The 57,221-nt window shown below is 44.5% G+C and overlaps 2 long non-coding RNA genes across 2 annotated transcripts; one reads left to right on the forward strand and one right to left on the reverse strand.

The window, feature by feature from the left end:
* The first annotated feature begins 6,200 nt into the window (after positions 1-6,200).
* LOC125753950 (uncharacterized) lies at positions 6,201-17,508 on the forward strand. The gene is made up of 3 exons (XR_007406936.1): positions 6,201-6,850; positions 12,360-16,316; positions 16,753-17,508. It is a non-coding gene; the product is annotated as an uncharacterized LOC125753950 (long non-coding RNA).
* LOC112672404 (uncharacterized) lies at positions 16,178-24,122 on the reverse strand. The gene is made up of 4 exons (XR_007406935.1): positions 23,919-24,122; positions 19,852-19,983; positions 17,867-18,992; positions 16,178-16,361 (listed from the first exon to the last, which is right to left on the reverse strand). It is a non-coding gene; the product is annotated as an uncharacterized LOC112672404 (long non-coding RNA).
* Positions 24,123-57,221: the final 33,099 nt, after the last annotated feature.

Genomic DNA, 57,221 nt, shown 5'->3' on the forward strand with positions numbered 1-57,221 from the left:
CACAATGCATAACGTAATGTGTATGGTGAAACGTTGAAACTGATTTCCTGAACCTCCTTTTAGAATGGTCTCCCTAGAACTTGAGAGACTCCTAACTCTGGGAAGCGAACAAGGGGTGGTGGAAAGGGAGGTGGGTGGGGGGTGGGGGTGACTGGGTGACAGGCACTGAGGGAGGCACTTGACGGGATGAGCACTGGGTGTTATTCTCTATGTTGGCAAATTGAACTCCAAAATATATTTATATATATTTATATATATATATAAAAGGTCTCCCTGTGACTGGGAGACAAAGGGAGACATGCAGTCTTAAAAACCAACTGGGAACCTCCTTCAATTTCTTTTTTCTTTTCTTTCTTTATCTTTTTTTTCTTTTTTCTTTTCTTTTTTTTTTTTTTTTTTATAGTGAGACATCCCCGTGAGAAAACACAGCAAAAACGTAGACCAGAGAGCCAGCATCATTTCAAACTCCCATCTAAGTGATTGAAAACAGGATGGAGGTAGATTCTGCTCAACAGTCCTCGGGGAGAAACTCCCTCAACCAGCCTTAGGAGGCCCCATGGAAGGGAGGGTATTTGCAGCCTCCCTTTCTCCCGGGAGCCCCAGGGTTCTCCAGGAGACTTCTGGAACCTTCCCTAAACGTGCACGAGGCCACTGGGAGCGCAAGTTGGCCAGAACGGTTGGAGCCCCCCAGGCCCTGGCAAATGCTCACCCCACGGCCCAGCGGCCTCCCCATCGGAGTTGCTGCAGAACAAAACGACTTGAACGTGATCCAGTCAATGACAAAGCACTGCTGGCAACCGAGCCCTCGCAAGTCCGTTGAAAACGGACTCTCTGTCCTCCGAGACGAACCTTGGCCACCTGGGTCAATAATTATGGAGCTGCTGACTAGGAGGAGGAACGTCGCCGGGGTCATGGAGCCGGTTCCCATGCACCGCGGTGGGATCACGTTCATTACTCTAAACAACCTGTAATAAAGAGGTCCCTCCTCTGGCCCAGAATAGCTCCAGGGATGGAAATTCCACTTTCTTTGGCAGTTCATCCCCTGTTTTGCTTGCTCTCTTGTTCTGTACAATCTCTGCGGTTTCATTTTGGGGTTTGGAGGGGGTGGTTGTTTGTTTTTGGGGTTTTTTCTCTTTTTTTTCTTTTTCTTCACTTCTTCAAGCTCTGAGCCCATGTTTTCCCTCCTGTAACTCAAGCCAGGGGAAGCGATTCCCAGATAACATCATCTCACCTATTGTGAGAGTGCTAGGGGCCCTGCCTCCTGTTGTCTTCCTAAGACGGAACACCGGGTCAGGCTCTGAACCCTTCTGTCTTCCAAATCCGGAGAGCGGCTCTCTTTTGTTTGTTTGGGGTTTTCTGCGCTCCTGAAGCCAAGCTCTCTCTAAGGTTGCTGCTGCATCGTTCTTAAAAAGACTCCTAACTCTGGGAAACGAACTAGGGGTGGTGGAAGGGGAGGTGGGCAGGGGGTGGGGGTGACTGGGTGATGGGCACTGAGGGGGGCACTTGATGGGATGAGCACAGGGTGTTATTCTATATGTTGGCAAATTGAACACCAATAAAAAATAAATTTATAAAAAAATAAAATATAAATAAATAAGTAAAAAGAACTCACAAAAGCCTTGGCCCAGGAGTGGTGGGGATGCCCCAGGTTCCTGGCCTTGGGCCCTCGGGACATTTTCAGTGGAAGCCTTGGAAGTCTGAGCGCAGGAAAGGATTTCAGGTGGAATTATCATGAAACAATTTCCCTGCATGGATATTCAAGGGATTATCAAGATGATTTTACAATCCAGCATTGATTAAAACACAAATGTGGAAGGCATTTCCAAGTGTGCCCGCTTCCTTCCTAAGTAAGGCCCAAACCCGAGGCTGCTCGTTTCCGCCTGGCTCTCTCTCCTTTCTCCCTCTCTCCCTTCCTGTTCTCCAGCCCTCTGCTCAGCAACCCTGGGTGCCCCACCCACCCACACATCCACAGCTGCCCTTGGGTAAACCCCATGCTTCTTTTGAAGTTCAGCTGTTTCCAACCAGGCAGCTGGAGGACAGGCTGAGTGAGGGGCCCCCCAGCCTCCTCCAGGCTGGTCAGAGCCCTGCACAGCACCCCAGGGACCCCAGAACTAATCCGAGCCCTGTTTCATCTCTCCCACCATCAGCTCCCAGGGCAGGAGGCGTGACTTCATCTTGTCTCTGCTGCCCCTTGCCAGGCACCCAGTCCTAAAGAATTGTGTTTTATGTGTTTGGAAAACATGGGGCCTTCATTTCAATTGGTTGCAATCCCGTTTTTAATCAGGTGAAGAGTTGAGATAGATGATCTTAGTGGCAATAAAGATCAGGGCCCACTCAAAGCCTCCCCTTCCTTTGGGAGGACCCCCTCCCCCTCCCAACACAACCCTAGTCCACTCTGACCTGACCTGTCTCTTCTAGGTCTCTGTTTCTCAGTGAGGTCCGTGGGCCTCAGCATCAGAGGCACCAGGAAACTCAGTAAAAATGCAAATTCAGTAAGAATGCAAATTCTCTGGCCCACTCCAGACGCAGCACATCAGCATCTCTGGGGATGGGGCCCAGGTACCTGCATCTTTAACCACCTCCTCAGGTGCCCCAGGGCCCAGAACCACTGCTGGAAGCTGGGAGGTATATGTCTGTGGCTCCTATTTTGTGCTCCTCTCCCTTCTTGTCCATCACTTTGTGACTCCTCCCCTTGTCATAAGGCAAGGTCTCCAGGGCAAGGAGTGGCCAACCCAGGTCTCCAAATTCCCTGCAAATTGAGTCAGCCGGCCTTTCTTTTTTTTTTTTTTTAAAGAAATTTTATTTATTCATTCAACAGAGAGAGAGGAGAGAGAGCACAAGCAAGGGGAGCGGGAGAGGAAGAACCAGGCTCCCTCCCCACTGAGCAGGGAGACTGACATGGGGCTCAGTCTCAGGACCCTGGGATCATGACCTGAGCTAAGGCAGATGCTTAACACCTGAGCCACCCAGGAGCCCCTCAGCCGGCCTTTCTATGCCCAATGTGCCACGCAGGTGCACGAGCCCTGCAGAGCAGCCGCCGACCTTGCCGCAAGGACGTTGCACAGGTGCAAGGTGAATGAGTGATGAGTCAGCCTTCAGGACCTCCGCCCTCTTCCGAAGGGTGGCTCCCAAGCAAGTGCTTCATACGGATTTGCCGGCTATGACTGCCCTTCCCCGGGTCGTATTGTGGGCCAGCTCTATTCTTCCCCGGACTTGGGGTGAACACGGCTCTTACTTCCCAGGAGATGGGGAGCCCGAAATGGCATGATGCTCACCAAGGGCTTGGAACGGCACCTCGATTGTGGTAAGCCTCCAGATGTTAGCCTCCACTACTGCTGTGATGGTGAAGATGGTGATGGGGGGAGGAGGACAAGGATGAGGACGACCGCTCAACTGAGTTGTTCGAGGGCAAAACCCGAAGTGCTCACATGGACGGAGCCAGAGCCTCGGATCAGGGCTTGGGGTCCTCCCAATCCGGCTGCAGAGGTGCTGTCATCCTTTGCTCCTGGAGGACCTTGGAGAGCCCCGTGCACACAGAGGGACGAAGCAGCTCATGTCGCATCTGTCCCCACCAGGAGTACAGCTCTCCCCATACTTGTCCCCACATTGGTCGGTTCCATCTCATTTCCTCACTTAAGCTGGCGACCAGATCCTCACCGCCCGCCCCCCGCCCCCCGTCCCAGCTTTGGGGTGGGGGGCCTAACCCTCCACTGACCAGGAGCTAATAAAGGTAAAAGGTGTTAATCTCCTCAAGAATGTTATTTTCTCATAGAGGAATGGGAACAATGTCCAAGTTCCACAGAGTGCATCTCTATAGGTAGAATTTCAGTAGATACTTCTTAACTATTTTTATAGAGAAATTTTAACTTTCTACATTTACGGTCCATTCCTTGCCAAGGACTGGATGAGGCTTACTATAGGACACATTCAACAGAACTTTTAAAACTTTTCTCTAGCGCCATCCCCAGAGAAAAGGGTAAGAACTTACTGTGGCTGGGGGTGGTGGCAGGGGGTAGGGGGAAGGGCGTCGCTTCTCCCTAACCAGGTCAATGGGGTTGGTGGGGCTAGGCACCCCACTGAACCCCAACCTTCCCAGTAAATGGGACAAACTCTTTGGGGAGCAGACCTACTCCCTCAATTCCTGAACACATAGCCATTGTCTCCCGGCAGAGGTGGCGCAGAGAGTTTTAATAAGGCATGAGGCAGAGTGAAATCGATAGCTTGCACCTCCAACTTTAGGCTCTAGCAGTGCTCAGTGTCAGCAGATGGTGCTGGAGAAACAAGATTCCCCTATAATCGGTCGGTTTGCTGAGCACACAAGGGCGGTGGACCCACACGGGCAGCTGGTGTCGATGGGAGGCCCGGGGTCCTACCTGGAGCAGAGTGAGCACAGCAAATTCCTCCCTGGAGACAGAGAGAGAGAGAGAGAGAGAGAGAGAGAGAGAGAGAGTGTGTGCGTGCCCCACACTCCTCTTCAAGGGTGTTCTTTCTGCGATTCAAGCAAGAACGGATTTCAGTTCTGAAAGTGCCCTGTGCCCTCACTCTGAGCTGGGCCGCGGCCCCGGGTGCAAGCCACGGTGGCCACAGCAGTGCTGTCCTCTCCCCCGCAGACATCCAGGACAAAGAAGAGACACAACTTAGGAAGGTGAGATGCCTTTTTAAAATTCGACAAAATCTTAGAGGGTTTATTTCCTTTATCTCTAGACCTACATCCATTAACCCACAGTCGAAGACAATCAGTGCCACTGTTTGGGAAGGCAGCTCAAATGGGTCGAAACTGCCATTGTATAGCCAGGAAAGATAGAGACACAACACAGATTTTCCTTTTTTTTTTTTTTTTTTTTTTTTAATGCCCGTTTCCAGGGAACCAGTTCCTGCTGAATGCAGCCTGATAGAAATTCAAGATAAAACTCTCATGGATTCGGCTGAACCATAAAGTGCCACTTAACAGACACAATTTGCACAGTCTATGAACAGCTCCGATTCGCTGAACTTCTTTTTTTAGCTGTTCTAAACTCCATCTCATCAAACCAGTATCTTTTAACTACACAGAGCAGCATTTAAAATGATAAATTTCAGGGAGGAGGGAAGAGAGAAGGCGTTTCAGGAATAACTGGGACCAGACCACAGCCGGGCTGATGTCTGACTCTCTCGTGAAGAATCCAAACCCTGAGCCGTGACTTATTCTGGGCCTGTCTGATCCTCTGCGTTTTCCTAGGACCTCTCGCTACTTTGATACACTTGAGGATTTCCCAGTTTCTCTTCCAGGCCTCACTGTGAATACCCACCTTCCTCTAACAGTGGCCATCTCTTTGAACACTTATAACACACATGCACTTTACTTTCTGGCTCTTCTTGTGTGTTGTTGTCTATCACAAAAAAAAAAAAAAAAAAAAGAGAGAGAGAGAGAGATTTGTCTTTCAGGCGTTGTGTTCTTATCTTCTGTTGCTTAAACAATCCTCTTCTGTATTGTGGAGAAAAACCCAAAGCTGTCAGCTTTACTGGTCTCAGCTCTCTAGTAAACTCACCTCCCCCCGCCCTACTCCCATCTGCTTATAATTTAATGCTCTGTATGTTTTAATCATTTCATTAGGCATGTCTTTATTTTGAAATGCAACTAATTCTTCAGTTCAAACAAACAGCCTGTAACTCTAAAATGAGACCGTTCTTTTCTTTTGGTTACAGGCTGGCTAAGAAGCAATATCACACCTAGTTTGAGGGGGTTTGAAAGAATTCAGATGCTCATTTTTTTTTTTAAATCATTGCTTCTTAAAAGTGGAAGGGATCTTAGAGATTCCTGGATTACCTCCACAGGTGTGGAGCTAACTTTTAAAGGGGTCTTCTCACGTCCTCCCAAACACTTTGCGATAAAGCCAGTGTTATTATTAAAGCCCATCAGCAAACAGACTAAAAAAAAAGAAAGGAAAAAAAAAACTGCCGTGAAGTATCTTGTTCCTATACTTGGTGACTACGGAAGCAAAAGAGAAAACGGACCCCGCTGCACAGCTTGTCTATTTTATTACTTTATTTTCTTTACAGGAGTTTACGGCTTATTAGGGCAAGGGGGATTGTGTTTTTGCTGTAAGGGGAAAGAGAATTTACAAAGTGCCTCGGATGGTTTCCTGATACTTATAATCGATTTCTGGTAATAAAACGTTCTCTCGGTATTTTTTTTTTAGAAGCACAAGTAACATCTTGCATACAACAGACATTTAATAAATGCACGTGGAAGCATTGGTAGATAAACAGGTAGGCTACACGCTGACATTTCACATTTGTGTCTTAATTCAGCGGGAAGTGCCAGCCTTTATTAAGGTTGATGCATAGCAAATGCAACAGAACACTTCCCAGTATGTTCTCTTCCAGTGAGGATTTCTTCTACTTGCAAAGCATAAATCAGAACCATTTAAATTTCTCTGTAAAGGGCGAAGTGGTCGTAATAATCTCCTAGTGAAGTTGTCTTGGAGGAATGGTTTTCGGACAGGTTTGCTAAGTTATTGACAGATGGGCAGCCCGAGTGTGGCTGATACAAACGGGTGTCATCCGCCATCTAGTGGCGACACATGAAACTGTGCTCGTTCCATTGGCACAGGACTTGGGAGCAAGCCTGTCGGCTCTAAATTGCACCGCCTGTCGCGCCGCCAGTGTACATCTGTCCATCCTCAAGGCTTTCAACTGAGAGGGAACACCGAAGAGGGCATGCCACATTATGTCCCCAAACCTCTGTGTCCTGAGGAACAGCTAAGAAGTACCTGGTCGGGGAAACTGCTTCTTTCTGGATCCTGATAAGCCAAACTGGAAAGCAACTGGAGAAAACTTTGCCTGCGACACATGTGGTTTCTAAAGCAAGGTAAGGAGCAGGAGATTCCCGGCTACATTTTCCCCACAGGAACTTTCCCTGTGTACAGAGATCCAGGATCCGACCGTGACCTCCACGACTTGCTTAGCGCTTCGGATTTGCACAGGGGGGAGATTCTGTGGCAGGTGTCTGACGGCATCCAGCCTTTGGTGCTCATTCATAAGACAGCCTAATTCTTACACGTGTGCATAATGGTGAGGCTTTGCCCCAGGTTGCAATGTCGCATTTCACAATTACCAACAATCTGATAGTCAACTTTCTAATTTAGGGCTACTGTAGTGAAAGAATCAAGAAATCCAAAATTAGTGATGGAAAGGAAGTGTCTCCAGGTTTGCAGCGTCAAGCAGTCCAAAACGGAGTGAACACTTTGAGTCCTTCTTCCAGGGTATCCACTTTAAAGGTCCCCGAGACAAGTCAGAATGAGGCAGTAAGTCATTGAGGTGTAAATTCCACCCCCCCCCCCAAAAATCATTAAATAAGCAGTGTATAGATACAATGGAATGTCTGGAAGAACATTTGCTATTTGAGAGTAAACAACTCAAATTAAGATGGATTGTTTAGGAATCTCCCAGACCAAGGAATTTTGCTTCGTTCTAGTTTTCTACAGTAGTGCGTTTACACTGCTTGGAAAATGCGGCTTTCAAAGTAATGTGAACTGCTTTTTAAGACCATCAAATAAGAAATGATTTTAGCATATTAGTTCCAAAATTGAAAATCCTACAAGCTCATTTCCCCTTCGCGTTAAAATCCATTTCCATTATAAATACATGCTTTTGGAATACGGTGCTCAGCCTAGAAGGTATTTTTGCATTTGCCTTTTGAACCATCATCCTGATCCCTACATTGTGATAAAGCTTAAGCTACATCTCAAACGTTTATTTTTCCCCTTCTTTGTTAAAGGGCTATTTATTCTAAGGGAAACAGTGATCAATTTAAGGTATCTATCATCTATTTTTAGAAAAGGCTGTGAACAAGTAGCAACATGAAGGACCTGATTATTATACAGATGAAGTCACCAATCAAAAAATTCTGCAATTTTTCATCAATTCAGTGCACTATCCTTAATTTAAAAAAAAAAATCCATTGTCTGGAAGCTAGATGTACTAGAAAAAATACTGATATGTAAACACAAATCATATCTTTGGGCTTAGGTCTCTCTCGTTGCCTACATATTTAGATATCTACAAAGAATTTTCCCCCCGAAACCTGTTTTCCTTAATCTTAAATGTTCAAAGTCATTGCATTTTCTGGAATATCTACCCATTAACCAACATTATCACTTAAAAGCAAATCAGACGGATTTTTGGCTGTGCTGTGCCTCCCTATAAATCCTAACTGTATCACGAGGGAGCAGAAAAATAAAATTTGCAAAATTCCAGCCTTTGGTGTGTTGCCGGCTTCCCTGTTTTCCATCGAGTCTCCTGTGTTTGTGCCACAGCTCAGCCAAGGGCTGATGCACACAATTTTCCTCACCCGCCAACAGTACACCTCTAAGTATACCTGAGAATAAAAATAAATAAGAATTTGAAAATTCTCTACCCGTGGCGAGGTAGGAGCCGGCGGGTAAAGCATCTGGCATTGCCATGATGTCCTGAGCAGTCCAGTGAGAATCATACTGTTCTTTAAAATACCTGACTCTCAAAACAAACAAACAAACAAACAAACAAACAAACAAACAAACAAAAACTCTCCCATCCACTTTATGGAGCTGTTGCTGGGATAGACGGAGACGATTTCAGGAAGGTGCAGGGCTCAGTGCGATGCATCATTTTGCACGGTCTGGCTGGAGGGTGTAGCACAAAGTAAAATTAAGACCTCCTCTTCCATTGTGAAGCGCAGTTGGGCTCTTTGATCTCGAAGTCCTCGGGTAATTGGAAGACTCTGCACAGCGTGTGCAACCGGGGCCTGAGCAGCCCGTGTGCCCAAAGCCAGGGGCACCGTTTACCCCCGGCCACATGCAGCTCGTAGTCAGGGTTCGGCCTGGACGCGGGCATTGATTCAGAGCCCAGAACACCAACAAGGTGGAGATTTTAAACAGGAGAACTGCTGTTTGTCAGCAGGTACAGAGAAGTAAACAGAAACCATCGAGGTCTGGGCACATGCCACATTCCAGAAGCCTCTCCCCCGAGAGTGGTACTTTCCTGACCCAACTTCACCACCACAGGCTTGGTTTTCACGCTGTATTTCCATGAAATCCACCTGCCCATCCTAGGTCACCACGCGCTCTTCCTCCTCCAGCCCATCGGGCCCGATGGGTGGTTGCCACACCTTGTCCTCAGCAAATAATTACCGGGAACCTGCCTGGCGCCAGACATGCAGCTGCCCGGAAGCTCTGTGGCGAATGTCAGCGATATGCTTCTGTGCTCAACAAGCAACCTGACCAACCGTCCCCATGTGCCCAGCCCCAAGGGGGCTTCTGGGACTTGGTGCTAAATTTAGGCATGAAAACTGGTACAGTCCATGGCAAAGGGAGTCGAGTTGGTCCCTTTATAACGAGCCTAGCATCTACCATCCTCTACAGCCTCCTGTCTTCGTAGAAAGAAATTTATGTCCCTGTCCACAAAGGAGGGTCCTCCACGCATATTTTCATGGGCAAGACCTAGACGCTTCACATTTTGGGGCTAGGCAGGACTGTAGCTGCTTTCCAAACCAAACGCTTCCTTTCTTAGATAACCACAGAGTGGATCTAGTCTGGGACCCTCTTTAAGAAAAATAGACATAATGATGAATACAAAATATAGTGCCGTGTGGGAGAAAACGTGCAAGACAAGGAGGCCAAAGCTTCAGATTCCTTAGCTCCACGGTCAGTCTGCCTTTTCATGGGATAATAGTCATCAGTGATTAACATCTGTCAACTCATTTAATCCCCACAGTCAGACTATGGGGAAGGTGGGATCATTATTCTCATTTTACAGATCAGAAAACTGAGGTCCAAGGAGGTTGGGTAACCCGCCTGAGGTCACCCAGCAAGATCCTCCGCTCAACTTCCTTCTGAATGGCAGTTGGGTGGCACCGGGTGGGGGCAAACGACTCCACCCCCCACTGGAGCAAAACTTGCCAAACAGAATCACCTGGCTTAATCCAACAAACTCAGCTGACTTAAAAACTAAATCCTTAAGATAACAAGCTAGTCAAATTTGTGGACTCCAAGAGGTTCTGGGTGGCAGGAAGCCCGGGAGAAGCCTGAGTGCATCTGTGGCTCCCAGAGAAGGGCTGTATCCTGCAACCGTCACACGTTTCTCTAGCTCATGATGGGAAGTGTGCTCCGTGCCTTGCCGCACACGACCGTTGTACCTGGAAGTCTACCGTCCCCTGCTAACGGAAGCCGGTGACCCAAGTCTGTTGGCAAGTCTGTGAGAAGCTGCTTTCTTGCCTTGGCATTTGGCAGGACCCTTCTCCCACTTTTTCCCCTCTCTCCGCCAGACATGCTGGTGGGCATCCCTTGGTCCATAGCCCTGTAAGGGATCCTCTGAGCAAGAGCACTGGACAGAGGATTGGGAGTGTGTACTTTGGGGCGCCTGGGTGGCTCAGTCAGTTAAGCATCTGCCTTCAGCTCAGGTCATGATCCCAGGGTGCTGGGATCGAGCCCTGCGTTGGGCTCCCTGCTCAGCGGGGAGCCTGCTTCCTCCTCTCCCTCTGCCTCTGCCCCTGCTCATGTTCTCGCTCTCAAATAAATAAATAAATAAAATCTTTAAAAAAAAAAAAAAAAGGAAGAGTGTGTACTTTGCCACCAAACTCTCCGGCTTGGAGTCTTGGTTCTGTGACCTTGGGTGAGTCTCTCCAATGTCCTTGTGCCTCAGTTTCCCCATCTGTAAAAGAAGGGAGATAGATAACAGTATCTCTCTGGGTTGCTATGGGGACTAAGTAAATGAACATGTGGTCAATGCTTAGAAAGGGCCTGGTGCGCATTAAGACTGTGTCAACTCTATCATCACCGAATTATTATTATTACTGGCAAGTGGGCACTTCTGTGCAGAAGTCCCAACCAGGATGGTCCAAGATGACAGGTGGAGCATTTGAACGGCCACTTCCATTTCGAGGCAGCAGCGAGCTGTCTGGAAAGTCTCCATCCCCCGGCTGTCTCACAAGCGGGTTGGGGTCTGTCTGTCTGCCCAGGACCCACGCTTAGCCCAGAAATGGTGCGCTAAATAGCACCTGGTAGGCGTCACATCAATGGCTCATTAAGGTGGCATTACCCCTAATGGGCTGGGAAGCAGGACTCTCGTTTCCCCACCGTGGGTTTGCACGAGCTGCACCCACGTCTCCCCAACCCTGGCTTCGCACCTTGGGGTGAGCGGTGGGCGGGGGGCCCTTGGGAGAGGCCAGCCGGGTGCGGGGCCAGAAGTGACGCAACCTCCGAATCTGCTTATTGTCCCTGACAAATAATAATATAATAAAGCCAGAAATGCGCGCGTACCAATCAGTCACAGGTGCTGATAATAGCTCACCTAATTACTTCATTATTTTTTGCCACTCCACCGAGCCGTTTGTATTTACAGTCCTGTATATGGTTCTATTACTACCACTTATTGTGACGATTCCAGCAATTCTGAGGAGTCTCGGAGGGCCTGGACAAGTAGGATCTTGTTTTTCTTGATTTCCCCGGAGGGGGTGGGGGGAGCTGAGGGGAGGGCGGGCGAGGGGAGGGCGGGAGGGGGTGGGAGGAACGCATCCAGCCCGCATCGACCTACAATTGCTCATCTAAGATGAGTGATAAACGATGGGTGATTTTTGAAACACTAGAATTTTAAAACAAAACAAACATCTCCTATCCTACGCGTTTCAGGGCCGGCGTGGTGAGGAAGGGAAGGAGACCAGATTGAACGACGCTGGGCCCACACCCACGTCGGCAAGATGCCTGGACCCCAGCCCCACATCATTAGGTCAGAAGTCGAGGGGAAGTGGTCCCCGTGGGGACCTGTTGTCCTAATGAATACCAGGCCACAAATGAAAGAAGTTGGTTTGGAAAAACATTGCGAATTTTAGTCCCTCAAGCATCAGTCAATCTGCTGGAAGTCGGGGCTGCTTGTTTATAGCTTGTTAAGATGTTGATTGTTTACAAATTGCATTTTGCCTTTGAAAAAGTGAGCACCTCTCAGCGGCTTCTTGTCACTCATCCGTTGCTGGGGTGCTTCCTGCCAGGGATAAAGGCGGCCTGCGGTGGATCTAATTGGGATAGCTCTCCACTCTGGGACCCCTCCGCTCCTCCGGGCCCTCTCTCCCTTCCTCCTACGTTTCCAAATCATTCTCTCTCTCTTTTTTTTTTTTTTTTTAATTCATGAGAGACACAGGGAGGGAGGCAGAGACACAGGCAGAGGGAGAAGCAGGTTCCCTGTGGGGAGCCTGATGCAGGGCTCCATCCCAGGACCCTGGGATCACGACCTGAGATGAAGGCAGATGCTCAACCACTGAGTCACCCAGGCGTCCCTACAAATCATTCTTAAGCCCAGGCCCCAGGCCCTGGGTTCTGTACAACCTTCTATTTTCTCTTTATTCGCAGATACCTGGAGGAGTGAATGCTGGGATGGCCTGGTCTCCCCCACAGGGCTGCACTTCCTTGCAAAGAGGCTTCAAGGGCCTAATGTACACATGTGGGCTCATCTGCAAGGTCAGAAGCCTACAGCAAGCAAGAGAAGAAAAGCATACCCCTGCTACCTTCACTGGGTAAAGAAAAGTGACCAAGCCCTAGACTAGGGCAGGGCCTGCATCCTAATTCCCTCCTTTCATGAGACTCAGAGGGGAGGCGACAGCTCCAAAGCCCCACAGTGGCTGGAGGCAGCCGGAGCAGAGTCCAGGGCTGCTGACGTCCTCTGTGCAAAATGCCTCACGGGAGCTGCCTTTCTGCACCTTCGCTCCCCGTCTAAGCACCTTCATTCACTTGTTCATTCAGCAGATGATGGGCAGCTGGTCCACGGCACACCAGCCCTGGTATTTTAGAAAACCAGAGGCCCGTGGGCACAGCCTTCAGCTCTTTGAAAGACCCACTGGAGAGACCGAAGCATCTGGGGATTGTCACCACACTCAGTGGTTAGCAGCTCAAGTTCTTTCTTTCTTTTTTTTTTTTTAAGATTTTATTTATTTATTCATGAGAGACACAGAGAGAGAGAGAGAGGCAGAGACACAGGTAGAGAGAGAAGCAGGCTCCATGCAGGGAGCCCAGTGTGGGACTTGATCCCCGGTCTCCAGGATCACACCCTGGGCAGAAGGCGGCGCTAAACCGCTGAGCCACACGGGCTGCCCCCAAGTTTCTTCTTAAGACACTTTTCCCTGTGTGGTCTCTGTGAGCCCACGTCCCCTCCTCAGTGACTCGCATGGCTATGTCATCCAAAGCTGGTCAGTTGGATTCTGCTATAGGAGGTTGGGGCAGGGGTGGGGGAAGCACACTGATCTCCTGTAAACTACCCTGCTGGATAATGTGGGTGCACGTGCTGACCTGTCACTTTGCAGTCCTGCTGCAGCCTGGCCTGAGTGCTTTCTGTCTATACAGGGCCTTGGGGACAGTGGTCACTTCTCACACAGGAGCTTGGGTTGGGCTAGATGCTGGGAGGACAATAAAGACGCAACAGATCTTCATTACAGTGGCCCTAGGCCCAGGGTGAAGGCGGATCCCAGGCAGAGTTTGGGTGATTTGCAGCCAGGACTGTGTTCAGGGGACAACCCCTCAGGAAACAGTGAGAACTGATAAGAGGCATCGCTCCTCACCCTCCCCCCAGGTCCACCCTGCACCTCTCCCACCTGTGCCTAGCCTTCCCCAGGCTCCGCTCTGGGAAGTGTGGAGAGTGTGGCAGTGACAGTGGCCCAGCAGCAGGTGAGGAGTCCACCCCCAGGGCTCTCCTGGTGCCCTGAGCTGTGACCTACAGTGATAGCACAAGCTTACCTAGAGGGCACGACTTGTCACTGTGTCTAGACATTCAAATCATGTTACAGAAACTCAGAGAAAAAAGCATAAGACAAGCAGTCTATGTTTTGGGGGGCTGCTGTAACAAATCATCACAAACTGGGGCAGGGGGTATTGAAACAACAGAAATTTATTCTCTCCCAGTTCCAGAGACTGAAAGTCCAAAATCAACATGTCAGCAGGTCCCTGCTCCCTTTGAATGCTCTACGTGAGGATCCTCCCTTGCCCATTCCCAGCTTCTGGTGGTTTGTGGCAATCCTTAGAGTTCCTTGCTTTCGAGACACATCACTCTAATCTCTGCCTCTGTTGTCACATGGAGTTATGGGCTGTGTTATGTCCCCACCAAGACTCACATGTTGAAGCCCTATCCCCTAGGACCTCAAAATGTGATTATACTTGGAGATAGGAGCCTGTCAAAAGGCAATCAGGTAAAAATGGGGCCATGATCCAATATGCCTGGAGAAAGGAGATTAGGACCCCAAGACACCAGGCAAAGACAACCATATGAGAGCATGGCAAGAAGGCAGCCAAGACAAGAGGCCTAAGAAGCTAAATCTGCCAACATCTTGACCTTGAACTTTCAGCTTCCAGAAATGTGAGAAAACAAATTTTTGTTGTTTCAGCCTGCAGTCCACGACATTTTGCTATGGCAGGCCTGGAGGGCTAATACATGTGCTTTATCCCCATGCGTCTCTCAGCACCCCTTCTTATAAGGACACTTGTTACACTGGGTCCACCCTACTCCTATATGACCTCATCTTAACTAACGACCTTTGTATTAACACTACTTCCAAATAAGGTCAGAGTCTTAGGTTCCTGGAAGAATATGAACACTATTCAATATGGTACACTTTGCCTAAAAGAGTAGCTCACTTTAACCCACTTTCCATAGCGAGTGTTTTTTTCATGGGCCACCATCTTCTCTTCCTCCTGGACAGAAGTCAAGGGCAATGTACATACCATGAGAGTGGTTTTGCAAAAGACATGAGGCTAGTAAGAACAGCCCATGCTGGGGACCCCCCAGTCTGAGAAGTAAAGTCTGGTAGCTCTATATGTTCCGTCAGCCCACACCTTATTCACCTGCTGGGGTGGCCCATGCTGCTTTCTCCAGCTCTGTCCATCAGAAAGCCAAGGGGCAGCTTTAGGGACCCTAGAACTTATTGTTAGCTCTACCCATGATCTGTCACCAGATTCCAATTTTTCCTGAGCCATTTGCCAGGAAATGGAAAGTGAGACATGAAGTTGAGGGACTGGTTTGATCCCTTCTCAAAGATGGTGGAGTTGGGGAGGTGGGAGTTGCTTAGGGGTCTCTAGTTCCTATTTATTAGAAGGAATGTGATTTTGGTGGTTGGGTCTTAACCCCACAGTGGAATCCCCTGGAGATCTTTAACAAATACTGATTCCTGGATTACCCCAGAGATGTTGATTGAATTGGTCTGGGACAGGCCTGGGCATTGAGATATTTTAAAGGTCCCTAGGTAATTTTAATGTGCAGCCCTGGCTGGGAAGCATCTGCTTAATGTGTCCAGGATCCTGAGTTACCAAGTAAATGGCATCAAGGTGAACTTTATTTAGATCATGCCCTCCAACTCCCTGACAGAGGAGACCAGGAAACTGACCCCCGGTTGCCTAAGCAGAGGACGGACGCATGGAGCCATGATGAAAACCCAGGGTGGCTGGGGCTCCCGTCAGCTACTGGCTTCTCCCAAAGTTTTCATTTCCTCGCTGCAAATTAACATATTTAATGATTTCGGTTCCTCCTGCTGATGTACCTTTTAATGAGATCTGCAGGCTTTTATTGACCTGGTATTCCTGACCCAGATACCTTTTCTCATCTACATTTGAATATGCGCATCAAACTCCTCATTGCTTTGGTGCCTAATCTAATTGGCTTCACGTGGAGAAAAGCCACACAACACTGCCCCAGCCAGCCTTCCTCATGGGCTGTCACCAGTCACCAGGAGGCCCAGGTGAGAACTCAGGCCTGATTTCCAGCGAACTGTCCTCCACTCCACGGCCATCCGTGAAAAGCCCACGTTCTCCCCGACGACCTCCAGTGGCGATCTGCCTACAAGTCATGGGCTCAGCTTGCTAACGTTGACAGCCATCAGATGCCTCATTGCTCCCATCAGCCTTTTCAACTTGGCTCATTCACCTTTACAGACTGAAGAGCCATCATTTGCGTTCATAATGCTCATAACCTGTTGCTTCACATCCTTTGTGTTGGCTTAATACTGGAGAGCAGGAAAATGGGAAGAATGATTGAACAGATGGTTGTGCAGTTCACTGGGGATGAGGAAGGCAAGGGTCAGCTTTGTTGAAATTAGGAACTAAAAGAAGCCTTTGTGTTGCCTAAGGAAGACCTCGATAATAAAACAATTTTGCAAACTGTGTTTTTTCTTATATTTATTATGGCTTCCTTATTTTTTTTTTTTTGAACCTTTCAGACTGTCTTCTTGTTGTTCCTTTTAAACCAGCATCTTCAGCTCTGTCTCTGACTCTTTGTCTCCTCTCTCCAGGAAGCACACGTATTCCTTGAAGAATCCTGACTTTTACAAGGTAAGTTTTCCTGTGAATGATTTTCATACAATTTATTGCCATGTCCTGAAGGATGAGAAAAGACGGTGCTTTTGCTTTAGTGCTCTAAGGAATTTCAGGGAGATCCTTAGTTGCAAATCACCCACTTAAAATAATGAAAGCACGACCTAAGTGTTTACTCGCTGGGGGTACAACACTCTTCTGCTTGCTGGAAAGCCTGGGGCACCCGGGGTGCTGGGACCTGCCTGCTGGGATAGGAGGAGTTAATTAAATTACCTTGTATTTAGTGTTAATTTTGTCCTGGGCTTGTTAGATAATAGACAACAAGCCTGGACTTGACTGGAAGCATGAGCCTGGGCCTGAACAGAGTCTCCTGGGCTGTCCTATTGTCAGATTAATTGAGTTGACATCTTGGTTGCGATTAGTTACAAATGTGGTTCCACTATTATTTCAACAGGTGTCAACTTGGGGGCTGTGGTCAAAGTCACACCACCTGCTGAAGGAGGACGTGGCAGTTTCGCCACAAGGGGGCTGGCGTGGCTGTGCCTCGTCCAGCTGGGGGAGAGGAAGGGAAACTTGAAGATGTTTCTGAAGAACCATCACTTGCAAGAGAATTTGAGACTTAACTAGATGAAAATGTCAATTTGGCGCTCACTGGCTCTGCATTCAGCTTGCGGCAGGGAAGTCTTTGGGTGATAGAGGAAAGTACTGACGATCTCCCTGTGGTAGGAGTGAACACTTTGGATTACTGATTACAGTTTGCATCAGGAAGTGGGTTGTGAAAAATCCTAATTAGCGTGAAATTATATTTCCCCATAGTGTTGCGGTTCCTGACCCATACAGACCTATTAGGGCTGTAATTCTCGAGGTAAGGAAAGCGTTTGGATGGTCCAGGCCTTCCAATTGCCAACCCCCGGACTCGAATGGTATTTTGTACCCTCACTCCCAAGCTCAGAGAGGTACTTCTCATTCAAATGAGAAAGCATCATCTCTCCAATGTAAAAGACTCTCGAGGTTATTTCCCCTTGTTTGAGACAACTAAACACAAGGCGTGACCTAATGAAAGTACAGTTGACTCTTAGATAATGTGGTGTTTGGGGGCACTGACCCTGCCATCCACACAGTCGAAAATCCACGTATATAGCTTTAGCTTCCCCAAAGACGTAACTACCATGGCCAACTGTTGACTGAAGGCTTTACAAATAACATAAATAGTAACATGTATTTTGTGTCTGTATTTTATACTGTAGTCTTACAATAAAGTAAACCAAGGGAAAGAAAACATTATGAAGTCCTAAGGAACAGAAAATACATGGACAGGACTATACTGTATTTATACAAAAAAACCCAAATCCACACATACGTGGACCTGCCTGGTCCTCTGCCCACACACCTCTGCCTATGGAAGGGGGATCCCCAGGAATGACAGTGCACGGGCCACACCACATGGAGGCCACCGTGTTCTAGAAGAATGGGCCATTTGAAGCTGTTATGATGTTACAAACAATGCCAGCTCCTGTGAGAAAGAGAAGGGTGAGCCTCTGCCCTTTGGAAATTCAATGTGAACTTACCATTTTCACATACTGTTTGGTATAGTTTCCACATGGAAATTGTCCAGGAGGTAATGTGCTATGCAAAGGTCTCTCTGCATCACTGCAAATCAAAGCATGTTTTCGATTTCCTGATAAGCCTCGGACAAGATTAACACAACATATGAGGAGGTGGTTTAGCTCTTCCTGACAGATCAAACAGATCCATGGTGACAATAGGGCTGTCACAGAATGCCCTGGTAGAGATAAGTCTTGAATCGTCGACCAGAGATCCACAGACAGCTGTACGCCTAAGAGCCCGTGGGTCATGCAAGTGACCTCAAAGCCAAGTTGCATTCTCTGTCCAGCCTCAGAGGAAAAGCCTTGAGCACAAGTAGCCAGGCTGTCAGTACAAAAGATGAGGAGTGGGCATTCTGGCTGAGGCCCTAAGCAAGGTGCCAGAAGGCCCAGTGCCCTGACCACAGCCTCCCACCTGCCCTGAGTTTCTGCAACAGCCTGCTGCAGCCACCACAAGCCCAGAGCAGCTGGCAGCAGGTGACGGGGAGGGGTTAGGGAAGGGGTGTGTGTGTGGCTGTGGTGAGTAAATCACCATCCAATACCCCCCCACCCCTACCCCCACACGGATGTCTCAGCAATCAGTCTGCCAATGAGCAAACAATGATGGTGGAACACCTGGCTTTGCTATAGCCTTACATACCTGCCATAAGCACTCTGGACACTCGGAATCACATGTTGGGTGGAGGGTGGATAACCAGCTGAAAATGTATCTATTCATCATAGTAAGACAAGGGGAGAGTCAGGACATGGTCCCTAACATTTGGAAGAGCTAAACTGGGGCCCAGGTCTTCAGAAACAAAATGCCATTATATACAAAGACTGAAGGGTGACAGGTGGCCCCATTAGGAAAGAATTCACCAAGCTTCATTTTTGATAATTACCTGGAGACTGAAATATAATGATCCCATTTATTCCATCACCAAGAGTTGTCACGGTCTTGTAAGAATGAGCCTCCACCCTTTGGAAATTCAACATGAACTTAGCATTTTCACATACTGTTTGGTATAGTTTCCACATGTTAATTGTCCAGTAAGTAACTTCCTGAACAAAGATCCTTTCCCTCCCAAGCATTGAAGCTGGTGTCAGGTCTCTGAAAAAGTACAAATCAAAGCATGTTTTCTATTACCTGATAAGCCTAGGACAAAATTAACATAAAATACGATGAGGTTTTTAACTTTTCTTATCTCACAGATTGAATAAATCTAGAACAAAAATAGAATCATCACCAAATGGTCTGGTAGAGAAAAATCTTGAAGTAATAATATATGTTTGCTGGCTAATGAGTATAGACCTTTGGAGTTACTATCATCTCATACATAATATGTGTATTATTTATATATATGTAATTACATATTCGGGCTATAAATATGATATTCATATATACACTCTATACATATACAATAAAATATTAGAATTCTATTTTTAAATATCCTGAAGTCAGGTTTTTATAAATAAATTATTTTCTGGCTTTTTATCATTTATAAAATGTATTTGTTTGGGTAAGATTTTAACTCTTGTAATTTGATATTTCATTGTATGCCATCGAATCCCCAGCCCATTTGGAATTAATGGGAAGACAAATGAGCGAGTGAATGAACGAGCGAGCTTGGGTGCTTAGGTGCCACCCACTGCTGATTACTCTCCTGGGAGTGGACAGACTCAGTTTCGTGGAGCCTCTTGCAGAGAGTCGGGTTCACACATCACTTCCTTCCATCTCTGCATTCTAGATTGATATGTAGACATTTTCCAAGAACAAAATACATCTTAGAGAAAGCAGTATTTGAAAAGTATTTAATGATATTCCCTGAAGTTACTTGGCCAAATACAACTGAATCTTTATAACGCAAAGAGAAAACAAAATTATTTACTCATTCAGTATTTATTAGCCTGGAAACAAGGACACGGTACCTACACACAACGAAGGGCTGATGTTTGTTCTGTCAAGGTACCTGCTCGTGCATCTTCAGAAGATGAGAAGAGGAGGCTCACAGTTTCCCCGCTGCTGTTGGCTCTTCGCAGTGCAATTTCTTATGTTTTAGGGAGCAATTAATTCTAATAATTGATGTTGGTACAGCATGGATCTGAAATGATTTGTGAAAGAGTTTTCTGTCTCAGCACAGCATCTCTAAGAGTATCCTCGCCCATTGCTGTCAAATCCTATGGAATGCCAGACACAAAGGAGAACAGAGGGCAAGCAGAGATGGGGGCGGGAGTGCCATGTCTGAGCTCAGGCCTGGGGACAGTACATGCTAAGCCTGAGCCACACCAGCCTCACTCACAATCTAGAGCAAGTCACACAGGGGACAGCCCCAAGATGGAATTTTTAGGTACAGGCCATGAGACCACAGAGCCTGAAATGGGGCCTCTCGGGGTGAGAATCTATGGTCATGTGGTTCTACCCAAGCCAACAGAGTGTCCATGTACCCAGACACCAACCCCATTGGATATTGCTCCACTGCTCCTGGGGATTTTGAATGCTTTAGAATTTTCTTTTTTTTCTTTTAATATTTTATTTATTTATTCACAAGACACAAAGAGAGAGAGAGAGAGAGAGAGAGAGAGAGAGAAGCAGAGGGAGAAGCAGGATCCATGCAGGGAACCCGATGTAGGACTCAATCCCAAGACCCCAGGATCACACCCTGAGCTGAAGGCAGACGGTCAACTGCTGAGCCACCCAGGCGTCCCTAGAATTTTCTTTTCAAAAGGCAAAGACCTCTATATATGGATAGGCTTTGAGCTGCTACACTTTGTTTAGGAAGTAAGACCCAACTAAGATTAATTGATTAATTAGGATTAATAATTGGGCATGGGGCAAGGGAGCAGGGGGAGGAGGATGCAAAGGCAGCTGAGAGGGAAGGACACGGGAACCACTGTTTACTGAACACCTACTGTGTGCCAGGCACTGTACTAGACCCTTCATACATTTATTGTTCTAATTGCCCACAAGAACATTGTAAGATGGATACAGTTATCCCTGTTTATAAGTTTATAAGGAAATCCAGGCTTCAAGAGGGTAACTTGCTGTCATTCCTGTCTCTGGAAGTGGCAGCGCAGGCCTCCCCACCGGACAGTACCTGACACAGTGTAGTTTCTTCCACTCTGCCATGAGGATGCTCCCAAGACACACTTCACATTCCCACCTGTGATCCTACCTGGGCCCCCTTCCCCCTCCCAGGCTACCTTGAAGGAGCCAGGACTGGGAGCAGGGAGGTAGTTGACAGGCTCTAAGGAAGCTGACCCCAGGGGAAAGCTAGGTGCCTCATTTCTTCCCCCACAGCTCTGTCCACCTTTCCCAAACAACTCCATGTTAGATACAATGTAAATACAAATAGTGCTAGGGTTTGCCAAGCAAGCACAAGCTCCAAGCAAGAGCTCTAGGATCACCTTCTAGCCCCATTGCCAACTCTAAACCCTCTCTTATGGAAAACTTGGAGACTTCCTCAATTTACAAAATTATGTGTTAATGTCTCTTAGGCTAAATGCACCCTGAGAATAAGACTTGGATCTGCTCAAGTCTGTGTTGCATGTGAGACGCCACGCTCCATGGCTGATGGATAATCATCTCCCAGTAAATATTGAGGAAATGGGTAAAGGAAGACAAATCTGTCATTCTTCAGCTTTAAGCCAAAAAAAGCCTGTGGATTTCCAGGACCCTCCCCGGTAGATTCCCCCCCCCCCCGCCCCCCAAGGAAAGAAAAGTCCTTGCCCATTTCTGATAACTTCTGGAACATTCTGTACTCACCTGAGCCAAGCAAGGCCTGTGACCTCCTTAGGACACCTAACTAACTGCCAGAGTACAGCAGGTTTAACGTCTTCCCCACTCCCACCCCCCATAAAAAAGGAGACAAGCACAGGCCCAAAGATATAATAGCAAAAGTGTGCCTGTTGACTGGGCTGCTGTTTCTAGGAGCATGGTGAGAGCATTTCCCTTGCTTTCAAGAAAGGTCTGGGTAAAGGAGCTGCAAGAAGCCCCAAAGGCCTAAGACTAAAAGGGGGCCGCCCATAATTCATGGCTTATCTGAGTAAGAACTGTCTCGGACAGACGGAAGTCATTAGCTGAGCAGGCCCGGCTGGGAGGAGTCGCTAAGGTACCTGGCACAGCAAGTCCGGAAGGGGCAGGCGGCGGCCCGGGCAGCCCCTAAATCTCTACAAGAAAATTACCAGGGCAGAAAAACCAGCACATTCAGGGCCGTGCTTCCCTCCCACCTCCCAGGAGCAACATGTGCCCTTTAAAAAAAAAAAGTGGCACAGATAAAAATCACATCCATTTACTGCACTGTCTTTTCCATAGTTGTAAAAGAAAGGCCTTTATCATCTCCTGAATTAGATCTGTGATTTTTTTGAATGACATGTATAATAATTAGACTGTGAAGATGTACCGTTAATCCATTTAAAGGTGTAAAGACGTCCATTTAATGAACATTATAGTCACATTAGACTTGGAAACATCCAACTCTTTTGTTGAATAAAAAGAAGTTCAATGAGATTAACTTCTCTTAGTTGGTTTTAAAGAATAATCAAACATGTCTCCCTCTGATAGTGTACTGTGCCTTTCGCATGGATTCTGCATACCAATGTCTGCCGGCCCAGAAGGGTAAGAATAGGGCCGCCGGACCTCACATTTCAGTTAAATAATTACAAATTAAAGAGGATCACTCCTACTTTCTATACTCCCTCTAAAGTGATAAGAGGCTGAACTCCTTGAACCCGTAATTATGGAACAGAAATGTTAATCTTCGGGTTTGGCATTCTCTCCTGCTGCATTAAATGTATTTCTTAACTATTATCAAGTTTACTACTTGACACGTAGATATTTCTACTGCGAGACCTGTGAGTACTTGATCCTATCAGGTTTTGACTGCGAATAGGGTAATGGATTCTGTTTTCAAATCTCATGCTGTTTCATATCTCCGGATGAGGCTGTCCATGATGCATGCTTAACTGGGGGGAGTGGATGGGAGTTCTCTGCTCTGATTCAGAGTGGATCCGAATCCAGACGTCCTAGCTAACTTTGAGGGGGCGGGTATTTAAGAGAGTCAGACTTTAAAAATAAATAAATAAATATAAATAAATGAATGAATGAATGAATGAATGAATAAATATAAAATAAATAAATAAATATAAATAAATAAATAATAAATAAATAAATAAATAAGCGAGCCAGACTTTAAAGCAGAAAGGGACAAGTTGGGAATAATCCCAAGTTCGAAGAAAAAGAAGATGCTTTTTAAAAAAAAAAAAAAAAAAAGATGCTAAACCCCAGTTGGGAGCCTGGCTGTATCCTTTCTGCAGAGAGTTCTCATTGCGAGCCCAGGGTTTATCCAGAAGATGGGGTTGGTCAGATTGAATCTATGAATTAGCCTCTTCTCTCTCAGGCTCCTGACTTACTACCCTCTTTTTAGCTCAGGACTATTTTAACCTTATGCATTTGCTCTGTGTCTCGTCTACGGTTGTTAAGAATTTAAAAACAAGCAAACGCACGATGGAGCTGCGCAACGTTCTGCATTAGATTTCGGAAGGCCAAGGGTATAGATTTCCTCTTATGAAGGAACAAGAAAGCTTCGGTAGGAAGAAAGGGCAAGCGTGCGAAGAGCTGGTTTAAATGTGAAATTAGAGAGTTGGCTTGGGAAGAGCACGTCAGCTGCATCCTGTCCCCGAGCTTTGTGCCTAATGCCTCCTGCTAACCAGTGACAGTGATGGATGGCTGCGGAGATTGTCTAAGCCAAACTGCTAACCAGCACTGTGTCTGATCTTTTTGTAGTTTAGGAAACAAAGCTGATAAGATCAAGAGGCAACATAATCCTGGCTAATGTAGTGTGATCTGTCTTGTATGGCGTAATTGGGCATGATGCAGACATCATACCTTAAACCGGCCACGATATTTGTAGGGCTGAGAAAGCAAAGCTTACTGGAGTTTCAAAGAAGAGTGGCTTAAAATAATAATAATGCGATGGGCCTTCCAGAGGCCGTGGCCGTGTCTACTCCCGCCCAGCGGAGACTCACGCAGAAATCCAACCTGGAGACAGGAGGCCGGCATCTGCATTTGCACCTTTCCCTTCTGGTTTGCTTGGTACGTTGGTAGTCCTCAGCGATGAACGTCCAAGAGGGATGAAAGACGGAGAAGTTGTCTCGGAAGGTCACCATTGGATCGATGCCTGGCACCAGCCCTTCCAACAGGACCCAGGGGAATAATGCCTCAGGCCCTCCAACGCCCCTGGAAAGGACGGAGAAGAACATTACATTTTCTTAGGTGTTGCCATCACTTCTCTTTATCCTGAGGTTCCATCCTCAGTGGGTCTGACCCCTTCTGGGTAAGACCGGAGGGCAAGATGTTCAGCCTCCAAGTGAGCTCACCTGGCAAAGGCAGAGGACAACGTGGGGTATACAGTTCTGGAACCGATTGCCCGAGTGTAAACGATGACACGTTCCTTTGCGGGGCCCCATCTGGCTTTACCGTGTTGTTTTAACTGATTTTGAGGTCTAGGTAGCCCTAGGATATTCGTCAGCAATGAAGCTTGCTAATACCACCAAAGTTCAGAGCTATGCAGTAAGTGCTTTATTCAGTCTGAAGTTTAAAATTACACTTCAGTGAGGAATATCTGCAAGATCTTCCAAAGAAGAAGAAGAAGAAGAAGAAGAAGAAGAAGAAGAAGAAGCAGCAGCATACAGGGTAGTATCTAATCATATGCAGAAAAAGTGTCAAAATAGTCTTACTGAAGACAGCTCCTAAGCAACGTGTCCCTTTCCCCCTTTCACGGAAAGGATCATTTAAATGTGAATACATTTTGGAGGGGTTAAGTTATTAGATCTTGTTCAGACTGCACAAATAATAAAACTCCTTGGGTCCGGTTCGGAGCTGCTCTGGACGGTCCCCGACAGGATAATAATGTTATGAAAATTAAGCAAATGCAGAGAGTAAAAATAGTTTGTCAATATGCTGCCCCAAGCTTGCCCAGAGGTAATTATCATTGCTTATAAATACATGTTGGAGGTTTGCTTGAATACGTTTTTGTGAAAAAGAGAAAAGTTATTATCTTGAAAGGAACTAAGTAGCGCCTAGAAATCGCGATCATGGTCTGGAGTGAACTAATCACTTTATCCTCATCCCTGAACACATTTATCCACCTCCTAATTCTTCACCTAATTAGAGGGAAATGCAGAGCTGTCCTGGTCAGGGAGGTAGGGATTAGGGTTAAGAAAACACTTGTATTTGGAACCCCCTACCTCCCCTGGTCAGTGTGAAAGATTCTCAAAGAATCTCCCAGCCTAGCTAATCCATGACCCTCAGCAGGGAGGAAGTGTTAACAATTTAGTTTAAAACTCACACTCTCAGACAAATGCATCAAAAACGGCTTTTCTCCTTTGATTTGTAGGTATTAGTTGTTTTTCCAGGCCCCATTAAGGACTCTTCATCCTGTAGGCAAGGGGCATTAAGCCCTAGCAAGTTAGAGTTGTTCCCAGCTCTGTGTTATTCAAAGGCAATTTACACTAATTATTCGAGTCCACAGAGCTACCCACATTAGCGGAATGAACCATCTCAGCAGGTAAAAGTACTTTTGAAATGTTAATTTATTACTAAGGTATAAAAATATCCTTGAATTAAAGTAAAAAAAAAATAATAGCCATTTTAAAGGATGAGACTGAGACATTCTATACCCCCACCTTTTTTCTTTTTTTTTTATTTTCACCAACTCCTTCGTAATTACTTGTCTTTTACAAACTGAAGTTGTCAAGGCAAATGGCAACGCATTCTCTGACATTATGGTTAATACAATGCTCTTGCCTCCTTCGGTGCATTTTTCTATACCGTTTTCCAAGGGAAGCCAAATGAATCCCTTGGCCCCGGCCGCATTCAGAAGCAGTGATGTGATTTTATGCCTCACAAAATCTGCTCATGGGTGTTGGTTGCTGTTTCTCAGTCATTGACGTTTTCAATAGTCCCTTTTATATTCCACTGCTTGTTCCAGAACAGCCTCTCTGGTCTGGAAGAAGAAGCAAGTCAGCATCAAACAATTCCTCCGGGAGCATTGTGAATCCACTCTACAAGGATGGACTCGTGAATGAGCCCAGGGCTCCCAGTCTTCATCTTCCAGGATATCCTAGGCACGAACACATCCTACCACAGTCAGAGGCTCTGGCTCGCCTTCTGGCTCAGTCTCTCTCCCCTTCCCATGTGAGTGGGTGAGAAAAGGGGTCGGTGGAAGGAGGCTCTGAGGTTACACTCTGCCTAATTCGGAGAGACCATGTGGGAGAAAAGATCTGGATGCGCGGCTCTCCCCATCACAGGAAGCGCCAACAGCGACCCCTCCTGGTGACCCAGAGGAGTCACAAGGTGCAGCGTTGTCCTGGAGGTTGACTTTTGCTTCATTCTTCCTTCATTCTGCAAGTATTCACACACAAAAGTCTGAGAAGCAATCTCTGCCCTCGGGCTACTGGGAGGACAAGAAGGGTGATGAACTTGAGAAACTGTTAATAGAGATTTGAGGAGACGATGGTAGGGCCCGATGTCCCACAAACACAGGAAACAGCTTACAAAGTAAAATAAAGACTCACTAAGCAGAAGGAAAGAGAATCCAAAATTGAGAGCAGGCCTTGAGGGACACAAGGACACAGCACACTGAGACCCAAAAGGTAGATGGGAAAATGGATGGAAAGTAGTAGGCAAGGGCCCCACTTGGTTGTCCTGGCAAATGTGATGCATCTTCTCATAGACCAGAGGTCTCCAGACTTTTTTGGTCATGTATCTTCATCCCTAAAAAAGAATTTGATCATCCCCAAGATATGTATATTTATGATTATGCACATGTACTGATTTCAATCCATTATAATAAGTACTAGTAATGCTTATTTTATCTCTTTGATCAAAACATGTTAATCTAGTATTTTCTTCCCTCATCCTGAGGGATCGTTGATGGTATAAAATGCCCCAAAGTTGATGGGCCCATGGAAACCCAAGGTCTGCCCCCCGCCCAGGGATCCTCTTGTCCAACTCAGTAAGGCATATGTGCATCCACTTCCTAATGCAACTGGAGGCCTGATCACTTGCCAAGAGTTCTGACCTAACTAGGTCACAAGGAGGTGAAGTGCAATTATAGCTGGAGCCTGTACAACCAGTGGATGGACAAATGGGCCCTTAGCATCCCACAGGGGAAACCTAGCCCTGCCCCTCCTAGCATCTTCACCCTCCGGTCTTGGAGTCAATACATTTATGACCCATAAATCAGCACACCCAAGAGCATGTAGATCCTGGAGTCTAGAACACAGCCAGAAACACATGAGAGCCCCCATAGGTCAAATCTAACATAAAATCATAACAAAAATAAATTTCAGCATAAATTTAAAAATATATAGGCCACCATGTTGCTGGAAACTAATTTGTGGATTTGAATCATCTGTTAAGTGCAGTTTTGCATAGATTCTTGACAAATCTCTTCACTCTGCACATGTATGCACACTTTACTACCCAAGCAGTTCTAGAGTGATTAGGAACCCATATTGGATGCCCTCAAGATACATGATAGAGCAGCTACTGCCAGAAGCCATGAATCGTGAAAACTCTGTTTGCAAAACTTTGCCCCATGACTAGGATTCATACTCAGGTCACTGAAAATAGCTTACTCCTTTAGATTCTAGAAATACCTAACAGAGTCAGGATGTTTCATGCTGTCCCATCCATCCATCCATCCATCCATCCATCAATCCATCCATCCACCCAACAAATGTTTATTGGTATTGAACACCTATGCTGTGTCAGGCATTCACATACAGTATTTATAGTGATAATTGGAAGGGATGCACATCACCTAGTGTGTAAATATTACTAGCCAGACAGCAGTAGGAGACAGGAGCATCTAAAATGATTGTACAGAAGGACTGGACTTCAGATGGAAATCTCATTCCCAATGCTCATTCCCAGTGCTCTCTTCACATCAGGTATTCAAAAGTGACTTTTTAAATCCAATGATCACACTATGTCCATATCTATTTGGAGAATGTGTTTACAAATAATCTTATTTATTTGGAAATGATAATAACTCAGATGCTATCTGAACAAGCTCTACCTTTTTTTTTTCCAAGAAATGTGTTCTATTTTATAGATAGTGTAACTGAAGAGCATATAAATAAGGAGGTAAGGTTTAAGGAGAATGTTGAAATGCTTAGAGAACAAATTGCTTCCAATAGTTTCATAACACACCTTTGCCTCCAAATAATGGATATGAAATCACAAACCAAATGATTTAATCGTGTGCCCTAAGGACCTTTGGAGACACAGCCCAGCTTTAATTACCGAACATCCATGGAAGTAAGAATAGTACATTCCCATAAAAAATTTCTATGGTTCAAAGTATTCGCTAGTTAATCTGGCTGCCCCTTCACCACCACCATCATTTAGTTTGAATTAATGAGGATAGATTCACTAATGAAAGCCAAGAATTTTCTTCATTCTGATGAGACAATACAGTCATGGGGAGTAGCTCTGTAAAATAATTTCCATGGCATATGCTGAGAAGCTGGAAGTTATAAGGGTGACAGTGCCTGGCTCAAGGCTTATGATCAGAAGGGGTGAAATGGAGTTAGAACTGGGAGGTTTTTACTTTAAAAAGCATAAAGAAGCAGCACTTTTTTTTTCCAGATTGAAAGACATATTGAAAAATGTACCATGAAATTAAAGCCCTGAAAATCTTTAAGCAATCTTTCGTTATCTTTGGACCAGTGCAAAAATCGAAGCCTTGCATATGCAACAATCAACATATATGTGTACAAAATACAATGCTTGTTGAGAAAGGTTGTATTTATAGCATGCATTTTATATATGTAATACATATATGGATATCTTTAAAATGGCTTCAAGAGGTAACCACATAGGATTTCTATGAAACTATATAAACTGGGTTTTCTGGCTGTTGTGTCTTGAAACTTCATATAGAGAGGCAAAAAAAAAAAAAAAAAAAAAAAAGAGAGAGGCAGCACAATTCTGTCAAAAAACCACTAGGCTTGAAGTTTGGAGGCTCAGGCCCCCCAGACTCAGCTCCATCACTAACCACTAAGGCGACTACAGGCAAATCACTTAGCCTGGCTGGAAAATAAAGGTTTGATTGGCTTGGCCTCCAAGGGCTTTGTCAGCAGTAAAATTGTCAAACTCCACATAGGAAGCATTTGATACAGCCATCAGAGAGGAAAGCTGTGTAGGAAAGCAAGCATTTCCGAAAATAGACATACAAAGGGTTCTTTTTTAATTATTTAAAGACAGAAAAACATAGTTTTGTTACAAGTACATAGACCCACACATAAATACACACAGGCCTATAAAGTGTGCATTTCGTGGGATCCAGCAGTGTTTTCCCCAGTTGAATAAAATGTGGCTTTGCAGGCATTCAGATCACATTGCATTTGTGCATCCTGTACAAGGCTGTTGGCTCTAGACAGCCCTTAATTCTAATTAATCCAAGTCTAGCTGAAGCTGTGGGTGGAGGAAGAAAGACTAGAAATGAAGAAAGAAAATGAGACGTCAGCACGAATGCCTATCACATTGTGAATATCTATTCATCTGCATAGTATTAATGATAGCGAATATGCAAACAGATGTTTCTCTCATTAAATTGTATATGCAAATACTACTGGTAGGAGTGGTAATGTTGTCTCGGGGTTGAGAGATCGTTGAGGGTAATTAAAGGTTAATCCAGTTTTCAGTTCACAGACTATTCGACAAGAGTGGTTGTAAAGAAAAATTGTCACTTAACCTTCAATTCATTACCAATGGCACATGGATTTTCTACTAAAATAACATAAACATATGCGCTAATCATCACTCCCTCCCTCCACCACCTCTGCAGTGGCTGATCACCAGCAACCACGAGCAAAGACTTGTGAGTTGAGCAAAGTTGAGTGTTGCTACGTGAGGCATTAATAAGAAAAATTATAGTTCCTCTAAGTGTTTAGAACCCAACTAGAGTCATGATCTCTAATTTTTAACTAAAAAAAAATCTGAAGCACTTACATCATTACCTCTTGAATAGAATTAAAAACATTGTTCAAAGATACTGAATGTGAGGCATGTGGGCTGCAATGGGCTGACCAGTCTTGCCATATCTCCCTCTTTTTCTTACTGGGTGAATTGAAAAGGACAAATGGTTTATAACTTTTTTTGGTCTTTGACAGAAATGCTTAACCTGCCAGCTGAGGTATTTTCACTTCCTGTTTTGAGGAGTGGGGGGGGGTGGAATTCAGTAATTAAGGTCAGAGAGTTCCAAATCGACAGATCTGTGAGAAGAAATGCAAGGTTAGTATAAACCTTGTATCTGCGGGCAGAGTTGTAGAAAAGCAGAGGGAGAAGAGGTTTCCCTGTGGAATAATAAAGAGGATTTATTTCCTGATCAATAGTTACAAAGGGCTTGCCTTTGGTTTAGTGAGAATCAGGGTTCTGGAAGGGTAATCTCCTCTCCCCTTTACTTTTTAGTCCTTAATTCTGCAAGAAGTGCCCAGCTATTCACTTATCGGCATAAAGACCCACGCAAAGCTAGCAAGCCGAGTACCTGAGGTCTCCATGCTCCTGAAAATTAAAAGGGTGCCTTCTGCCCTGAGTGGTTGAGATGCCAATCAAAATGAAATCAAAAGTTGCATGGGCAGACAGATCCCTAACATTTAATCCTTATTATGCATTGAGGATTTTTAGTTAAACCCAAATTTAATTTTAGTTCTTATGCCACCAGAAAAACCAAAGCTCCTTTCAAAGTTGCAGTCCTCCATTAAATCTAAATCAAATTTTGTATATAACACAAAAAGGTCTTTTTTGGGGTTCAACTTCCTCATAAGACACAGTGCTTGTTTAAGATAATAAAAATTACCCTGTAAAAGAGTGTATTTCTCAACAAAATAGGCAATGTTTAATTTGCTCAAAGCATCTTCTTAGTAAAGGTTTAACAACACTTGCTAATTGGCAAACCCAAAATAGAAGGTAGCCACCATGATTCCAAAGGGAGGAGGGGGAGACCTACAATCCAGTTTTGATTATTTGTTTGGGTCTGCACAACACCAAACAATTTAAATTCTTTCCCCTCACTACTTCATTTTTTTAAGATTTTATTTTTAAGGAATCTCTACACCCAATGTGGGGTTCAAACTCACAATACTGAGATCAAGAGTCACAGGCTCTACTGACTGAGCCAGCCAGGTGCTCTGCTCTTTCATTTATGGATTTTTTTTTTCTTCTCACTTTTTTTTCCCCATCTTTGCAAAACTCTGGTAGATCTGCTAGGTTGAGAGCAGCAGAAGGGACCTGACTGAAATCTCTTCTGGGCTGACTGGATCTTAGTAGGAAGTCAGAGCTTAAGGTGAAAGGGCAAACAGCCATGGCTCCCCTTGAGTGATTAGTACACAATGCATGCATTTCCCCCTGGGTGAGTACTAAAAGGGCTGCCCTCTCTCAGCTAATTCTGGGTAACATTTGGAGATATCCAGCCGTACTCTCAGGAGACTCTTTTGAAATAGCATAGCCCCATGCTTCGCTATTTGTTAAGTAATTGAAAGATAATGGCAATTATTACATATTGAGAAGAAGCCAAATTCCCCTAGCACCAACCAGCCCCCACTAATAGTGATGTTAAGGTTGAATCTGGGGAGCTAGACTTTGGTTAGAAAACTGCCACCAGGGCCAGATGGTTTATTTTGCTAAGTACAATGGAAACACACATACCCTAATATGGAGGCTTTTGACTCTGAGTGAATCCTGGCCCCTCTCCCCCAATGCCCTGAAATACAAGGGCTGCCTTGGGTTGATTTAGGTCATGTCAATGACCTGAACCTCCTTCTGACTCATTCTCACTGACCATCTCAGCTTAGCTTTGGCCCTGGCTTGATAGGGTACGGTAAGTCTACTACGTCTGGAGCTCAGTTGGACAGAATCATGAGGACAAGCAAGGGTGCTAGAACAGCCCAAAAGGGGAGGTGAGCTGGGCTATCTTGTATGGCAAGGGACAGTATGAACAGTGGCCACTCTGCCTTCAGGAAAGCCACTCGACTGCTCTGAACTTCAATACCTTCTTTTGCAAGATAGGAAAATAATAGTACTGACCCACAAAACAGTTGAGATGATTCAGTATCATAAATGCATGATGTGCTAAGCACCCAATACCGAGCAAGCTAATGTGATGGTGATAACTGAGATTAACAATATCAACCCGAAACAGTGGTATTCTAGGCCCCCTGGGAATATATCCACTCAGAGAATGTCTCCAGGTGCCCCTAATGTGGTCACTGCTTTATCTCTGTGGAATAGGGTTGGGTTTCCATCCACTCAGAGAAATTAGCTGAATACTTCATCAGGTTTTAGGGGCACCCCAAACATCTCTTTTAACAGCTTCCTACAGTGCTTAACCCAGTCTCCCTTGGGTCACTGAGTTGCATGAAGAAATTAGCCTCTGCAAGTAAGTCAGATCCGTAGATGGAATCATGGGATGTCACCTGCAAGCCAATATTGAGGTGGGCTCTGGGCAGTTCGTAATAATGCAGCAAGTGTTGTGTATGCCCCAAACCCAACTAACTTTGTAACTCTTGAGTATAATGCCGAAGTCCTGGGTGCCCAAATCTACATCCAAATGCTCCTCATGAGCTTTGAGTTGGCGTACCACTACTACACTTCTCTAAATCCTCAAAGTCCTCATATATAAAATGGCAATTTTAGTTCCTTGCGTCAAGGATTGACATATGGGTTGACAACAAAAAGGAAACACTTTGTCAAGTGTCAAATAGTATCAGAAATAGAGGAGATTGAGTGTTTGCATACACGTCTCATCCTGGTGTCCAGCGCCATAATTGGAACACTGTGCCCACATCACACCACTATTCTTAACCCTAATGGTTTGTTAATTTAACTCATTAGGGGCTCTTAGCACTTGAAAGGTGTTTAAAAACACAAACCAACAATTAGTCTTTGGGGACCAAAGAATAATGCAAGCATAATGTATCACTTTTCCTGGCTCAACAAACACCATTTTGATGTGCTAATGGCCCCTAGTGAAGGCAGTAATTTTCAGTTAAATAAAAGCAAGCCACCAGTCCAAATGCAAACTCACCACAAAGACGCAATCTGCCCTTCTCTGTGAGTCAGCCAAGAATAAACATTAACCCAGTACCATTTATAAATGAATAACATAAAAATAAATGTGTAATATAAAATGTACTGTCAACAACTATGTATAATGCAAAGTGGAGAGGTTAAAAAGCCCAGATCCAAGAACTAGAAGAAAAGGATTGGAGTCCAGCCTCTGACACCTGTTCGCTCTGAGAACTCAGAAAATGTCACTGTTATGCGTGTAACAACTACCAACAAATCCTACTCTCATTGATCCTCCAGTTTGTTATCCATAAAATGGGAACAATATTTCTTGCTGCCAACCTCACAGTATGGTGAGAAATAGAGTTTCATATGAGTAAATTATAAAGCATTACTTAAAATTTGAAGGCTTTTGGGGTGCCTGGTGGCTCAGTTGGTTGAGCGTCCAACCCTTGATTTCGGCTCAGGTCACAGTCTCAGGGTAGAGAGAAGGAGTCCTCTCCACACCTCCCCCATGTCAGGCTCCATGCTCAGTGCGGAATTGCTTGTCCCTCTCCTTCCCTGTCTCCCTCCCCCACTCTCCCTCTGTCCCTCCCCCACTCCCACTCGCTGGCATGCACTCTCTTTCTCTCTCTCTCAAAAATAAATAAAATAGGGCAACCCAGGTGGCTCAGCGGTTTAGCGCCGCCTTCAGCCCAGGGCATGATCCTGGAGACCTGGGATCAAGTCCCATGTCAGGCTTCCTGCATGGAGCCTGCTTCTCCCTCTGCCTGTGTCTCTGCCTCTCTCTGTGTGTGTCTCTCATGAATAAATAAAATCTTAAATAAATAAATAAAATAAAATAAAATATCTTTTAAAAAAATTGAAGGTCTTTGATTCCTATATGAGAGTGATTACACAGATTGACCCTCCCTCTATGACTGTCAAGGTGGATATGTGATCTCAAAGAATAGTGAATTGAATCCAGAGATGTGTGAAGTGGGTCCTGTATACATTTTTTAAAATATTTTATTTATTTATTCATAGAGACCGAGAGAGAGAGAGAGAGAGAGAGAGAGACAGAGACACAGCGTGGAGCTCATCCCAGGGCTCCAGGATCATGACCTGAGCCAAAGGCAGACACTTAACCGACTGAGCCACCCAGGTGCCCCTACACAATTTTTTCAACTGTGGGAAAATATACGTAACAATTACCATGTTGGCCATTTTAAAGTATAGAATTGAGTGGCACTCAATACATTCACAATGTAGCGCAACTATTGCCACTGTCTAATTCCAGAACATTTTCATCCATCCAAAAGGAAAGCCCCTACCCACTAAGTAGTCACTTCCCACTCACTTCTCTAGCCGCTGGAAACCTCTAATCTCCTTTCTGTCTCTATAGCTTCACCTATTCTGTACATCTTATATTCATGGAATCATACAATGTGTGACCTTTTGTGTCTGATGTCTTTCACTTAACATAATGTTTTCAAGTTTCATCCCTATTCTAGTGTGTGTCTGTACTCTTTATATATAATATTAAGCCTAATATTCTCTAAGCTGTATAATCAAAATGCACAGCTAATAAAAATAATAATCTACCACTTATTGAGCACTTACTACGTGCCAAGCACTGAGTACTTTAGATACTTGATCTCACATATTCCTTTTCTGATCGGCAGTATTAACTCCATTTTACAGATGAGAAAGCTAAGATGCAGAAAGGTTAAGTAACTTGTCCAAGGTCACACAGCAACAGAGTGGCTAGGAATCAAACCTGGGTTCCAGAGCTCCTTTCAACCATCATATTTGGTATTTGCACAGCCCAAGAGGGCCAGACCACAAAGAATGTGTGTATGCCCAGGCAGCCAGCCAGTTGTGGGGACCCCCGTGAGCTTTGAGAAAGCCCACAAAGGGAGGCTTCAAACAGAAGCTTGGATCACCTCTCGGTCTTGCAAACTCCATCCTGCTGACACCAACAACCAGCTGAGAGTCCCAAATGGGGCACAAACACCCTCAGGGATGGTCCCTGGCACTGTCAGGCCCCATCCCATCAACCCATATTTGTCCTCTCCCTGAACTAGGCATGGCAGAGAGTAGCCATTGGGCAACTGAAGTGCTCTGGTCCTATTGCCAGTGGTCCCTGGAGGTCCAGGCTAGGCAGAGTTTCTAGCATCTTAGTCCTGGAAAAGTGTCCTGTCTTTGGCTAAACATCTCATCAGCTTCCTCTCACAGGCTGTCCAAACACAAACACTAAAAACCTAAAGACTAGAGAACTGGGCCTAACAATGTACTTGAAGAAATCCGTAATGCCCAACAGTCAGGGGAGCCCTGCAGACAAGTGGGGACTCAGCCAACGTTCATCAGACTCACAGAACAAGAAAAAATTAACATGGAGCATTTAGCAGCAGGTGAAGATCTGCAGATATCTCCCTTTTCAGAGTCCAGTACTAGATGCAGAGGACAGAGAGCTCATCTTCAGCCATCAGCTCACTATTCTTTGAGCTACCCAACTTAAGCTGGTTTAAATGAAATTGACAGAAATACAGTATCAAGTGTATACGATTAGCAAGAACAGAACCTCGATTTGAATCCAGGCCCCACTGCTAAGTAAATGCAGTGAGACCAGGGGTAGAGCATTTCCATTCTTGATGTCCCACCTTCAGAACGCTCTTGACAAAGGGACTGGTGACTATACATAGTGCCAATCTTCCACAACTGGAAGAGCCAAGCTTCCAGAAGGATATTCTGTTCAGGCGCCTCGCAGGTGAATTTCTCAATTTGCTGTTGGGGCGAGGAGGGATGCAAGGGCACAGCAGTCCTCCATCACTTGCTGATGAGGTTCTCAATCTCTGGGAGACCCAGTTGGTTTATCCATGAAAAAGAATCAGAATCATAACTCCTCCCACCCAGCATGGCAGGGAAGATTGGGTGCCAGAAAGTAGCACCCAGTGTGGGGTGTGAGGCAGGAAAATATCAGTTTTCCTTCCATCTTGTAGATTGAAAAAGAAAAAAAGAATCCTGGTGTTATTTTATTCAGTCTGGTCAAGTGATTTAAAGAACTGACCATCCCCCTCCCCCCCAAAAAACCAAGACAAAGCAAATTATATACCATGAGCACCAATTTCTGTACTAGGAGCAGAGGGAGGGTGATTGGCTCAAAGTATAGTCAAAAAGAAGGGAGAAAGGTGTTCTAGTTTCAGTGACATTTCAATAAGTAAATCATCTGCTTTAAGTGGGGGGAAAAAAAACAAAAGACCTCAGTGGATAGTGGTTAGCCAATGTGATTATAGCTTACCTCCAAGGTTTCTTTGTGACTAAGAGCATAGTTGATTTAAGGGGATTAGTTTATGAGAAACTAATGTCCTAATTCTGTGGGCATTCAGCGAAAATGAAATACTAAACTTTAAATCATGACCTGTAATTATCTTCCACCTCATAGATTGATCTGTGAGTTGCAAGAGAGACACAGACTTCATTTCATTAGGGTTGCAGTAAAGCTGGGAGTCCTACACACATTAGATCCCATTCTCCTTTCCATGAAGACTTCAGGAAGTCAGGAGAAGCTGGAGGGAAGAAGATTTGTAGTAAAACCATCTGGGTTTGAAACTCAGCCCCAGTACTGACTTAATGTCTGGGTGACCCGAGTAAATCATTTACTGCTCTGTTTCTTCATTTGTAAAATGAGGGTAAGAGTAATACCTCCCACAGTTCTTTTAGGGCTCCAATGAGGGAAGGGATGTCCAAGTTCTGAGCTTCAAGTGGTGACCACCCTGAGGAATTTCGAGCCCACTCTCTGTCTTGGGGCCCAGAGCACTCTGGTAGGTGCTGCTGGGGGGTGAGAGGGGCGGTTAGGGGGAGAGCTGGCAAAAAAATGGAACATTGCACAGTTTTTCAATTGTCCAAAAAATATATATATTCCCTGAGGCATTGTTCTCTGGAAACAGGTACGTGTGTGCTTGTGTGTGTGTGTGTGTTCTAAAGTGGATGAAATTTGTCAACAAAAATCTTTACTAAAAATGGAACTTTTGCACATCTAATTGCAGAATTTTGCAAAACAAAACAGAAGATATCTTGCCTGCCTCCAGGCATATCCGAGGGGATTAATTTGTCACTCTTCAAAAACAACTCTTTGGAGGGATACCCTCTTTGATTCTCTATTCTCACATTAATTAGTGGGAGAAGGAACACGGAAGGAGCACACTCGGTAGAGGAGAACTGATGAGAAATAAATCTGCCACCCCTCTCCAGAGGGAGCCCCGGGGAGGGGAGGGCTCACAGTGCCCACTGGGAGCACCACTCAGGCCTACAGTTACCAGCCTCCCAACCTCCAGGAGGACCATAGGGAAGATTGGTTAATAAGAATGTTTCTTTAAAGCCTAAACCCCAATAACAAATGCTTTTGAGAGTAAAACAGAGACATACTTGATTTGTTCCTTGTACAAAGGAAGAAGTTGACTGTATTTGGGAACCAGATGCCAAATCAGACACACCGGAATTTAAGATCATCGCAGAGATGCTCCATGGAATACTATTTGTGCTTTGGTAATTGCCTGATGGGTTTGTCCTGATCAAAACCTTGATCCCAAGGTGTTTGTTTCAGATACGTAGGAGTTTACGTGATGGCTTTTAAATGGAATTTCTTTTAAGTAAAGTTTAGGTTTACTCTTGTCATTGTGTTGCTCAAAAACAATGATTTTCTTTTAAAACATTTAAACATGTTCATCGATTTTCATCTTACAAAAAAAAAAAAAAGTAATATCCAATTAATAGTATGCGTTTTGCTGGCTGGAGAGCGCATTTCTGTCCCTAAATTGGGTATAATTTTGCAAGCGGACTTGGGGAAGGCTGAGTGTAGATGGTGGACATCCCAGCGTCCCCCACTTTTTCCGGGGGCCCCTACCACGTAGCTCCAGAAGCAGTGTCCATTGCCTGCTTATTTAAGATAATTACAACATGTGTTTCTTCCCTGCTGGCTCTGTTGAGGCAGAAAATACTTCATCATTTACTTCAGTCATGAGAATAAAGCAAAAAATCTGGAACATAAACACCATTTTTTCTTCGCATTCAAAGGCCGGGCTCAGGGTGAGTTTGTGAATAATAAACCAAAGTTGGCAATCAAGCTAATAAGTATGAAGTTGCCGGGGAGAGAAGTCCTGCAGGGGCCTGGAGCTGAGGGGGTGCCCGGGGCTTTTGTCCTCTTGTTGGTAAATAACAGCCCTTTATTTACATACAGTTGTTTCGGTTTCAAAAGATATTCAAAGCCCGGGTAGTTTCTGCAGTTGATTTGCATGGAGAGGGATATATCTGTGAATTTTTAAAGAGATTTTGCCCTGGAGAGTTGTAGGCCAGCGGGCAGGCCGAGGTTGCCAGGGGGGAAGGAGGCGCGCATGATTAGCAGGCGGGCCAGGGCTGTGAACAGGCACTTGCTTGCTGAACGCAGAATTACCCCAGTGGGTGTGCAAGGAGGTCCCAGGGCCAGGCGCCTTTTGGGTCAAGAAGAGAACTTGGACTTGTATTTCCTCTCAACTAGGGAAAGCATCTGATGCGGAGAATCTCCACTGAAACTCTCCAGACTTGCAACATTTTTCCATTTGAAGCTTGTAGCCATAAAAACCTCTGGTAATGAGTTCCCTGCCCCCTACAGAAGTCCTGCATCCAATTTGTACGCCATCATGGTGAAATGGTTTACAAGACTGAGAGCAAAAACTCTAAAGGAATGCCCCGGAGAAGGAATGAAGTGCTATCGTTGAGATCTTTATTTATGGGAAGAGAAAGAGCTAAAACATTACCTCAGAACACAAGATTACAGCATCAGGCGGATGGAAGGTAAATCTATTCTAGCGGTGAAACATCAGAAACCCATAATCCTTTCTCAAAGCCCTTTTGTTATTTTAATGTCCTACAAATTATGCCTCTTTTTTTTTTTTAAGAAGAGAAACACTTAGATTTGAGAGGTTTCTTTTGCTCCAGTACAAGTAATTTCACTGGTTAAAAAAGTTTTAATTTTCTGAACCCAGTCTTTACTGTGCTGGCCAAGCCTATGCACAAGGCTAAGATAATTTTTAGCTTCAATAGAATTGGGTACAGTGACCACCAAGATCGGCTTCAAGTTGCTATAGCAACGATAGTCCTAAAAAGGACTTTAGTTACGCCAGGCATTTGGGGTTGCTAATCTGAAACTTTTGCCATTATAGTTTTTTTTTTTTTTTAAGTGGATGAGTGTGGACGAGTAAATTGCCATACTTACTATATTGTCTTTGCTCCTGATGTCAGTAATACTGTAGGGAGCCTACTTACATATCTTCTAAAGGACTTCTAAAGAATAGGAAGAAATAGGGAAATCCAGAAGAAAATTGGGCACCTGGCAGAAAGAAAGAAAAGAAAGAAAGGAAATAGAAAGAAAGGAAATAGAAAGAAAGAGAGAAAGAAAGAAAGAAAGAAAGAAAGAAGAAAGAAAGAAAGAAAGAAAGAAAGAAGAAAAGCTGTTTCTAAAAAAAAAAAAAAAAAAAAAAGCTGTTTCTCTGCAGAAGCTCTTCCATGGGAGGTCCTCAGGGGAAGTCCAGGAGAGAGGAGGCTGAGTAGAAGACTGTGGTTTCTGTGCGCCCACCCCGGCTTGCTGCGTGATGTGAGGACCAGCGAGCGGGTCAGGTCCTGTAACCAGGACCGGAAGTGATGCATCCACTGACACCTTACAAGGTAGCAGGTGACGAGGGTGAAAGCGTGCAACAAGGGCCCTATTTTCAAAATATATGAACTACAGTTTGACTTTTCCTTGATAACTCAGAGTTGGAGGTCAACCAGCAGACATATATTGGGTGCCTACTACTGCTCAGGTCACGAGCTCTGTCTGGGAAGAAAGCAAACACCCTTGCACCCATGCAAGTTATATTCCAGAGATGGAGTCAAACAAAAGACATAATAAATGAAAGACAGATGGCATATAGGTGATAGGTAGATGGATGATAGAGATAGATAGATAGATAGATAGATAGATAGATAGATAGATAGATAGATATAAAGAGATGACAAATATTATGTCCAAAGGTGGTTAAGTGCTACAAAAAAAAAAAAAAAAAAAAAAAGGAGGAAACATTCCAAGAGCTGGGATGGGACATAATTGAGGACAGGTGGCTAGGGTGGGCCTCACTGAAGTTCAGAACATTTGAGCAAAGGCCTGAAGCAGATGAGGAATCAGGCCAGCAGAGGTCTGGGGAAGAGCATTCCAGGCAGAGGGGACAAGCAAATAAATACAAAGCCCCCAACTCAGGAGGTCATTATGAATATTGGTTATTCATTACTATATTCTACAAAACAACAAACTGAAGGGTCTGTGAAGTTTGTAGGATTTACACTCCTCTACTAAGTGACCTCACACTTCTACACACAGATGCTTTATTTTCTTCTCTTCCCTCCAAGTCAGCCCCTTTTCTTCATCAAGGCAGTCTTGTTCCAGAAATCGCCCTGCTCCCTTCTCATCTGTTAGCTCTGGAGTTGTGTCTTTTGAGAAAACAGTTTACCCAACCCACTGGACTTGGGTCTAAAGAAGGCTGAGGGTCTGGACCATGAGGAATCCCAATCCTTTCATACACTGTGTTACTTGCCTTTTCTCAGCTGTGAATCTCTTCACATCAGGTCCACGTGGTATCCCATCCCAGGTCTTTCGTACCCAGCTAGGCCCTGGCACATTGTGCAGCAGGATCGGTAGATGTCCTACAAATGCATGAGTCAACTATGATATCTATGATATCTCTTTTGTCCCAACACACGTCCCCTTCTTCATGGTTCTCATGGCTTGCAGAAGCCAGATAAGTGAGGGTTGAGGGGTGAAGGCTAGTGTGCACATTCAGGGCTGTGTTTTCCACCAGGGCGTTTCTAAATCCATGACCTCATTTGCATCCTAACAACAACCCTCTGAGGTCCATAGAGAAAATGCTGTTAGCCTCAATGTATAGAGGGATTGGCAGATAGAAGGAGGCGAAATGACTCACAGTACAGCAGACCCCTAGATCTCGCAGTCCTGATTCCAAATTCCCATGTGGCCTGGGGCTCCCTCCAGAACAGATGATGACAGCTGAATCAGCCAAGGTTTGAAAATAACTTGAGAAGCATTCGAAGCAGAGGACAAGCTTTGGTGGCAGAGTCACTGTCAACATATAAATTACATGAATTAGCTCCGGAATTAACCTGGTAGGTGCGGGGTGTGTGAAAATGTGCCTAGAAATGAGTGTAGAGGGCCAGCTGAGTCCTGAGGCGGGGGTCCTGAGTGCTGGTCTCAGTCACAGCCATTCCCTGAGCCTCCATCTCCTCCTTCTTGGTAGTGAGAAGGAGCATTGTCCTAAACCCACTTTCTCCAAGTGCAAAACGCAAGCAAGGCGGCATCTGCACCCAGAAGGAACACAGCATGCTCCTGGGCCAAGTCCACTGAGTATGACTCCCCTTTCTCTTCTCTTGTCATCCCCCAACTCTGGCACTGGGGGCTCAGGACTTAGAGGCAGCAGTATCTGGCTAACATTTAGTAACACTGTTTTTACGGAATTTATTTTTATATTTCCTTTCTATTTTTATGGTATAGAATGCTGATTTTTCATCTCTCGTTGAGTATCAAGATTTTATTCAAGATACACGTATTAAAAAAAAAAAGATACACGTATTTAAGTAAACCCAGTGAATTATTAGAAGAAAAAAGTTAAGTCACTAGTGTTAGAGGTGGGACACACATATTGCAAAGATCCCAAAGGTGGTTGAGGAGTAAATTAGGGACAGCCTGAGCCAGGTGGCCTCAAGGAGCCTCCCCACCCCACCCGGCTTTGAAAATCAGTGGAGAATTGTAGTTACGAACACAGGCTGTAGAGGCAGACTGCTTGGGATTGCAGGCCTGGTTTTCCACTTACACCTGGATAAATCTGGGCTGTCCCTTAATCTCTATGACTCACTTTCCTCATCTGTAAAATAGGAATAATAGCACACCTACCTCAAAAGATTGCTACATATTGCACTTAGAAGAGTGCCTGGCTCCATGTAGATGTTGTGTTTCCCGTTATCACCACTTGATCAGACCTCACACACCAAAAGCTTTTGGAAGAGAGAGGTGGGCTCCTGTGACCATGCTCATACTGAGTGGTTTACCGGAGCCCACTTGCTCATACATACCATTTCCTCCCCCTGAACACATAATCCCAGTGCCCCTCCTTCTCTCTCCCTCTCTCTTCTGGTTGGAAAGTGAGTGAGGCCTTCCATAAATAAAGAAGGTGGAGGAAAGTTCATCTGGCTCCACCCTCTCCCCCACACAGAATGGTATAAAGGTGCCCAGGTGGTATTTGTCTTCTCATCGTTTATCTGAGCCCCTACAAGAGTCATCTGTGAGCCACATGTTAAATCATCTCCTGAGCCAAAGAGAAAAAAAGGAAAGAGGAAATATGAAGTTAGAGCAGCAAAAATAGCAGTGCGTCCATTCACTGTCATCTCCAGGTTGTCTCTGTAGCTACCTCCCTCCTGCAAGTCACACTGGACCCTCTCTGTGACAAACCCTGTTGGTTTCCCCTGCAAAGATTGGCAGCACAGCATCTTTTGAGACACCAAAACCTGATAGGGGGCTCCAGGGGTGAGAGATGGCCTGACTTTGCAGGTGGCCTCTTGCAGAACTTCAGCTGTCAACAAATGGTGTACCCCAGCCCAGGTCTGCTTTGAGGGCCACAAGCACAGTTGTTGGGACATCCAGTTGCTTTCTTGTGGTGTAAGTTAACATTCGCCAAGGGTCAAATGTACAAGCAGGGCCATTCTGAGCAGGTTGCATTTTCACTTATCATTTATGGACCAGCACTCATCAAACAGAGGTATTTGAGATGCCCCCCACCTGCTTGCACTCCCTGGGGGCGAAGAGTGGAGAGCAGATAATTGGATAACTGTTAATAGATCAACTTAGAAAGTCTGCCTAAAGGGAAATGGTTATTGTATTCTTTTTCCAAAGATGTCCTGGTAGCTTGATTGCTGTAGATGCACACCATCAGAAGGCATCCTGAGCTGTTGCTGTGCATAATGAGAAGCAGGTGCCCCTCTCACTGACACCACGCGTAGAGACGGTCACAGTGCAGACCATTGTCGTTCCACCGGAGCAGGAACTTCTGGATTCTTGAGTTGCTATTCTTAGCACAGCTGCAAACAAGCAACCCCAATTTCCCTGGCTCCCTCTTATCCTTGATGTTTCCTTTTCAACTCCCACAAAACAATAGCAAACCAAGCCGTAGTGGCGGAATTTAGTATGACCAAGGGATAGGACAGTGAAGTGCTTCTGAGCGTGGCTTCTGAAGCCAGACTGTGTGAGTTTCAAGCCTGGGTTTTCTACATACTGAGAAATTGACATTTCAAACATGACTTAAACTCTTAGTTGAAGAGTTTCCTCATCTATAAAATGAGGATAATAGTACCTACCTCAAGGGTTGTTGGGAAGATTATGAACTAATTCATGAAAAGCACAGTTCAACAGTGTCCACAACCTAACAAGTTCAAGAATAAATGTTAGCTACTATTGTTTACTGGAAGAAGTCTTTCAGTGGGCAAGAATCTCATTCTAAGATGGCCCCCAATGATTTTAGTCTCTGGCAATCACATTCTTGAAAGTTCCTTCCGCATTGAATAGGGCTGACAGTGTGACCAACATGACATTGAGGAAATGGGAGAGCATGACCTCTGAGGGTAGGTCATAAAAGTCACTGCACCTTGCACCTTTTCCAAAAGCCACCATCTAAAGGCTGGAGGATCACTTCCAAGGGGGCTTATTCACATGGTTGGCAAACCAGTGCTGACTATTTAGAGGAGGTCTCAGGTCCACTCCCCACATAGGCTTCTCCATAGGGCTGCGTGAGTGTCCTCACAACAAGGCAACTGACAAGTGAACCAGAGTAAGTGACTCAAGAGACTGCATATTGTTAATAATGTTGTCTCATCTTACATTTAATTTCTTATTCTCAGAAGTTCATATTTTCTTAAGGGGTTTTTTTTGAGATTTTATTTATTTATTTGGCAGAGAGACAGCACAAGCAGGTGGAGCAGCAGACAGAGGGAGAGGGAGAAGCAGACTCCCCACTGAGCAGGGAGCCTCATGCAGGGCTCCATCCCAGGACCCCCAGGATCATAACCTGAGCTGAGAGCAGATGCCCAACCAACTGAGCCACATAGGTGTCCCTCCTTGCTTTCTGATAAAAACTTTCTTACATAGCTTGTGGGAGGTTGGTATCAATTAGCTCCACTGCATAACAAACTACCCAAATCTCAGTGGCTTAAAATATCAAAGATTTATTATTGCTCACATCTGTGCTTCTGCCAGGATTTAGCAGACCTAGGGTGGGCTCAGCCAAGGGCTCTGCTTCAGACATCTTGGCAGCTCTCACTGCTGGTCTTTTTTGTTGGTTGGGGCATCTCCCCTCCATATGTCTCTCATTCTCCTTTGACCTCCTCCTTTGGCCTCTTATGCCTAATGTGGGCATATTTTTCTTACGGTGATAGTAGATGTATCAAATTGACAAGTGGAAACATGAGCTTAGGATCAGAGTTGGCATGCTGTCATTTCACCTATATATTGTTAACCAAAAAATAATGTGGCCAAGCCCAAATTCAAAGAACATGAAATGATATTCTTCCATTCTGCATGGAGATTGAGGAAGAACTACAAACTCACTGGGAAAGGATGAATACAGGAGGCATAAAGAATTGAGGCCAGGAATGCCCCACAGTGGTTCAAAAACAAACAAGAAATCCCTTGACTTGGAGTCTACCTTTAAAGATTCAAGGGAAAGGACTGCAAAGAGATGGTCTGAGAGGAGGAAGGGCATGGAGAAGGAAAGGTGCACAACCTGAATGTAAAGCAGCCCAGCCCAGCTCCACCCATCTCTCTACTTGCTCAAGGCTGTCTCCAACTGGCCCAGAAATGGCTCAAGTCTTCAATTATCAGAGGATCTCATGGAGCCAGCCCAGCTTCAAGGTCCTGATTCTTGCTCTCTCTTGCAGTCTTGCAAGGAAAACCCAAACGGGGTTGATGACTTCCAAGCTAGTCCAACGAGGCCAGTTAGACCCTTCAGTGCGCAAGCAGATCACCTCTTACACAAATGAGCCTGGAAGCTTCATTGTTTTTCATTGCAAGTACATGCTCGCCAACTGGTACGCATGAGCAGTTCCCCAATGGGCTTCATTATGACAATGAGCAGAACTTTCTGTACAGAATATAAAATAGTTTCCCCAAAGGACAGAGCCCAGACTACATCTAGTATTCCAAGGAATTGGTCTTCACTCCCCATTGTCCCAGAGAATGACATTTGCTGTCTGCAATGCACACTTGATGCAACTTTGTGTTCTACTCGCTCAGGGAAGCATGGAGGTTTCCTGATAGAAGGAATATTAGAGTTTATCTAGTCTGAGGTCGGCGAACCTTTCAGTAAAGGGCCAGATAGTACATATTTTAGGTCTTGTGAGCCATACAGTCTCTGTGGCAACTGCTTCACTCTGCTGTTGTAGTATGAATGCAGATACAGACAACACATGAGCATATGAGCATGGCGTGCTCCAACAAGACTTTCTTTACAGAAGCAGCTGGTGGGTCCAATTTGGTTCACAGGCCACTCATCATTGGCTGACCTCTGATCTAATCTAATCCCACCTTTTGCATAAGTGGAAACTGAGACCTTGGGCTCCTTTTCCTGCCATCACTAAATCTTACATCTGACTGTGGCAATGTCTTTTGGTACTGTGCTTCTTTGGAGGGCTGTCCTCGGCTGGGATGCACCAGTGTGAATGTGCTGAGTGGTTAGCACCCATGTCTCTCTGCATGTTAAACGTTAAATATAATCTTTGCTTTTTCTTTGTTTTAAATTCAAGACTTCTACAAGACTTAGAGCTCCTTGAGGTTAGAGCTCTTGAGTCAACCATCTTGTAACCCAAGTGACTTTCAAGCTCAGCCTCTGATGCATCAAAAGAGCATGACTTGAATGAATGAGACTGAGAAATTAGAAGGGACTTGATTAAGGTCACATAGTCTAATAAACAGCTGCACAGGGACCAGATCCAGGTCATGACATTGTAATCTCTCCATGTCAATATAGTGTTAACTGCGGGGTTAAATAGAAGGCTAAGGGGTTGGAGAATCATAGGAATGCTGGTTAAGCCAGCAAATACCTACCAAAAGCCCTGAAAGTTGGAAGGCCCTATGCATAATGCTGCAAGGGCCTGCCTTTAAGGAGGTTGTAGTCCACAGGGAGATAACACATGAAAGTAGCTCTAAGCCACGTGCTTATCTCCACCCACTGGGTAGATTCAGGAAGAATATGGTCTTTTTTTTCTACCTCTCCCTGGCTTTACTCTCCACTCCATGTATAATTATACACACACACATGCACAGTTAGATTGTCACTGAAGAGTCTAGTGTCTTGACCAGGTTTCTTGACCCCTTCCCAATTCTGGGGTTTCTGCGTCTTCCTTAAAGTGTATACATATGTGTGCTTTTTTTTTTTTTTTTAAAGAGGTTCTATAGTTATTTTTCAGATTATTACAAGAATCCATCATGCACAAAACCTTAACCATAGGTAAGGTGACTTATGATACATGTCCTAGATTTATTGTACTGGTGTAGCTGAGGTCTGTTTTAACCCCATTGTGATAAGCAAAAAACTGCATATATCTTATAAGGTGGGGGTTGGGAAGAAGCCCTTCCTCTTACAGTGTTTTCCATTCACTGCCAGCTGACTGCACTTATTTTTCATCACTCTTGGGTGTTCAGACTCAGATTTGCAAACCCCTAGTCAACTTCAGTCATAAGGGTTGCAGATTCCTGCAAAGTGGTAGAGAAAGCATGAACATGGAATCCAAGTAGCCTGTGGTCTGATCCTGGCTCTCTGCTCCCAGTGGGTCCCCTTCTTAACATCTCAGCATCTCAGTTCACCTCTCTAAAATGGGAATGAAAATACCTACCTTGGGGATCCTGGGTGGCTCGGCGGTTGGACCCAGGGCATGATTCTGGAGTCCCGGGATCGAGTCCCACAGCAGGCTACCTGCATGGAGCCTGCTTCTCCCTCTGCCTGTGTCTCTGTGCACCTCTCTCCCCCTGCACCATGTCTCTCATGAATAAATAAAATCTTAAGAAAAAAACCTACCTTGCAGACTTGTTGTGAACATTAAATAAATTATATATTTCAAGCATCTAGAACAGTACATGGTAGGTGCTTAGCCACCTGGAACATAGTAGCCACTTAGCAAATATTCCTATTCTCTCTCTCTCCCCTCTGTTCCTTTTTCTATATGTGGCATCTGGAATGAACAGTTTGTAATATGTTCCCAAGGTTTTCTTTTCTTTCTTTCTTTTTTTTTTAAACTCAAGATTAATAAAAGGAAAGAGTTGGTTGACAGCACGTCCGTCCACATCTCCTTCCTTTTCTGGCCTTTGGAGAAAGCAAGAAGCAACTGCAGAAAAAAATTGCAGAATAAATTGCAGGGGAAAGAACTAATGTTTTATCAGTTAACTTTATAAGAGGTTTGGCAATTTCAACAAGACTTCTTTTGTTTTGTTTTGTTTTGTTTTGTTTTAAACTAATGTGTTAAAACATATTCAAAGGCACAAAATTTGTCTCAGGCAATTAGCTTGGAAGATTTCTTTAATTCATTGCTCAAACCATCTCAGAAATTTCTCTTTTGGAAGTGTCTTCAATGTCAGCCCAGGAGTTAGGCATGACCATTAACAGGCATGCTTCACACTCACCTGTGCAGGCTTGGATGGCACAGTAATTTCTGCAGTCTTTTAACACACACCTACTGAGCACTATCACCTTGCCCAGAACCAGGAGCTGGAGCTATAGTCATGAACAGCACAGAGGTGCAGTGTCATCCCCACAAAGTTTGTAGTCTGGGGAGGAGAGAGACAAAGGTAAGGAATCACAGCAGAATATGCTCAGGCTTACGATGGGGACTCTACAGGACTGTGTGGGTCACAGGACAGGGGAACCCAGTCAGGACATACAGTCAGGAAGCCTTCTGGAGGGAGGGACATCTAATGAGTCCTGGAGGATGAGTAGGGAGCTAAGTCCCCTATGATTCCTTAGGCCTTCTCACTGAGGAGAGTAAAGAGACATTCAGCTGGCAACTGGATTATTATCTGAGCTCAGAAGAGTGAGGTCTGGGTGGAAGGTAGTGAGATGAGCATCAGAAGCATGTAATAAATTAGGAAATTTTCCCCATGTAAGAAGACTTTCCTAAAGGAGACTCACACCCTGGCCCTCCCCTAACCCGGATCAGATGCCTTTGTATGTCTGGAAGCCAGGCTTGCTCTCTCAAAGGTTGGTGGTCAGGCTCATGGCCCAGAAAGCTGCAGCTGGTCCCCAGGGGACCTGAACGGGCTCTCTCTCCCCAGGTCCACCAGTGTCCAGGAGGTGTACCACAGATCTTCGTGACTAGGGGACAGAACCAATCTGCAGGGCACATGCCCCTGCCACTCTGGAGGCCCCATAGCCTAAAAACCCAGGGAGCTCCAGTAAAAGGATTATCATTTCTGTGTCAGGCTATACTTCCCAAAGCAGCAGGGCCTTGACACTGTGTTGTCTCCTGGATCATGCACTAGCAAACCCCGCGATGGTGCAAGTACAAATAGTTCAAGAAACCTGAGTGGAGGAAGTACATTCTCTGACTATAATCATAGGCACAGAGCACAGCCAGATCTGACCATGTTCTAGAAGCCCTTTCAATCCTCAGATCCTTTTCTTGTTCCTCCACCTGAAACATCCTTTGAAGAACTTTCATCTCGGTGGGGGGTGAGGGGTGGAAGTGGGGGGAGCAGTGGAGGTGCGGAGGGTTCTGGACCACTCCTGGCCTTCGGAAACAGAAATATTAACCTCCACCAGCCGCTGTACCAGGAAGCAGGACGCCCACACCCACATGGAAACAATCAAAGGCTGTCGGTGTCTCTTTCCTGCGGGTCAGTCCTAAGAGACACAGAACCCAAATGAGGACCTAGGAAAAATGACTGCCCTGGCACAGAAGGGAGAGGGAATGCTTTGCTGGACCGTTTCTAGAAAATAGACGGGAAATCTAAGAAGTATAGATTTTTAAAAATCCGTCTAAAACCAAAATAGGACTCTTCCTGCAGTTTATTTTTTAACAAGAGGAGTTGGAGTTCTGCCGTTGACCATACTTTTGGAATCTTGCTTTTTTTTTTTTTTTTTCCCCAAGTTAGACATCAGCCCATGTTGGTGAAAACACTGGGATACCCTGGGACAGGGAGAGGGAGGGGCACAAAGTCATTTGGAGTGCCACCCTGATAGGAAAGCCCTAATTCCAGGTCAGTCTTTGATAGGATCCCAGCTTCGCTTTTGCATTCCACTTTGTCCTTCACAAAAGTGACCCCTGTGCCCTTAGGAATGACCCCTCGGCTACCTGACTAAAGCTGCTTCTCCAAAAGGAGGAATCGGGCAATCTCTGACCCCACAGCCTGCCAAGTGCAGCGGCTGCCCACCTAGGGGCTCAGGCCCTCCCTCAAAGTCCATGTAATGAGAACAAGGGCCATAGGCTCTGGACCTCAGAAGAGAAACGTCAACAGAGGTACTGCAAACAGCACTCATGAGAGAAAGCACTGTGGGCCCGTCTCTCTCCACCAAGCACTCTCTGAAACTTCAAGTATTTTTTTTCTAGAGTATCCAGGTGCATCCATTAGAAAACCCAGCCTGCAGAGTCCCAAACATGCGAGGATTCCAGGCTGGAAGGAAATCATTGGAATAACTGTGCAAGGAATTCATCAAGGACCCGCCTCCTTTGTCTTCCTGCTCTTAGGTCCTGTGGGCCTCAGACCCACCATCGCTGTCACAAGATGGCCATGGCCCTTCCTGCATTTGGTCAAGGATAAAGGAGGCTAAGGATGAAGGGCTAAGGGCCAACACCTTCTCCACAGGACATTTGCTTCCCAACATTCTACTTTGAAAATAAATTTTTAACATATGGCAAAGTTGAAAGTATATTACAGGAGGAGTTTGTCTACCCAATGCCTAGATTCTATCATTAACTTTTTCCCATATTTGCCTTATCATGTAGCTAGCCAGCTAGCCAGCTCTCTGTCCGCCCATCAATTCAGTGTTGATTTTTGAGGCATTTCAAAGTAAATTGCAGACATTGGTACACTTCCTCCCAAATACTTTAGCACCTTCATGAGGTTTTGTCATGCCTATTCATTGGCCAGAAATGTATCAAATGGTCACACTGCTGCAAGGCAGGCTGGGAGATTATATATTTTAAATTGTCTTTGCATCCTGAATAAAATTAGGATTACATAAGTAAGAAAGACATGACAGCAGATTTGGGATAGGCAGCCAGCAGTGTCTGCACATAAGGAACAGCTCTTTATAAAGTTTGGCTTCCCAGGAATCTTTACCACTCTTGCCTGAAAATATGCCCAGAGCCAAGCGCTGATGTGGAAGATCATGACGGGGAGCTTTTAGGGCAGAGCCCATAACGATCCAATCAATGGCTTAACCTCTGGCACATTTCATAGCTGATCCCTTTGGAGACACATAGAGACCAAGAAATTACCCCTTTCTCCTTTTGCTGGCTGTTGACATGTTTCTCAATCTCACTCTCAAAAAGTTCACTGGAAGACCAGGAGGTCCATATTCATGAATATTTACAGTCATCACATTTATCTGATGGCCATACTTCCAGAAACTCAGCCACCCAAGAGGTAGGATAAATCAGAGTAGAATCATGTATTTCTATTTTCTGAAAATACATTGTGAGGGAAGAGTAAGTCCTTTGGTGAGCACTGGGGCTTGGGTTTTGGTATCTATTCTGCAGCTAACCAGCAAGCCATCATCAATTCATGTCTTCCGGAACCTTCTTTCCTTCACATGCGACATAATGTACGTGCGCTGACAAACAGCTCTCGTAGATGAGCCGTTCTCTATATTGTGCCTGGGATGATTTTATTGCAACCACATGATCTCGATCTTTAAGAATTTGATGTCTATGCAGCTGAACAAAACCCATTTCTTTACTCTGCAGGCCATACATTGGTAATTATGAGTAACATAAGGCAGTAACTAGGCACAGCACTGTAAGAAATGACAGCCTAATGGTGAAAGGAAATAAAAGTACAAAAGTATCGCCGTATGGGGTCATTTAGCAAAGGGGTGAAAACTCCACACACGGCTGCCCCATGGACATCCCTGCACTACAACACAAATCTATAAATGATGATTATAGTGATTACCCTGACCCATTACAATGTCTCAATTATGTTCAGTTAAATCTGGTTAAGAAGGTAGAGGCATTTGTAACTCATTCTGGAAATATTGTCATAAAATGTGTAATGTTTTCAATGCTAACTGCACTTAAGTTACCTGGATACTTCACTTACATGTTTTGTTTCACTTCCCAATGATGTAAGATAAACCACATTCTGCTGACACCTACACATACGTTACAAATGCACTCACATGTTGACTCAACAGGTAGGGTGGCACTTCTGTGGGAAGAATCGTGAGTTCATGAGAAGTACAAAAGAGTGGTGGAAAATCAAAGGAAGGACAGACAGCCAATTTGAATTTCAGGGAAGCAACAGCCCTTCTTCCACACCTGTAATGGCTGCAGAGCATCAGATGGACAGTGATAGGGAAGACTTTCCTAGAAGAATAAGGGGAAGGTCCAAGGGTCCAGGAACATGAAGGATCCTTCCAGAGGGCAGTAGGTTTTGGTGTGGCCAGAGGAAAGTGCCAAGCAGTGGGTTATCAGTGATATTGAAAGATATTTGGATGTTATTGGCAATAAAGAGTTTTGGATTACTTGTAGACTGAGACATCATTGAAGGTATATTATCAGAACAGTGCCTTTGGAAGAATGTTCTGGGCACAATACGTGGGCTGTATGGGCATAAAGAAAGACTAGAGATGGTGGCTCAGTAGGAGATTGAATCAGTTCAGTGATAAATTCACAGAAAGAGTCCATGCAAGGGTTCAAGACATGTCCATGAATTCTCATTGTAGCTTTTATCACAATTGCCCTAAACTGGAAACAACCAAACATCCTTAGGCAGAATGGATTAACAAGGTGTGGTATATCCACACAATGGAATACTACTTGGTAATATAAAGGAACGAACTATTGCTAAAGGCAAGTATGAATGTCAAAAGCATTATGCCGAGTGAAAGAAGCCAGAGCCCTCCACCAAAAGAGTATGATTCCATTTATATAATATTATAGAAAATGCAAACTAATCTACAGTATGAAAAGCAAATTAGTGGTTCTCTGGGATGCTAGGGTGGGGTGGCAAATAGGGCTCAAAAAGTATTTTAGGGGTGATGGAAATGTTTCATATCTTAATTGTTGTAGAGATTTTATAGGTATATGCTTCTGTTAAAACTAATGAATTGCACATTTTTCTTCTTTTTCTAATTCGATTTAATTTAATTTTTTAGAGAGAGAGCATGAGCATCATGGTGGGGGGAAGAGGAAGAGGAGGAGAGAGAGAATCTTAAGCAGATGCCATGCTTAGTGCAGAGCTCGATCTCACTACCCTGAGATCATGACCTGAGGCAAAATCAAGAGTCCAACACTTAACCAACTGAGCTACCCAGGTGCCCCAAATCACACATTTTAAATAGGAGCAGTTTACTATGCATATATCACATTGTAGTAAGGTTAATTTTAAAAACCAAGAAGGATTTCTGGGGTGCCTTCCTTTGGCTCAGGTCATGATTTTCAGGTCCTGGGATCAGGTCCCGCATCAGGCTTTCTGCCTAGCAGGGAGGCTGCTTCTCCCTCCGCCTCTGTGCTCTCTTGCGCGCTCTCTCTCTCAAGTAATACATTTTTTTTTAAATCTTTAAAAACTAAGAAGGACTTCTAGACAAAGATGCAGATGGAACTAATCTACTTTTATCCTTTTGACCAAATAATAGTAAAATCACTTTGAAAAAAAGGCATATTTACAAGAACAGCAAAATGAAAAAGGAGTCATTAGCAACAAAATTAATAACAACTGAAAAGGATGGAGTAAACCATAAACCTGAGATGACTGAATCCTAAGGGGCCAGTGGGGAAAGCCAAGACAAATTCACTGCACAAAGGGTAAGGAATTATGATGGTCCCAGTTACCTCTCCGGATGTGAAAGTGAAGGAAGGTTTAATAAATGAGGACCAACTGAAAATATGCTTATAGGCATTCAGCTTTTACACTGATAGCCTTCCCACCCTCTCTCTGAAGAAGACTGAATGTCTTGGCACTGAGAGATATTAGACATGGTTGAGGGAGGGGGAAAACATAGCAAAACCAGGGCTATAAGAGGATGTAGACATGCTGGAAGTCGAGATCCCTGCCCATTTGCTCATTTACGTCCCAGAATGCTTATAGCCTAGACTTCAACTTCCAAGGAGAGAACAGAGTCTTTGGAAAATGTGACCAATCTGAAAGGAAAGACCTAAAATATTGTCATCAAATTGCAGCTCAGTGAGGCCATCTTACCACAGATAAGGCCATGGTGTTTGAACCCTCCTCATACTCTCAGTGCTTTAAGTAAGCATATCATCCCTCCACTCTGAAATATAACTAGACAACCAAGGAAACAATGCAAAGCACAGAAAGCAAAACAAACATAAAAAAGTAACAGACATATACCATTAGAAGCTGGCCTCTGGGAGATAAAATATTGTAACCATCAAACAAGAACAGAGTAGTAAAAAGGGGAAAATTCTGGGGATTATAAAAAAGGCTCTAAAAATTTAAAAATAGCAAAAATGAAAACTTGGGAAGATGAAATTGAAAATATTACCTGAAAAAAAGATTTTTAAAAAAACTACAGGGATTCTAGAAAGATGAGTGAATTTTCTTGTAAAAAAAAAAGTGGGGGGAGTAAAGCAATACAATATTTCAAGAACATTTCCATAATTGACAAATATTAGTTTATGTATTAAAAGGGTCCATTAAGTACTCAGGACCATAAATGACAAAGACCTTGCAAAGGCACATCAATATGAGCTTCCAGAACACAGGAGACAGATAGAAGAGATTATAAGCATCCAGAGAGAATTTTTTATTTTTTTTATTTTATTTTTTTAAAGATTTATTTATTTATTCGTGATAGACAGAGAGAGAGAGAGAGAGAGAGGCAGAGACACAAGCAGAGGGAGAAGCAGGCTCCATGCCAGGAGCCTGACGCGAGACTTGATCCCAGGACTCCAGGATCACGCCCTGGGCCAAAGGCAGGTGCCAAACCGCTGAGCCACCCAGGGATCCCCAGAGAGAATTTTTTAAAAAGAAAGAAAAAAAGATCACATGCATAAAAATCAGAACTCATGACATCTTCAGATTTTTCAATGGCAACATGGGAAGTTAGAAAATAATGAGACAAGACCTTCAAACCTCAGAAGGAATATTATTAATTCCAACCTAGAATTCCAAATCCAGCCTATTTATCAATGACAGGATAGAATAAGGCATTTTCAATCAGGCAAGCTCTCTAAAAATCATTATCTCCTCTGCACTCTTTCTCAAGAATGTCTGGAAGTTGTGTTCCAACATAACAAGAGATTAAGAAAGAAGATCTGGGATACAGGTAATAGCAGTTCAGCACAGGAGGAAGGAAAAAAATGCTAGAATGATGATGTAGGGAGATCCCAGAATGATATCTTTGGTCTGCAATTAATAGTTGCTTTTCCTATTAGGGGCTAATAACCCAAGTAGCATCTCTTGTGCATTAAAAGATTTAAACACACCGACACACACACCGAAAAAGACCAAAAACCCTAACCATAAGGCAGAGTTTTCAAACATTCTTTTTGTGTGTGAAAGAATTACCCAAGGGCTTATTAAAAAGGCAAATTGTGTTGCCCCCATTCTAAGAGATTCTGTTTGGGCTCTAGAATGGGACCCCATGGAAAATGCTTTTTGATCAGTTATTTCAGGTGATTCCCTACAGGTGGCTCATGGACCACATCTGCAAAACATTAGTCTAAACAAGAGTACTAATAGCTGAGTAAATATAATCTCAGCTGTCATATTTATGACCTGCCAGCATTTACTTTTTTTCAAATTGATATACCTCACATAAGTAAAAAGCACCACTTAAAAGTGTACAGTTTAGTGGATTTTAATAAATTCACAGTGTTGTATGACCATCATCACTACCTAATTCCATAACATTATCATCATCCCCAAAAGAAACCCTGTTACTCCACAACCTCCATCCCACCCTCCTCTCCACTTCACAAGTGCTAATCCACTTTTTGTCTTTATGAATTTACCTGTTCTGGGCATTTCATACCAATGGAATCACACAGTATGTGGTCTTTTGTATCTAGTCTTTTTCATTTAACATAATCTTTTCAAGGTTCATGCATGTTGTGTGTATTACTATTTTGTTCCCTTTTATGAATGAATAATATTTCATTGTATGGTTGTATCACATTTTGATGATCAATTCATTTGTTGATGGGACATTTGGGTTGTTTCCAACTTTTGGCCATTATGAATAATGTTGTGATGAACATTCATGTACAAATTATTGTGTGAACACCTGTCTTCAGTTCTCTTGGGTATATACCTAGGGATAGAGTCGCAGGGTCATATGCCAGCTTCCTATTTAACTTTTTGGTGAAGCTACAAAACTGCCTTCTATGGTGGCTATACCACTTATGTTCCCCTCAGAAATGTATAAGGGTTCCAATATCTTCACATATTCACCAACACCTATTTTCTTTCTTACTTACTTTTTTTTTTTATTACAGTTATCCTAGTGGGTATGAATTTGGGATTAGAGATTTGATTTTCCCTAATCCCTTGCTGGGATTTGCTCTTGCTCACACAATTCTCATTCCTTTCCTCTCAATTTTTGTCTGTCTCATATGTGAATTGTCAGATCATATAGCTATTACACATTATGAACTTCCTTGATGCCCTTTATTTCCAATTCTACAAATTGCTAGTATAAGAATACTCACCATCAGTCCTTATGTCAATGTCTCTCCAGTCTGAAGTTTCTTCTTTCCTAGATTCCTTAGGAAGAGCTCATAGGAACAATATTCCCTGAGTTTCTGCATGACCACTTAGTTCATTCATGACCTTTATACTTGAAGATCAGTTTTGGTGGATTAAAATCCTTGGCTCACATTTTCTTAAGTATCTTAAATATGTTCCTCTGTTATCTCATTTGCTTATGACCTAAAGCGTTGCCTGAAAAAGTCTGATGATACCGAATTTTCCTTCCCTTTAAGTCACAGACTCTTTTGCTAAAGAGTCCCAAAGTAGTTTTGTTTTTCTTTTCTTTTTTTTTTTTTTTTAGTTTTGTTTTTCTTTAAAGAGATTTTACAGCAATTTGTAAATTGGAAGAGGTACAACAGAACATCAGTGAATACTCACCTCACCACCAAGAACCTGAAAATAGGTTAGTTTCAGAGGATTAAATTACAACTCTGTACTTAAAAGATTGGAACAAAGTCACTTCAGAAAGACCTTGACCACAGAAACCTGGTGGAAGCTATTGACATAGCAAAAGGAAGATAGTGCCCATCAGAAGAGTGGTGGGTGGATAGTAGAGGCCAGCTGTAGAAGGATGTCATCATGGCTAAAGATGGCAGGTTGTGATTTTGGCTTCCTGTGTCATTTTCTTACAAGAGACTCTGTTAACTGATGAATGCAAGAGTCCAGTTCCCTGGATAGTTTTGTTTCTCGATCTGAATTAGTAAATTCACATCTGGTTTATATAAAGCAGACTCTTATAACTTTAAGCAACATGAATCAACTTCCCTACCTAGGAATACTTCTAAGACTTTGGCAAGGCCAGATAACTGGATCTGCACAGTGACAGCCAGACCAGGACCCTGGAGACTTACCCACAGTCTGGCCTTGCAGGAAAACTCTTGGTGGCCTGAGCAGTCTTGGGGTAGCCTCAGCCTGCAGCATCATGCACTGCAGACCTTGCCTGGGCAGCAGCATAAGTCTGTACAATCAGAGGAGTGTAGGCTCCTTCTGGGTATGATTCTGTGCCAAACAGTTGCTGAGAGCTTTGACTCTCCAGGCAAACAGCAGAGATGCTCTGTGAAATGGGCTGGCTGCTGGCAGCTTCCATCATTTACCATTTCCAGGAACCCCTTAAATATTGATCTTCAATGCCAAATTCTCAGGCTTCAAGATGTACTTTTTGCAATTTAAAATCTGGGTGGCAATTCTTTTAAAATTGATCAAAAAACGCTTTATCCTTTCCTAACAAAATACTATTTAATGAGACACTTATGACAATGGGCCAATTTCAAAGTTCTAATAAACAAAAAAAT

Source organism: Canis lupus, chromosome 28 (genome assembly GCF_003254725.2).
Source record: "Canis lupus dingo isolate Sandy chromosome 28, ASM325472v2, whole genome shotgun sequence".
Lineage (NCBI taxonomy): Eukaryota > Metazoa > Chordata > Mammalia > Carnivora > Canidae > Canis > Canis lupus.